Below are 72,089 nucleotides of genomic sequence, written 5' to 3' on the forward strand. Positions count from 1 at the left end.
TCACAGCCCTGTGTATGATTATGTACCTCAGATTAGCTTGACTGATTGAATACATTCATAAATAAAACAAATAATGGGCCAGCACACTCCAGTCAGAACCATGTATTGAACCCCCCCCCCCAACTTTCTAGCACAAGAATTGCTTATGTACATAAAAAGTTGCTAGAATAAAACATTTTGCAGGAAGCCCTATTGACCAGCAGCTAGCATTACTAAATGAAGCAAAATACTGGAAACACAGACAGACTGACATATCCTCCAATATCCTCACTTGCTAAATCCGGGCATTAGAGTAAACATATCTTGTATCTTGTAACATTCTTGTAATATTCTTCCCTAGTAACTTTCATATGGCAGCAACAATGTGTATCTTTTAAATCTTCCCTTGTCTCTTGTAACATACTTTCATCATATATAGCTGCAACAGGGCAGCAATAGAAATATTCTTCCCATATGTATGACAGCAACAGGACAGCAACAATGTTCTTCCTGCATACATGGCAGCAAAATGAATATCTGTCAACATTCTTTCATTCCACAAATCCTTGATATGACAGCAGAAATGTATATGGCAACAACATTGCATACCTGGTAAAAGACCATCCCAGGGATTCAAGAAGCTTGGTGCAAGGACGGTTTTAGCCTTGCAATGAGCGTCCTCACTACAGATGGTGCAGCAGCACCATATGAATATGTATGAGGGCACGCCACTGCACCCTCGACGTGCATAAGAAAAGTGTGCGAGTGCAGGGGGCATGTACAAGTGCTCTACGGAGGCATAAACATGCCCCGACACTTGCAAAACCTACTATGCCTACTAGTAGAGCCCGCCCCTAATAGTAATTCAGTGTCCGTGGATACCGAAATGTATGCTAACCATACAAGAGTGTCCAAGAACGGTGAAGTAAAATCGAAGTAGTAAACACACAAGCACGTAGTGGAATATTGAGCCCTGTCCCTAGAACTTTCACAATTAGATTCTCTGTGTCCCTGTTATACATTGAATTACTGCAATATTAAAGGTGTAAGCAAAGCGCAGCATATTTGCACATTACTGCCCTCCGCCGAACGTAGCTTACACATCACATTCATTCAAATAGAGAAAAACATACAGAAACAATGTAAATGTCAATAGTGTAGCATTTAGAGCATCCGCCTAACAAACAAGCATTCACGGTTCGAGCCCAACAATAGCACATATAATTTTCCATGTGGAATGAATGTCGTTTTGCCATAAAACTGACATAAGAATATTGCATGAGATATTTAACTTAAATATCATTCAAGCAAAGTGGTACTGTCATAATGAATAAGGTACTAGTAAGCAGGTGTAAGCACAAATAAGCAGCAGTAAACACATAAGTACCAGTAAGTAAGTCTGAGTGCACTTGTGCGGGTCTAAGCAGTGCCCAGCATAGGAAATGTATATAAGTATATACAGATATATAATATACACAGATATATATATATATATATATATATATATATATATATATATATGAAGAAAGAACGACATAACAATAAAGCATACAAAAAGAATGAGAAGGGAATCAACAGCAACCCCAGTATTATATAGCACTGTCAGTGCATGTCATATCATGCTGGGCAGGAGTGAGCAAAGCACTGCTAATCACACCACAAGTAGGATATTACCAGTGGGAGTACCATTGCTGATCTGCTAAATCTACTTTACAAACAGAGGGTAGTCCCTGGTGGGACAACACAAAAATTGATAGATCATTTGGCCGTCCGACCATTACATAAGCAAGGGCAGGTATGTTCAAGGACTAAATGGTGGGAAAGCCTGAGAATACATGGGTTGGGACAACATACATGTAGGGCCCCAAAGACTCGGGAGAGGGCAATGTGTGGAGGTGTGTCATGGCTGCGATAACAAGTGGGCAATGGATGGTATGCATGAATGTTGAACACGGGTGGGGTGGAGGAACTATGGGTATAAAATTATGGAGCCAGGCATGCCAGAGTTGGATGGGCTGGTTCTAATTGGACTACCCCATGGAGGTCAATGAGTTTGTTATAAGTATATATGCATACACACATGCAGACATCAATATGTAGAAGTACATTCTCTGTAACACGTTCATTCCATTTGCAGACATAAATAACATGAATGTGCCCTTACAAACCTCAACAGTAGATAGAATAATAGGTTGTGCAGAAGAGGGATGGGATGAAACTGCTAAAACGCAGAAGTGTGTACAATGTCCAAAGACAGTGCTGTGCTGAAAAAAATCAAATGTGAGGACTTTCCCACACATGGAATCATTCCTGTGATCTGCCTGCTATGGCAATGCCAATTACAAAACCAGTCTGTGTGTAAAAGAAATAAGCTGAACACATACATAATTAGGCTCTCATCTGTAATGTGTGTGTTACCACATAGTCATAGTTATTAATTTATTGTAGAGTCATGTTAACGGGAGTAAGGATGTAATGAAGTATAGAGTCTAATCTTGACAAAAACACATGCGTGTCCCAAAAATTGTGAATAGTATTCTTTTGGTCGCTCATGTCACCAATGGTTGTGGACTAAACGTTTGGGAGTTCTGAGGATACGTGGAGTGAATCAACCAATGGGATGGGTCTATAGGAGTAGGGAGTGGCCAATGTGTAGTGGTGTAGATACACCGCAAAGCCAACTGGAGAATGGATGACTGCAGTGTTAGGGAGGCATTGGGGTGTGTGTTTGGGGAACCAGGAGCCATGGGTATATGGCCTATATGCAAATGAAGCAGCACAGCAATAGTGTATTGGTTAGAGCAACCGCCTAACGAACAGACATTCCTGGACCGAATCCCACTGCATCACATACCATTTACCACTGGTAATCTGTACATGAACATATTGCAACATCTGTCCTCTGTATAACCTGCAAAATATCAATTAAAAGTTAACTGGATAGAAGTGTCAGTGTCATAATGAATAAGGCACTAGTAAGCAGGTTCAAGCATATAAATGCCAGTAAGAATGTGTAAGTGCATTTGCGCGGGGTATGCATTGCTTTACAGACACACGCACACACACACATATATATATATATATATATATATATATATATATATATATATATATATATATGCAGACATATATATATGTATATATATATATATATATATATAGATATATATATATATATATATATATATATATATATATATATATATATATATATATATACATATATGTATGTATATATATATATATGTATGTATATATATATATATATGTATGTATATATATATATATATATATATATATATATATATATATATAGTTGCAGACATATGCATATATACATATATGTGTGTGTGTGTGTGTGTGTGTGTGTGTGTGTGTGTGTGTGTGTGTGTGTGTGTGTGTGTGTGTGTGTGTGTGTGTGTCTGTATGTGCGTAGATATACACAGATGTACATCTATGATAGGAAACAGCACACAAGAATGACATATGTTCACAGGCTATGCCAATGGAAGTGAGGAGCCCAAGCAAGAAACATGAAACACGTAGCATGACCTTCCACCCCCCCCCCCCAGCCAGACATGGGAAACATACAAACAGTGTAAAGAGTCCACTGCTCCCCAGACCACAGGCAAGATACAACCGGGGGGGCTACACAGTGCACCCATAAATTCTAATCTTGGAGCACAGAAAAGAGCATCCCTTGCAGGTCACCCCAAAAATTGGCAAGACCAAAAGAAGGTGACAGACTGAACATTCTGGCTGGGGTATATACATACTCAGAATACAAGGGTGGGAAAGCCTGATGACCCATGGGTCGAGAGAATTGCATGAAATGGGTCCTGTGAAGTGGAGAGTGGGCAGCATGTAGTGGTGTGTCCAGAACAGACCAGGACCCAGAGTAAGGATAGGTGCTGTTGAGAAAGTGCAGGTGGGGGAACTATGGGTAGCTACTTATGGGTCTAGGTGTGCAGGTGTTGGCTGATGTGGGCTTATATGGACAGCCCTAGGGATGTAAGCGAATGTGTTCATTGGGCAGAGGCATCACCCAATGAGCAGCCACACCCACTACGAGTACCACTGCAGCAAAGTGTAATCTATATGGCAAGGAATGGAATAACCAGATGTAGATGTATATACGTAGAGGTATGTGTGTGTATATCTACCCATAGCGACATAGAGATAAGCCTTTCCCTCTCCGTAGTACAAATGTATACATACAGAGACAGAATACAAATACATACCCACATATAAATATATACAAATGCAGACACCCATAGACCCATATGTTGTTAGATAAAGATATATATATATATATATATATATATATATATATATATATATATATATATATATATTTATAGAGAGAGAGACAGCAAAATATAAATATACATGTATGCTTACATATACAGATATATCTGTATATAGTATTGTGTGTGTATATATATATATATATATATATATATATATATATATATATATATATATATATATATATATATATATATATATATATATATATATATATATATATATATATATATATATATATATATATATATATATATATATATATATATATATATATATATATATATATATATATATATATATATATATATATATATATATGTGACTGTCAATATACACATGTATATAGCTAGGATATGATACAGCAATTACGAGTTACATATATTCACAGGCCTTGCATATGGGAGTGAGGGGTAAAATAAACAAACGTGTAACATATAGCATCAATCCCCCCACCCCCCAGCTAGGTCGGTGAGACATATAGAAGCACAATAAAAGTAAACACACCACTACTCCCAGACCACCGGCATGATACTACCAGTGGGAAAGACCTGCCAGGTCTAATCTTGAAACATAGACATCGATGTCCCTTGTGGGACACCAAAAATTAATGATCATCGGAGGCAGTCCCGGTAATGACTCATCAAACCAGGCTGTAGATGTACATGGACCAGTAGGTTATGCAAGCCTGATAACCCATGGAAGCAAGCGGGTGTAAGCCTTTTTGGCCACCAGTATGCAAGTATTACACAGGTAAAGCAATGTAGAGGGTAACTGAGTGCAAGAAACTGTAACTGGAGATTATCATTGCTTAGCTCTGTGCAAACCCATGCACACCCACTCACAAGTACTTTAATGTGCCTTAATCAGTCCATATCCAATGGCCTTGTTCTGCTCAGTAACAAAATAAATGGCCTCTGCAAGGCTCAAAACCAGGACCCTGCACACACAGCTATTGTGATTTGCCACTCAGCCATGGCAGATATACAGACATCGGACCTTATCACAAACATATCATCCAGCGCAGTCATTCAACAGTATAGGAAATGTATTCCATCATGTAGATGTATGTGTGAGTGTTTATGTCCAGATATATACAGATATAGCAGGAACATCCCATGTGACAACAAAGCATTACAAAGGAATGAAAAGGGAAACACCAGCAATGACTTTATTATGTAGTGGTGTTGTCCTGTGTAATACCAAGACACCCTCAGACAGACATGTGTCATTCATACACGCAAACATTTGTACATTGGCCACATACATCACTCTGTGAATGTTATTTACATTATCACAACAGTTCCTGTCCAATCATTATGTGAGAACAGTACCCTTGCAAGGTGCTGTGTGCAACATCATCATCATGATAAAAGTAAATGGGGTAACCATAGAGGCACCGGTAGTGTTGTGTGTACAATGGGGTTGTCCGCATCACATGTACCTGGAACATTTAGGAGTCATGTGCATAGTAGGATTGTGTGCCTGAGATACAGGGGTGAGGACAACTGGAGTATGTTGTGATGCATATTAAAAGGGTTACATGTGTCCAGTGGACACGTGTGAAATGGACAGCTATGTATGGGGCAAATGTTGTTCTAGGAACCGATTGGCCTTTTGTTTCCGTAGGGTGAGAGTGGGATGTGGGGGAAGGAGAATAGGTATGCTTGTGGAGGATAGGTAGGGTAGGATGACAGACAAGACAGCATACGGGGTCAGTATATGACACATGTGGGGGGATACACCTCGGACAGGGAGGGGTGTTCGGCAGTAACAAGCCCATGAGCCCCCAGATGGAAGCAGCCACCACTGCACCAAAACAGCTGCAAAGGTGGCAGTGCTGGAGGCTGTCTAAGAGGGGCAGCCTCGCCCTGTAAATGTGACACTCTGCCCTTGAGCTGGCATATCTGGCCTCAAAACCCCTTATTGAGCCTCCTACGCACCATGTCCAGGACTGCATGACAGTGGACATGTTCCTGTCTGGATCTGCTCCCAGGGGGGACAAGCCCCATCCTCAGTGGTGGTACCACCAGAAGGTGGTGCAGAGCCAACAGAGGTTAAGGTCCAAGGCTGGGCCCTAGATGTGCTGGTGCCCGGTGCCATGGCCAGCTGAAGTGGGACAGGAGATTCTGCCGGGACCTCCAAACCCATACAGCCTATGATGTTGCAGTTTAAACACAGATATGGCTTAGTAATAGTCAACAGCATTCAGGATTTCTTATAACAGCATGCATAGATATGACCATCCACCCAACACAACAGATGGTATACAATTGCAGAGGGAGCACAAGGCATGCATATATGCTGCATCACATCTGTACAAAGGGTAAAAGACTTGTGTCTGCAGCTATGAGCAGTGGCCCGTTATTGGCATGTCACTGAGAACCCAAGACAGTGTCTGTCATACCACTCTTTCATGTGACATATGTCCAATCAGGAATGCGATGGCAATAACTCATAACTATCACCATGTACTGACTGCAATTCTCACACTATGCACCTGCAGTTCACAGATGTGTGTTCAGTGAGTAACACAGGAAACAAATGGTTCCACACACTTACCAGCCCACATATGGCCCTACAGATGGGGTCCCTCACAAACAGAGCACTGTCTTGTCAGTTGTAAAACATGCAGAATAGCCATCGCCACACACAACTTGCTAAACAGCAGTAGTCTCAATGAAGCATAGCTACACTTACATGCTGTAGTCATGTCTGGCACATCACCCTCCTGTCTTTAGGCTATTTTCCACTGTGTATGTTGTTTGAGGTGCATCCACATATCTGTGATGCTGTTTACCAAACACCAGATCCAGGTACCACTCACACACCAACATGATGTGCCTAGATATTGTACTGTTTTTTTCATGTGACTGGCTATGGGAACTTCATCAGAGCTGTTCCACATGCAATCATATAGAGGAGGACTGCAATAGGTGCAGAGGCCATCACCTGATCATGGCCATCACGTACAAAACACAAACTGCTGCTGAGCAGGTTTACACCTCCACATCCACCAGATAGTGTGTGGGAGGGACAGACAGAGGCAAAGTACATCAGAGAAGGGCTTGGAGACTAAAACCTAAGCATCGTCTGTCATACACCTACCAGTACAGGGGTTTAAACCCCTGACTGACTAGTCATTACTATTACAAGTGTATGCAGTTACTCCATGTGCCACAAAGCTGACATGTTGGTGTGCTGTAAGAACATATATGTGTGTTGTTGAGCGACATCTGCAACAGCGATATAGTAGACACACATTAAGTGTAGCACACATGGCTGTCCACATGAACGGATGTCATTGTCAACACAACTACACTCTCTAATGGAATCACATTGACACTCTTTGCCAGGCCCACAAGTACACTTCTAAACTACTTAGTTTGCCACACTGCAGTTATGCAGAGGTACTACATGCATCACAGAGGATATCCGGAGGTTCTATGGGCTAGGGCATGTGAACATGTTTGACATCTGTCGATATGCCAATGGGAGTTATACTGGGAGTGACTGTGGTTGGGAGCATCATACCCCACATGCAGACACAAGGTGCCAGTGCTGACATTCATGTGTGCATTGCTTCATGGGTGAATAATGGCTGGCTGTGCAAAATGGCTGTACAAGGCTGGGTAGGGGGTAATCCTTGGCATCATGCCACCGGGCAATGGTGTGCAGTGTGGCACAGGGGTGTAGTGTCTGCAATGCCCCACACAGATGGGTATTGTATAAACTGTCCTGACATCCTGGTTAACATTGTGTATGGCCATAGCTTTGCAATGCATGCCATGTCTGTGTTTGATAGTCCTTAACATGGACATTGCCTGGGATGTGCATATCCCACAATAATGTACAGTGACATGTACAGGTGTACCTGGTTTGGCTGGCACATGTTGTGTACACAGACTGTTATGCTCTGATATGCCAATACTGGCCTGGTGTGGCAGGAACTACTTATAGACAACAGGATGAACCTACACCTGCACTGATAGCATGATACAGGTATTCCCTGGTGTCAGTTGCATCGGTCCATACAGGGCACATGTGTAAGGCATTGTACGGCCTCTGTGGATCACATTTGATGGCACCACATATGTTGCAGGCATCCAATGGGGAAAATAGTGAACGCATATTGTCCGCAATTATGTCTCTATTGTACTGCTGTACAGGGCGCCATGCCCCCTGCAGCCCACTGCAATCACACCATGCCTACTATCTGTCATCAATGTGCAGGGTACTAGCAACATATCGAGATATTCTAGGCAAGTGTGTTTCTGTATGACACATGGGTTCAGGACATATTCTGGGTAATAGTATGGTTGCATACTTTGTTCACCAGGCCTTTTGCCAGATGTAGGGGTATGGCTTGCAAACACAGTCCCTTGGCTGACTGACATCTATACTCCTTTTCAGGTGGACATTGTGACATATAAGATGGACACCATATAGGAAAACTACAAAATCCACTCCCAAACATGTCCAGTGGTTAGACACTCACAGCCACCTCCACTCAGGCTCTGACAGTCAAACACACACACACACACACACACACACACACACACACACACACACACACACACACACACACACACCCACACACCCACACACACCCACACACACACACACACACCCACACACACACACACACACCTGCTATGTCTTGGAATAGACACTCGCAGCCACCTCCACACAGGCTCTGACAGTCAAACACACACACACACACACACACACACACACACACACACACACACACACACACACACACACACACCCACACACACCTGCTATGTCTTGGAATAGAACCCCTACCTAACTAGCATATCACACTACAGCAATACCCAGTTACAGCATGCGCTACGGAGAATACTGGGTTACAGCAGTCCTAGAGGTGTATTCCTAGGTGGGTGACAGCAGGATTTCCAAAGGTGGTCATGTGAATTGTAAAGAGTGTGCATACTCTAAAAAGCATTGTTCTTCTCTCAGGCAGACAGAGACACAAACACACACACACAATTTGGCCTCTCTTGGAATAGAACCCCTATCTAACTAGTTTATCACACAACAGTAATACACAGTTACAGCATGGTCTATGGAGAATACTGCATTACAGCAGTCCTAGAGGTGTATTTCTAGATGGGTGACATCAGCAGGATTGCCAAAGGTGGTCATGTGAATTGTAAAGAGTGTGCATACTCTAAAAACATAATTTCTTTCACAGGCAGGCAGCCACACACACACACACACACACACACACACACACACACACACACACACACACACACACACACACACACACACACACTGTCTGGGAATAGAACACCTACCAAACTAGTTTAACACACTACAGCATTACACAGTTATAGCACAAGCCATGGAGATTACTGGGTTACAGCAGTCCCAGAGGTGTATTCGTAGGTGGGTGACATCAGCAAGATTGCCAAAGAAGGGCATTCCAAGTGTACTGCGAGTTGTACATGTCTGTTACCTGCGTTTACCCGCTGCTTACTGTCACAAAAACACATTTACACCTGCTTACAACTGTCTTATGCAGTCCTAATTGACAGTATCAACAAGGCTTGCGGGTCTTGAACTCTGGACCATGTGCACTGAGGTCACTGGATGTCCCACTAAGCCATCTGGGTTGTATACAAGTTGCATTGAGTCTAAAATGCACATCCTACTACAGGTATTCTACAGTACTGAAAACAAATGGGACAGTCACTTTGTGTACATATGTACAGTACCCTTGAATGTACTGTACTCTGTAAAACACCAAAGACAATTCTACAGCTGTATAACTGTCATAACTATATATATATATATATATATATATATATACATGCACCTATGGGATGTGTACACACACACACACACACACACACACACACACACACACACACACACACATATATATATATATATATATATATATATATATATATATATATATATATATATATATATATATATATATAGAGACACAGCCATAGTTTTATACATATATGTATATATATATATATATATATATATATATATATATATATATATAGATACATGTCTGAACACCCTTTGTGACACAGAAGAGTTCCAAAGGAACTGACATGTACACAAAACAGAGGAATCTCTTGTGTTATAACATTTAAATCATAAGTAGTTCACCGGAGAATTGATGGTTGTTGTGTATGTGGAGTTTGGGGTAGGGAATGATGGCCAATGTAATCTACACCGGGGATTGTGGAGTTAGGGTGGGGGAATGATGGGTATGGACCTATACTCCAGTGACCACTTCCGTGTCACTGCTCGACAGTGGCACAGGAAAATAACATACCCAACTGTAGTCATGTTTGACTGTATATTCTTTACAATTCCTAACTATGTGATACTTTGTAGACACCAGTCACCACAGATGGCTGCCATGGTGTGCTAAAAGACATTACACATGTGTATGCCTGGCTACAGGGTAGTCTCACACACACAAACAAGCGCACACTTGCCAGTATTGTGCATACACATCTTGCCTATGTAAAGGTAACTAGTACAGTGGTATGCAGTTGGGGTATGTGCCACAGAACACATACAATTACACTTACTCTGATCCCACTTCTGAGCTGGGTAACATCACAGGATCGATTACTTGCAGTGGGGAAGGGGGGTAAGAGAGAGGTTTAGCAGTTGACAAGGATAAAGGCCAGTGCAAAAGGAGTTATCTATTTGGAATGCAGCAAAACCCGCTGTCATGACAGGATGCAGACACAAATACACACACACAACCACACTCAGCCATTTGCTGACACACACACTCAAGCATTTGCTATCACACACACAAACACACTCACACAGTTGCCAGTGGTGGGATTAGAACTCCTGCCTATCTACAGATTACTATTACAGTGCTACACAGTTATGATATGCGCCATAGAGATTACACATTACAAAGCAGTCAGACTGCCCTTCTACGATTGAGGACAACAACAGGGAGACTGACAGTTATGAATTACATAGCTGTAGACCTGTGGGTTTAAAGTAGGTGTCCATTATAACCTGTATGCACAAACAAGACACATCATCTGCAGGTAGGCCTGAGAGGTATAGTTGTAGCACAACAGGAACCTGAACTGGAGTATGGCCATCTGTGGAATGGACAACTACTATCACTATACAGGGTTACAGTGGACATGCTCATACACTTAGTAGCACAGGGCCATTTGGGATGCACTATGACTACAACTACACAAGGTTATACTGGGCATGCTCATACACTTATTAACAAAGGGCTTGTTGGATGCACTGACTCAAATTACACAAGGTGGCAGTGGTTATGCTCATACACTTAGTACCACAGGGCTGTTTGAGATGCAATCCGATTCTAACCACTGAAGGCCACGGTGTGCATACTCAAACACTTACATGTACAGAACACATTGTAATGGACTCCTATTGTAAACACACAGGTTTACAGCTAGGTACATCTTACCTGTCAGTATATATGTACACCACACTGGTTTACTACCTGATACCTGTATGTGGCCCGTAAATGATATATGTCTGTGCTGTGTAATACACATGCATACATGTACATGAAGTACTGACATATATATGTTACATATACACATTCATGCATGTGTGGACATGACAGACAATAGGTTACCTGGGTCGAAAAGGTGGATGCTACCTACAGCATGTGTCACACACCTTGCTGCCCTGAAAGGCATACATTGATAGCAGGTTGTGGACAGTGGAATTATACGTGGAACAGTGGCATGTGCAAGCATAATGTGTGAGCCACCTTGTGTAATGGTACTGAGGTGCAGGTGTCAAGATGACCTTTCCCGGCTGTGTTAGTAGTTGTCATTATTAGCAGGACTGCTACCCTAAGTATATCTCACATTGGTCATATACACAAGTTCTGCTGCTGTCCGTCACCTTACATGAGGCAGTTGCTACCAAGCACATTAATGCCACGTGCAGTGATGTCATGGTATAGGTGGAAACTGCTAGATTAAAACAATGAGCCAATGTCCTACTGTTATTATGAGGTTATCTAGTGTCTGTCATTCCAGGCTGTCATGACCGAACAACGAGCCTTCAACACAGAGCACATGCATCCATGTTACACGTGTGTGTGGATAATACCTAGGTCGCATTTACCCATATAGCCGCATTCCAGGGCAAATGTCCTACACACAGAAGTAACACCCTGACACCTACATGACAAATGCATTGGATGCTTATGCTAACCAGTGCTAGATGTGTGGCTTTAGTAATCCATTTGCTCAATGCAGAACCTACAATGGGGAATAGTGACATCTGTGCAGTGAGGAACACCTGGATGAAGGCTCTGTAGTGCACAATTGCACTACCACCATATAACTCAAATCCAGACATGTGGGCCATAACAATGGTATGGACCATTCCAGGTGGTGGTGTACACATATTCATAAAGGCTACTCACATGTAAAGACCACTACTCTGACATAACGCATCACAGATGAGTCAGGTACAGGTAACAGTGGCAAATGCTGCATTCTAGGTTGTATCCTCATATACATCCACCACTTTGTTCCCAGACTACCAACACACATCCATATGTGGTATGACATAGTAAGGTAGACCACCAGATAACCCTCGATTGGTGGATGGTACCTAGGCCTACATCAACTGTGCAAAGTACCCATGTACAGACACATCTGCATAATGTGTTATGCAATGCAATAATACCACTGTTTGTAAACAGCTCAATTGTACACATACTTGGATAACTCAGATGTTAGTATTAACATGGTCAGCTGTTGCTGTACACCAGTAAACATCACTGTCATGGTTGGAGATGACCTAACCGTACCTGCCCTAGATATGTACATCCCACACTCATACAACATAAATTACATTACCATAGCTTTTGTTTTCCTTTCTACATACAGGTGGCTACAGTCATTACACACATGCACATGGCAGATAGCATGTTAACAGTACATAAGGTTCAATATCTATGTTGACAGAGGTAATATCCCTTCTCTACTGGTCACCCATTACACCTATCATATCATACAACACCCCATGTGGCATGTATGTCTTTAGACATGTCCACCTAATGCAACACCTACAAACATACCCAAATAACAGGACCATAGGACCTACACAAGGCCTGTATTGACAGACTCAGGGAAATCCAGCTCTGCTCTGTATGTTCCTGAGTAGTCCCAGGTGATATGTTCATGACATGTACAGCCATGTGTGGCCACAGCTCCTACATATACCCCATGTCAACAACTGCAAGCCATGCATGCTGTGTGCTGTCTGGACATCAGCCTTAGTACCACAATAACCAGTACATAATAGGTTGACATGTTTACAAGCCACAGACCTCACACATGCTTGAATGAGTGTACTGCCTAGCTCTAACAGATCTCATTGCTGGCACTCTTCCAGTACACATGAGGTGTGTGTGGCAAATATGATGTGCTCACTGTTGGCCGTTACAGTGCCCTGGCTTCACCATGACACTGTCAAGTAACAGTCTGTAGGAGCATGACATGGAATAATGCTGTGTCTGGCTTGCTGATATGTGCTGTTGTAATATATGTACACTTGGCTACTCGGTGAAAGTGGTGGTGCCGTACCAGTACATGAATACAACATCCATTATGGTGTAATGCTCGGCTAAGTTTCACACATGGCATGGGCAAGGTGTGGAATGTATCCTCTTCACCTGCTAGTGCACGTACTGATGTAGACCACATATGTGTACTTGTATTGATGTTTGTGTAGATTCCATGTGTGTGCAGTGTCTGATGTCTGAAGGTGACTGTTGTCTTAGTACATCATGCTGTTGTAATACAGCCTCAACATTGCCAACTCTATATGGTGATATGCTCTAAGTACAGTAAGCCATACATAAGGTATGGACATATGTTTGGACATGACTACTAAGTGGTGGGGCTTCTTTGCAGATGAATGATTACTGAGGACAGCTCACTGGTGTGTTACAACCAGTCCTACAATAACCTGTGTACCTGCTAAGGTCAGGTTTTGTTAACTGAAGTGGAAGACAGACAATGTAGAATGCTGTAAGGGTGACATTGAAGGCAAACCTCATGACACCTGTAACAGTAATACCTCCCCTGTGCATATATTGTGCATATATCAGCACAGTTGTCAAAGGAAAGAGTCAGTAAGCATTGTACCAGATGCAATAGTGCTGTACGTCTATAATACCTATCATGAGATAGGCAGGTGTTTGATTCACAGTAATGGAACATGAAGGTGTGTGTGTCCATATATGTCTCCTATGGTTGGGAATACATCCCATATGTTATCACTCTCCTGAACACTGTTGTTGACACCAGTACAGAGTGAAGTGTAGAAAGAAAGGCATATGTAGGAGGTTAAACCTCAAACATGTAAAGTGTCTGTATGTGTGTGACCTAGGCGTATATCTTTGTGAATGCCAGTGTGTGTGTGTGTATGTGTGTGTGTGTGTGTGTGTGTGTGTGTGTGTGTGTGTGTGTGTGTGTGTGTGTGTGTGTGTGTGTGTGTGTGTGTGTGTGTGTGTGTGTGTGTGTATATGGCTGTCCATGTGTATGACTGTCCGGCTCCTGGAGTGAGACTGTATTTTACCATAGTGAAATGTTAATGTCCCCTCCCCCCATCCACTCAATGCAATCTAGCATCCCTGTTGATATCATCAATCATAGATGGGCATACTAACCGCCTGTTGACATGTACACTCTGGGGTGTGACATGTTGTTAAATATCCTACTGATGGACCCCCCTCCCCACATACACTCACTGCACTGTAGTATCCATGTCAATGTCCTCAATCTTAGGCCATTCCAACTACCTGTACATGTGTAATCTCTGTGGTGCGCATTGTAATTGCGTAGTACTATAAAGATGATATGCACATAGACAGGGGTTCCCATCCGGACACTGGCAACTGTGTGTGTGTGTGTGTCAGAGTATGTGTTACTGTGTCTGTAAATCCCTGAGTGTGTGGGTTAGTCTGTGTTTACATGCTGTCATGGCAGTGGGTATTACTGCTTCCCAATGAGAAGCCGCTATTTCCACTGGCCTTTACCCTTGTCATCCGGCATACCACTCTTTTACCCCCTCCGCGCTCCAGGTAACTATACCTGTGATGACACCCACTATTGATGTAATGGCTCTGAACACAGTAGCTTACTACACAGCTATCATGCTCTTGGATCATTAGAACAGTAAACATAATTGAAACATGGGAGACTATAACTGTGATGAGGAAGCTACAAAGTGCATGCAGGTATTGTCATACTGACCTGTGGGTAGTCAACATGTACATATGGGGCACCCACAAACACCGACATCCCCCGGCACATGCAACTACACCTGAAAGAGGAATGCAGAACGTCAAGATCAACATGCTGTTAGTGTTGTTACTCATGATACATACTGTCAAACGTACAAAATGCATTCTAAAACTGCAATACATAGTATGTCTGCTGTCTGTCAACACTACTCAACAATATTAATCTACAGTTGTCTACCTAGTATGTTCACCCTGTGCATCAGACCATATGAACATGTCCCTGCACCGATGGTGTGGATGACAGGGATGCGCCACAGGAATCATCATATGCGCAGGGTGATAATGTTTGCCAGAGGCCTAGGCTGTGCCATTGGATGACATCATGTGTGTGTGTTAGGGCCTGTGATATCATTGGGTGTTTGTGGATGTTATGCGTGTGTGTGTTGAGGTGCCCTACATTTGTTTCCAGTTTGAGTGTATGCATGCACACAGGTCTGGCATGTGGCTGGCCTACACAGGGGTATTATTGACAGACGTAGACTGTACAAGGCAGGTGTCACAGTTCACAGTGTCCGGCAATGGCCACGTGACCTGTGCCTGCCAGGGGTTGCATGGGCACTACCAGGCAGAGGTCCAGATTGGGTACAGTCTGATGACACATGTCCACTGGAATCGTGTCCCTGTTGGGACCGTCCAGGACCACATGCATGTAGACTGCTGTGTCCTGGTGTGGACTGCACTGCTGTTGCTACCACCACTATGGGACCAGGCATGTGCAGTAGCATGTTCACATAGACCTTCAACAGGTGATGTAGCTGACCTACATCTCCGTGCCCAATGCCTCACTCCCACCAGATGTTTCAGCACAGACATTCCACGCTGGAGGATTGACATGCCACGGTCAAGGACTCCCACCATGTCACACAATCGTCTACCAAAACATCTGCAAGATGATGGTGAGCATTTGCAAGTGCATGGATATTGTCAGTTAATGAACAGACATCAGCCCTCTGAAGCCCCAGACCATATCTGTTGTGCCATTCTGCACGTGCCTGTGCCTTGATTACAGCCAAAACATGCGTCTGGTGACTCCAGCTGATGTGCTTTGTCTCACAGTGGCATGTTGGCCAGTGGTCCTCCTATGAGCAGCGCTGGGCACATGCCTGTGTGGGACATCACCAGTCTGTTGACTGGGATCATGGTGTTCAGGCACACCTTCCATAGTCACCACACTTCCCTGTTCCATGCTACCACCTGCCAACTGTCCTTACTCTATGGCCAATGGTGATGGGGTATGTGCAGGCAGGGGAACTGTGTGTGAGGGTGAGGGGGAGACAGGTGGAATGGCAAACAATGGTACAGATTCAGCCCCTGGCAACCCTGCCTGTGCCTCAATCATACTATCATCATTACTGCTAGAGTCTGTGGGGACACTAACACCAAGTGGACCGCTGGAGGGCAACGCACCTACAGCAACACCTGTGAGCGGAAGACAAGAACTGTACATTACAAGTTATACCAGGCACAAACAGACAGACAGGGACACACACAGACAGAGACACACACACAGACAGACAGAGACACACACACACACACACAGACAGAGGCACACACACACACACACACACACACACACACACACACACACACACACATACACACACACACACACACACACACACACACACACACAGACATACACACAGACACACACACACACACACACACTCAGACAGACACACAGACAGAGACACACACACACACAGACAGAAACACACACACACACAGACACACACACACACACGGAAACACACACACAGACACACACAGACACACATGCTACATTCAGGTGATATGGCAGATGGCATTCTGCTTAGACAATTATAGTTTCAGCTTAGACAATTATAGTGGTAGTTATACATCCCTGAGTTGCACACAACAGCATGCATGTGTTATAGCAGATGGCATGCACCTTACACAATTATAGTGGTGGTTAGCATAGATACCTGAATTGCACCATTTGTGTTAGTAGCCTATGCCCCATACCTGCAACACAATGCATGCATTTGCACCATTGCATAGCACTGCCATGGCATGTGCAACATACACCACATGTTAGCAGACTATTACTGACCTTTGTACATCTGCCACTGATGCTTTGTGTTGGCCACCACCCCTATGTGTGAGGACATGAGCAGTAGGGTATGTCGACTGCATACTATGTTTGCCTGTGCACCCTAGCTTGCATATCTCCCCCAAAGCAGTGCATGTCTGTTCACATTATTCTGCCTACCCTGAGCTGAATGTAGACATTGTGCATGTGGCTGTACACACATGTTTGACATGGCTGTCCCTACTTTGCAATGGTGCCACAGACCAGCACAGGTTTACAGTACTGCGGCCTGCAGTGTGGCGTATAACCTTGCCAATCACATGTAGTATGACATGTCTTCTGCTGACGTGTTGAATGACATGCATACATGTGTAACACAATGGTGTCCTTTCCAATCTACAGTATGGTAATGGTGTCCCAATGCAGGGACATGTTATGCTAACATGGGCCTTCAGCTGATGCAATGTTGTCTGTCCACCCTACAAATATGCAGGGACATACTGCACATTGAGCTGATGTGCAGAGCCATTGCTGGGCATCATATGGCTTCACAATTGCTATACAGTGTGAGCTACTGACAGTTCATAGCCATGACTATGTTCACATACAATACATATCTAATGTGGAATGTGACCCTCGTCAATGAGGTGTATACACAATAAACCCTAATGTGGAATGTGTGACACAGGTCACATAAGGGTATACAGATGACACCCCTGCACATCTGCCTGGCAACTATGCCCACGCATGGTTAACTTAGCAGTACTTTGTCCCACATGCCATCTCTGTACCTCACACACATGAGGAGCAGGCATGACAGTAATGTCTGACACCAGCAAGATGAATGTACTGTATCTGTGGCTTGATGTGGATGTATGTGTATGTTGTGCAACACATGTATGTATTTATAACAATAAAACAGCCAATACTAACCACCAGACAGATTAACTTCACTGCCACTCGAAATAAAAACGTAAAAGCAGAAATCCACATGCAAGTGAAGTGAATGGCTGAAAATACTTTCTGTCTTTAAAGTATAATTTCCTTATTCAAATCTACAATGAAAGCATCAACACAAACTGTATCAGTTTAAAAGATTTAATATAAGCTAGCACTGTCAGTAAGCGCTTTCACCTCAACGGCTTTATCAAACTACAAAGTGCATAGTCAGTAAAAACATTTAAATACTATAAAGTCAAACCCAATAGGTTCAAATTGAAACAAATAAAAGTGACATCATTAAAAGAGGGCATACCTTTCCTAAATTAACCCTTAATGGGAGACATATACTATGGTCTAAAAATCCTCTTTCTCTTAAGGGCAGGTTTCACTTGCACCTTATCATTAATGCCAGGGATTTTGTCTGCCCTTAGTCTGATAATCCATCTAAGTTCGCATTCTAAAAGACAAGTATCTACATCCCCTCCCCTAATATTTGTCTTTATTTGTTGCAATACACTAAACACAAACTCATGCTCAGCTCCCATTGACTTAATGTGTTTCGCTAATGCATTACTGTCAGATCCTATTCTGACTGCATATACATGCTCACGTATACGTTCCCTGAGTTGCCTACAGGTCTTCCCAACGTAGAACGCTGTACAGGAAACGCAACGGGCTAAATAAACTACATAAGTGCTAATACAACTTGTACCCGTAGTGAAAACATACTCTACTTTCGTTAGTGGATGTTGAAAGTCTTTCCTGACATCTATAAAACGACACTGATTACAATTATTACAAGGGACAGTGTTACATTGCTCACCCACCATCATATTCCTAATTAGAGGTCTATTACACAGCTTACTTCTCAAATTCTGTTTATTCTTATACGTAAACCGTGGACCTTCTCCTACCAACTTACTTAGATTTTCGTCTAAACCCAACACTTGCCAATGCTGTCTGATGATTTCTGTGACCTTACCTACGTCTCTAGTATAATATAATGGCAGCCTTAAGACGTCCTGTGCTAATGGATGGCTTAGACTAATATCCTCATTTCTTGCTGAAAAATATGGTTTCGCTAAACCTTCTCTTATAGCATCCACTTCCATCATATGCTTCATTATATCCTTAGGATCATACCCTCTCTCAATCAACCTATTCTTAAGGCTTCGTACTTCTAAATCATACCCTAAAGGGCTGGGGTTCAATCTAGAAGCCCTCATGGTCTGACCTCTCATAATGTTAACAAACACATAACGTGGGTGCATTGAGCTTCTATGTAAGAGGCTATTCCTAAAACAGGATTTCCTATATATAGATGTATTCAAAAGTCCACTTGATAGTCTAGTAATATTCACAGCTCAAAATCGGAGCTCATTCCTAGAATAATTCAAGGCGAACTTCAAATAGCCACTAACCTTATTAATCTTATCCACAAACATTATTAAAGATGCCTCGTCACCTTTCCAAATGAAGAAAAGATTAGTCACGAAGCGTCTGTAATACCCACTTTCTCCACAAACAGATCCAACTTGAACAACACTTCTTCTTCCCATTCTGCCATAACTAAGTTGGCGTAGCTATTGGCACATGCAGTGCCCATAGCTACGCCATCTTCTGAATACATCTCTTCACCAAAAGGAAAACATTATTCTCCAACACTATCTCCAAAATAGAGTCAGTATTTCTATAACCTCTTCATATTCACCATTCCTCCTCATATAATTCTGACATCTAATAATCCCTTGATTGTTAGGGATGACAGTGAAGGCTGACTACATCCAAAGTAACTAAGATATACTCCTCATAATCATGTAACTCTCTCGTGTATTCATACAGTTCTATCAAGAATTGCTTACTATCTTTCAGTATATACTTATTCTTCTCTACCAGAGGCCTCAGAAAATACTCCACTAGGATAAAGGTTCGTAAACCATCCTGACCTGCAACAATCGGACGCATGGGTGGATGTATAATTGACTTATGTACCTTAGGAGGCCTTTTATTTCTGGTATCTTGGGATTCCTAACCTTCAAATAGTTAAATAATGAATCAGGAATCATCTTATTCTGGTTTAAATCATCCAACACATCAAACACTTGGAATAACTTCCTACCTACCTCATTCAAACTTATCTTAGTATAGAAACCTTCATCTTCCAGTAAACTAGTCATAATATGTATATACTCCTCCTTGTCTAGGACCACTACTGGTCCTCCCTTATCTGAAGGTCTAATGACAATATTACTGTCTTCCATTAAACTATTCAAGGCCTTCCTTTGCAAGTAAGTAAGATTATGTTTAACATTTTTATTCATTCCCTTCTTCATACCATCATAATATACATGCAAATCATTCTCCACCAACTTATAAAAGTTTCTAACAGCGGATGCAAGGGGTATATACAAACTGTTGGAACGAAACCTATCTATCCTTCAATCTCTCAGTATTCCCTCCATAATCCATTCTTAACTGTACTTTCCTTAAAATAATTTGAGGTCTATTATTGAATCAGTTATGTCACTATCTCTGGTTGGTATAAAACTCAGGCCTCTATCTAATACCTCCTCTTCATACTTAGTGAGAACGCGCTTGGAGAGGTTATCTCTCCAAGCGCGTTCTCACTAAGTATGAAGAGGAGGTATTAGATAGAGGCCTGAGTTTTATACCAACCAGAGATAGTGACATAACTGATTCAATAATAGACCTCAAATTATTTTTAAGGAAAGTACAGTTAAGAATGGATTATGGAGGGAATACTGAGAGATTGGAAGGGATAGATAGGTTTCGTCCCAACAGTTTGTATATACCCCCCTTGCATCCGTTGCTAGAAACTTTTTATAAGTTGGTGGAGAATGATTTGCATGTATATTATGATGGTATGAAGAAGGGAATGAATAAAAATGTTAAACATAATCTTACTTACTTGCAAAGGAAGGCCTTGAATAGTTTAATGGAAGACAGTAATATTGTCATTAGACCTTCAGATAAGGGAGGACCAGTAGTGGTCCTAGACAAGGAGGAGTATATACGTATTATGACTAGTTTACTGGAAGATGAAGGTTTCTATACTAAGATAAGTTTGAATGAGGTAGGTAGGAAGTTATTCCAAGTGTTTGATGTGTTGGATGATTTAAACCAGAATAAGATGATTCCCCATTCATTATTTAACTATTTGAAGGTTAGGAATCCCAAGATACCAGAAATAAAAGGCCTCCCTAAGGTACATAAGTCAATTATACACCCACCCATCCGTCCGATTGTTGCAGGTCAGGGATGGTTTACGGAACCTTCTATCCTAGTGGAGTATTTTCTGAGGCCTCTGGTAGAGAAGAATAAGTATATACTGAAAGATAGTAAGCAATTCTTGATAGAACTGTATGAATACACGAGAGTTACATGATTATGAGGAGTATATATTAGTTACTTTGGATGTAGTCAGCCTCTTCACTGTCATCCCTAACAATCAAGGGATTATTAGATGTCAGAATTATATGAGGAGGAATGGTGAATATGAAGAGGCGTTTATAGAAATACTGACTCTATTTTGGAGATAGTGTTGGAGAATAATGTTTTCCTTTTGGTGAAGAGATGTATTCAGAAGATGGCGTAGCTATGGGCACTGCATGTGCCAATAGCTACGCCAACTTAGTTATGGCAGAATGGGAAGAAGAAGTGTTGTTCAAGTTGGATCTGTTTGTGGAGAAAGTGGGTATTACAGACGTTCGTGGACTACTTTACTTCATTTGGAAAGGTGACGAGGCATCTTTAATAATGTTTGTGGATAAGATTAATAAGGTTAGTGGCTATTTGAAGTTCGTCTTGAATTATTCTAGGAATGAGCTCCCATTTTTAGATGTGAATATTACTAGACTATCAAGTGGACTTTTGAATACATCTATATATAGGAAATCCTGTTTTAGGAATAGCCTCTTACATAGAAGCTCAATGCACCCACGTTATGTGTTTGTTAACATTATGAGAGGTCAGACCATGAGGGCTTCTAGATTGAACCCCAGCCCTTTAGGGTATGATTTAGAAGTACGAAGCCTTAAGAATAGGTTGATTGAGAGAGGGTATGATCCTAAGGATATAATGAAGCATATGATGGAAGTGGATGCTATAAGAGAAGGTTTAGCGAAACCATATTTTTCAGCAAGAAATGAGGATATTAGTCTAAGCCATCCATTAGCACAGGACGTCTTAAGGCTGCCATTATATTATACTAGGGACGTAGGTAAGGTCACAGAAATCATCAGACAGCATTGGCAAGTGTTGGGTTTAGACGAAAATCTAAGTAAGTTGGTAGGAGAAGGTCCACGGTTTACGTATAAGAATAAACAGAATTTGAGAAGTAAGCTGTGTAATAGACCTCTAATTAGGAATATGATGGTGGGTGAGCAATGTAACACTGTCCCTTGTAATAATTGTAATCAGTGTCGTTTTATAGATGTCAGGAAAGACTTTCAACATCCACTAACGAAAGTAGAGTATGTTTTCACCACGGTACAAGTTGTATTAGCACTTATGTAGTTTATTTAGCCCGCTATGCTTCCTGTACAGCGTTCTACGCTGGGAAGACCTGTAGGCAACTCAGGAACGATACGTGAGCATGTATATGCAGTCAGTATAGGATCTGACAGTAATGCATTAGCTAACACATTAAGTCAATGGGAGCTGAGCATGAGTTTGTGTTTAGTGTATTGCAACAAATAAAGACAAATATTAGGGAGGGATGTAGATACTTGTCTTTTAGAATGCAAACTTAGATGGATTATCAGACTAAGGGCAGACAAAATCCCTGGCATTAATGATAAGGTGCAAGTGAAACCTGCCCTTAAGAGAAAGAGGATTTTTAGACCATAGTATATGTCTCCCATTAAGGGTTAATTTAGGAAAGGTATGCCCTCTTTTAATGATGTCACTTTTATTTGTTTCAATTTGAACCTATTGGGTTTGACTTTATAGTATTTAAATGTTTTTACTGACTATGCACTTTGTAGTTTGATAAAGCCGTTGAGGTGAAAGCGCTTACTGACAGTGCTAGCTTATATTAAATCTTTTAAACTGATACCGTTTGTGTTGATGCTTTCGTTGTAGATTTGAATAAGGAAATTATACTTTAAAGACAGAAAGTATTTTCAGCCATTCACTTCACTTGCATGTGGATTTCTACATGTATGTATTTGGATACTGTATAGGTGAATGCTTCCATGTGACACATTCAAGATGTTCAAGACATGTTATGTGGTGGTTTCATGCTATGCCTACACAAGCTGTGCACAGGCCTGTATGATGTTTAGTGTTTCACATCTGCAATATCACCATTACACAAAGGCCATAGATGTATTGTGTCGAGCCAATGTACAGCAGGGTGTACACACATGTACATCACTTCTACTGTGTGTGTTGCTTCATGTCTCTGGCCATCCTCCATGGCCATGTGTACACATGTTCAGTCCAATGGTTGTGATGGCCATCTTATTTAACATGTCGGTGTTATCCCATATGATATACACCCATAGATGGCATATGCTCCACTGAGGACAGGGTTATGAAGACAAAGGGTGGTATATATGGAATGTGAGACATGTTTTGCAGGATTGTTGAGCAGTGTTGCAGTCAGTCCACTACATGTCATGGTCATGTCTGATAGCACATGACATTGTGTGACATTCATAGCAAGGGTATACTCCACAAGGGTGTATCCTGTAGGCCGGTCATACTCCAGCTCCAACACATTTAGAGTGTGTGCACACATATGCTCTCTGTACAGTACTGTGCATATTCCCAACATGTGTAATGCTGATATGTAGTACCTGTCCCTACAGTGGAACACACCTCCACCATTGTATTCACTGTTGTCCACACATCTGGCAATGACAGTTTGGAAGGTTTAGTGTAGGTGTTTCATATAGTCTTCAATTGTTTCACATAGGTAAACAGTGTGATGCATTGCAGGTCTGACAAGTGTCCATAAACAGGACCGCCATACATTATGTGTACGTGTGTTATGGCAGATAGCATGCAATTAATATGTTCCATGCATTATCAAGCCTAGTAAATAATAACAATCTCACCTGACACAGGCTGCTGTCACTGCAAAAAAATGCCAGAGGTACCTAAACAGGAGTGTCACAGCAGCAAGATCATTATCCACACCTGTGAGATAGCAACAGGGTGCAATGTCCATGTTAGCACATAAGCCAGTACAATACACTATACTATGGAGTATGCACATCTGTGCATACAAAGAGTAGCAGACTATAGTATGTGGCATGTGTGCATACAGGCCTTGCCTATGATGTTACATCACATATTGTACAGTAACACATGTAACTATGTGAAATATAGTTGTGTTTTATGTGCAGTTGTGACTTACCAGGCAACTCCAGGCTTGGTGGTTGAGACACCCACCTCCACAATACCAGCTAAAGCTTGTGGATGGAGATCTGTGGGTGTCCCCAGGTTAGCCAGTAGCTCCTAAGTACGCGTGAGTGGGGGCTGGGTGAGTAGCCCCCCACCTGTTGCACCTTGTTCCCTGGCAATTGCATTAGCATGCTGTTTTGCCCGTCTTATCAGGTCAGTGCAGTGTCAGTGCACCTGCTGATAGGTGCGATTGTGACCGCCAACATCATTTACCCTCCTGCAGAGTTCCTCCCACAGGGCATCTCAATGGTGTGCATCCTGTGGCACATGGCTGAAGAGCATTGTGTAGTTGTCGAGGAGGTATGGGATGAGGACCTCATCCTCCAAGTGGCTGTACACCGGCAGTCTGCTATATGGCATACCTGTAAGACATAAATATGGAGACAGGTCACAGTAACTCACAGAGAAGTACAGCCGTACAGCTGAACATACATGTGTATCACATTTATTAAGAATACAAATACATCTTTACAAATCTACATGACACTAACACCACTGACATGTATAAGTCACACACATCTGACACCTACTGGTGATGTGATGTTATCTCCATATTTGTGTGTGTCATGTGATGACATTGCTCATACACCATGTGGATGTTGTCTTGACGAGAGCATGTCTGTTTGCCTGTAGTTGTGTCTTTATCTATCAGTACATGCCTGGATGTGTTCACATTAATGCAATTGACCTTAATGCTGTGTATATGTCACATATATAGTCATACATAGCCATTAGGGACATGACCTGTGACCTTGCAGACTTGCAAGCATGTATGTGTTTTGCCATATACATCTACATAGCACTGTACAGCTGTGTAGCATCCAGCCATGTATTGCCTGTGTTGCACATGTGTAACACATGGGGCAATAGCTAGCCTGATGGTATTTGCAGGGTTGGATACAACTATAGCAGTTATGGTCATAGTGATCTAGTAGACTATATTCCCTGGGCCATTTATGAGCCTACGTAGACAGGTTACCTAGCTGTAGGCAACAGACAAGTAAGTTTCAGTGGCCAGTTCAAGCAGTGCCACAGATCTGATACACATGGTTACTGATATATTTGGCATGCAGTCAACACACCATGTCACAGAGAGGGGAGATGTGCAGCTTCACTGGACAGGGATGCATAGTATGGCAAGTGTATGTTAACTGTATGGGACAGAGATCTGTCAGGCATGGTGTGATCCTTGTACTAAAAAGGTGGATGTCCATGATGTATGTGTTTATTTGGGATCGGGATGTGTTAAGTGTAGCATGCCCGACACCTCTGGGTTGGACATGGCTTTATTCAGGGTAGGCTGTATGCTACATAGTGCAGCTAGGGATTGGGAAGGGCAGTGTAGGCCATCTACACATGGGCAATAACCCTTAAAGGAAATATGTGATCTATTATGGGTCACATGGGTGTTGAGTATGGCTGAGTAGTTATCTCTATATTCCTGGATGGCACCCTGTCATGATTAAGGGTGCCACATATGACTACCTGTCTTTTGTGGTGATGTAACTATCAAAGGAAAGTACTGTCCAGCTGCATCCCATACACACAGTTGCCATTATGTTGACCGCTGCCTAGGTAGTAGTTAATGGGTACAAGGTTGGTAACATAGGGGATGAAACTGCAATACGTAGCTGTCAGATTGTGGCCATACATCACACACCACACATCTGACACATTAAGGCCCTTCTGTATGCTGAATGCAGCACACATTGAGTCAACTATTGCTCCTAGTTCATAGTCATTTACATACATCAATAGGCTGATGCCTTCTGTGTTAGTCTGTGTGGTATAGATAAAGAGGGGGAGTACCAGGAATGACCTCTGTATTACTGTGGCTGGCACTGGTTTGATGTGCGTTTATTAGTTAGACACCTTCTGTAGTGTTGGTTCTGCCAGCAGTCCAGCTGCCAACCACTCCTGTGACATAGGAATATACACCTAGTTTACTGAGTGTAGCTGGAACACAGTATGATTGATGGTGTCCTACGACTTGGCAAGGTCATGATATGCAATGTGAATTAACCCTACTGTCATCTACATCTGTACCGAGTACATCAAATACGTTACCCGTGGTTCATGGCCGTACAGACCAGACTCAGTAGGGAAGTTGTGCACTATGTCCCATTATCAATGGTGTCTCCCCCTTTGTGGGGTGTGATAACTGTTGCTGTGCACCATTCAGTGTGTACACAGCCTGACATGGAGCTATGATTGAACATGATGTGTATGTGGATAGCTGAATGTTCTTACATTTGTGTAGGATACGCCCTGGGATGTTGACAGGTCCCATGAAAGCTGTATGTATGGCTTTAGAGAGTGCGGCTTGTACCTGCATAGTTGTTAGTACAGGGGCCTTGTAGTGCACATGGATATATTACTAAGTATACCTGTTGGGGAGGGAGGGGGTATTAGGTTCTCCGAGACCCTATCTGGATGAACGGGTGCTATTTCTGTAGGTGCAGTACTTCCCATGCCATAGTGCTGTGCAGAACGGCAGGTCTTGTCATTGCCATTACAATTAATGACACAGCTATAGAATGCTCTGTGCTTGGCCTCATAATATGTGGCTGAATAGTTTCACAGTAGCTTTGTGTGGATTTATATGGTGTATCTGCATCTTACTGAGGCTGACCAGGGATCACCTACACTCATGTGTGTTCACTCTTGCAACATTTACTACCTTCTGTGGTACAGTTTAAAGCATGGTACCACCAGTTTGCCTACTTGTTTGTGTTGGGTTGAATCCTGGTTCTGTTTCAATGGCGAAATCAGTCAGACCTCTGCACGTATGGCTACTGCACGGCTCAGGAACATCAGAGGAATACAAAAACATGGTAGAGCCAGCAAACAGTGGCAGAAATCCATTTATTGATGGAGGATGGAGAAAATAAACTGGTTTCGGCCGTTAGGCCTTCCTCAGTGTCTATATTTGTTACAGAATGCCACAATATAAATATATAGTGGTCTAGCACCACCTAAAGACCATAAACAAAATTACATCACATATATTCATTTAAACCAGGGGAAAAAAGTGCACCCAATTTTATAATCCATTTCTTTTCCATTTTATTTAATATTGCATGCCAACCTGATTTGTTGTATGTATTCCATTGTATGTTGTCAATCACAGTGAATCCGAATTTAGCCCGGGGATGTTTTATTGTGTGTTTATAAAATGCATTGGTTGGTTTACAGCCCTGGTGTCACTGAGATGTTCTGAAATCCTAATTTTTACACAGTGGGAAGTCTGTCCCACATAAAAGGCTGAACAGTTGCAGGACGCCAAATAGAGCACCCAATCTGATTGACAATTTGCAAAGAATTTGATCAAAAAAACTTCACCAGTGTTCCTGCTTGTGAATTCCTTGGTTTTACACATATTGTTGCAGTGTGTGCAATGACCACATGGGAAGCATCTCAGTAATGTGGCCCCTTCTAAAGTAATTTGTTTAGATAAATTCTCATTTCTGTTGATATGTTTGCAATGATTAAAAAAGGATCCCATGTTCCGAACCCGTCTGTAAGAAAAGTGACATTTGTCATCCAGTATGGCCCTAAGTTTATTATCTGCTAACAGTATGTTCCAATGCCTCTGCACACAGTTGATGAGAGTACCTGTATTTCTTCCATATGTGGTGACCAATCTAATTTGGGAATTAGACTTCTGTTTATTCTCCCTATATTGTAACAAGTTCTCCCTATTTGTGTTGATAGCAAATCGTCTACCCTGAGCAATGTCACCTTTTTGGTACCCACGGTTCTGAAACCTTATAGATAGGTCTGACTCATAGGTGGAAAATGTCTTTTCCTCTGAACAAATCCTCCTAAGGTGGAGAAATTGTGACTTTGGAATGTTTCTGCAAATATGGGGGGGGGGGTGAAAGCTGGAGGCATGGAGCAAGGAGTTGTATTGGGGGTATTTACGATAGATTTCTGTTGTTAGTGTATGATCTGCATTCCTTGTTACTAAGACATCCAAAAAGGTAATCTGATTAGTATCATAAGTTATCGTGAATTCAATACCCCATTTGTTTTCATTCAAATAAGTAACAAACTCCTTGAGATATACAATGTCAGATCTCCATACCATCCAGCAATCATCCAAGTACCTCCTCCATATATCCATCTCATCCATGTAGATTTTGTGTGCTCTATCATAGATTATTTGGTCTACAACATAGGCCATAAAAAGGTCTGCATATATAGGGGCAAATGAAGCCCCCATGGCAGTGCCTTTGTCTGTAGATAACACTCATTCCCATAAAATATCACATTCTTGGTTAGCACATGCTCCGCCAAGCAAAGTAACAGTGTATTAAAGCCTGGAGGATATAATTCTGACTTTGTCAACCAATATTCCAATGCATCTAGACCTGCCCAATGAGGGATGTTGGTATATAATGCAGAAAAATCCAAAGAACACAAATACCACCCTTCTTCAAGCTGCATAGTTTCATAGGTTCATAGGTTGATACTAGGTTATCTGCCCTAGGGCATTTACAAGCCTAGCCAGAGTGTGTTTGGCTTTCAGTTGGTTAGTTGTGCCTCTGTCTAGTAGTGACACAGAAGTGATCCCCGTGGTACACCTACGATCTCCCATCCACTCATCAAGATTCCTCTTGAAGAGAGTCAGTGAGGGGCTCTGCCTGACATGGACTGGGATTCTATTCCAGAGTGCTGGGAGCCTCTGGGTTATAAATCTGTCTCTCCAGCATGTCCTATTAATTTTTGTGTTGAGGTTCAAGTCCCTTGAGTGCGTAGCTGTAGTCGATTTGGATTTTTTGAGTTGGAGCATGTCCATTAATTCTGGGTTGGACATGGCTTTATACGTCAGGCAAAGATCGCCTCTAAGTAGGCGGTATGCAACTGAGTAGAGCTGGAGTTTCTTTAACTGAGCAGCATAGGTCATCTGTTTGAGTCCCTTGGATCCTCTTGGTGAGGTACTTTTGGGGTCTTTCCAGTTGCTGCAGGTGTCGGGTAAGGTACATCCCAAATTTGGCATTGTATTCAATTATGGGCCGGATGAGTGATGAGTAAAGGGGCACAATGACCTCCCTTGATCTAGATGTGAATCCTTTCTTGATAAGGTGGGCTATATAGAAGGTCTTTCTAACCACTTTGGCAACATGGTTGTCAAAGGAGAGATTACTATCAACTTGGGTCCCCAGGTCCCTAATTACTTCCTCCGTACTTAATGGATTATCGCCTATGTGATAATTTATGGACACTTTTCTTTTTCCCAAAGGGGATAACTATACACTTCTTGGCATTTAGCTTTAGGCCATGGCTTTGGCACCAGTTATTCATCTCTGTGAGACCCTTTTGGAAGATGCTTGTATCAGCTGGAGAGTCGATTATGGCACCCAGTTTGCAGTCATCTCCGAACTTGGTCAGCCATAGTCCTCCCTTGTTAGCCTCTACCTCAGAAAAATATATACCGAACAAGAGCGGTCCCAGGACTGAGCCCTGTGGGATGCACTTGTAACTGGTTTAGAGTCTGACATGGCTCCTGCAATTCTGACCATGTGGGTTCTATCCTTGAGCCAGTTTGTAACCCATCTTATGACATAGGGGTTGATATTTAAGCTGGAGAGCTTATTTATGATGCCCAAGTGGGATATTGTGTCGAAGGCTTTTGCGAGGTCCAGGTAGGCTCTGTGGACTACCTTCCCTTCATCTATGGCCTTGGTGACTGTTTCGAAGAAATTGACCAGGTTCAAGAGGCAGGATCTACCTTTAACAAAGCCGAATTGGGTAGGATCCAGCGTCTTCAGGTCCCCAATGTCTTTGTTTATGAGTTCCATGATGATCCGCTCCATAGCTTTGCAGACCAGGCTAGTCAGGCTTATGGGGCGATAGGTTCCAGGGTCCATTGAGGCACCACCTTTGTGGAGTGGGACCACTGTTGCTGTACACCATTCCTTGGGTACATATCCTGTAGTAAGGCTAAGATTGAATAGTAACTTTATATGAGGTTCTAGCTCTTCTTGGAGCTCGTGTAGGATGCAGCCTGGGACACCGTCCGGTCCCATTGATGCTGTGTTTTTTGCTTTGGAGAGGGCAGCTCTCACCTGAGCATCTGAGATGTCAGGGAGACAGCTCTCTGCTGGGATAGATATTTGCTCTTTTGGGGGGGGGGGGTTTGCACTTTACCTGTCTGTCAGGATGTTGGCAATGTCTGTGGGTTCAGTGTATTTTTTGTCATTTTGGACTAACTCCGAACATATCTGGGAGTTGCCACCCAGGTTCCTAACATAACTAAAGAAGGCCTTGTGATTATCTTTAGTGCAATTTTTCTCTCGAAGCTGGCCTTGGATGATTTTATGAGGGACCATAGTTTTTTGCTAGTACTGGTCAGAGATGCCTTCCTTTTTAGGGATTTTGCTCTATCCTGTAGTAGCTTCTTCCTTTTGTTGCATAGCTTATTTATGGCTGGGGTCCACCAGACAGGAACTCTGCCTTTGGAGGATTGGGTCTTGATTTTATTTGGGATTGCATGATTCATGCATTCCTGAAGGTGTCCATAAAATGCATTTATAAAGGACTCTGCAGTTGTGCTGAGATCACTCCCCATTCATAATCACTTATATTACGGTGAAATGTACCCATTTTCTTATCCTTTAGTGTCTGTTCAAGGCTGAGAAGGTCCTGTCCCAATTTCTGAAGGTTGTTAGTATAACCCTCCTGACCTTCAAATTTACTGATATCATTACACATATCAGTAATTTCCAATATGTGTTTGTCTATGGTCCTCTCATGATATGCAGCCAAAATGTTAACAAATTCCATTGACGATTTATGTCGAGCCTCGGCCCACTGTTACAATATAGGGAGAACAAGCAGAAGTCTAATTCCCAAATTAGATTGGTCACCACATATGGAAGAAATACAGGTACTCTCATCAACTGTGTGCAGAGGCATTGGAACATACTGTTAGCAGATAATAAACTTAGGGCCATACTGGATGACAAATGTCACTTTTCTTACAGACGGGGTCAGAACACGGGATCCTTTTTTAATCATTACAAACATATCAACAGAAATGAGTATTTATCTAAACAAATTACTTTAGAAGGGGGCCCATTATTGGGATGCTTCCCATGTGGTCATTGCAGACACTGCAACAATATGTGTAAAACCAAGGAATTCACAAGCAGGAACGCTGGTGAAGTTTTTTCAATCAAATTCTTTGCAAATTGTCAATCAGATTGGGTGATCTATTTGGCGTCCTGCAACTGTTCAGCCTTTTATGTGGGACAAACTTCCCACTGTGTAAAAATTAGGATTTCAGAACATCTCAGTGATATCAGGACTGGTAAACCAAACAATGCACTTTATAAACATACAATAAAACAACCCCGGGCTAAGTTCAGATTCACTGTGATTGACATCATATAACAGAATACACAAAACAAATCAGGTTGGCATGCAATATTAAATAAAATGGAAAAGAAATGGATTATAAAATTGGGTGCATTTTTTTCCCCCTGGTTTAAATGAATATATGTGATGTAATTTTGTTTATGGTCTTTAGGTGGGGCTAGACCAGTATATATTTATATTGTGGCATTCTGTAACAAATACAGACACTGAGGAAGGCCTAACGGCTGAAACCGGTTTGTTTTTCTCCATCCTCCATCAATAAATGGATTTCTGTCCACTGTTTGCTGGCTCAACCACATTTTTGTATTCTGTTTCAATGGCACAATCACTGCACATATATGACTGCGTAAGGTTCATTTGTGTATGATTTAGCATTTGGACATGCATTGTCCATCTGCATGGGCACCATGACACTCACCACTCTGCTCTTAGGAAACATAACATTGGCATTGGAGACTAACTATGTGTAGCATACTGTTAGCCCCGTTTGTGTGACTGCTGTGATTCAGGTCAGTGGGGTCGATGGAATCCAACATGCACTGAGTGCAGGTGTTGGTACATGAGGAGGCTTCCCAGTTCATAATGGTATAGTTGAGAGTAGCCATTATTATGGTTCTGTCTCAGACCTAATTTTCCCCATTACAGCACATTATGACAGTTGGGAAGTCCATGGCCTGGTTGGTGATCTGTCTCAAGGTGCATTTTGAATTCCACTTTGGCACAAAGGTAGTTGCTCAGCATAATGCATCTGAAGTTATGCAAGTGAAACTAGCGTGGGGGTGTAAATATCCTTCAGGAATATGGACACACCTGCGGCCCATGTGTTCCAATAAAGGATAATGGGCAAGAAGTAAGGTATGTGTTATAACATGGTCATGCAGGTGTGCTCTCCGAAGCACTGAAACATGTCTCAGCCACTGCACAGATATGTTCTCCATGTTAGGGATTGACATATGTGTGTCTATACAGTGTTTCTGACATGTGTATAGTGAGACCAGCAGTTTATTGCTTGTCTGTCCCTGTAACAGTAGTGGACCCTCACTTGAACCATGCATGATGAAGGCACTATAGGGGAAGCATGAGCCCTAGGCAGTATCCTGATTCCTTTCCCAGGAGTGACAAGTGCAGGCCCTGTCTGGCAAAGCATCATGGTCTGTCAGCTATGTTATCCCAGGACAACAGATACTGGATACCCTTTGACATGCACCACTACACTAGACAATTGTGGAATACAATCCTTTTGTCCCTGTACTGCAGTATCATTCTGGCCAATGGCAGAATGCTACCCAGGCCTTGGGACATACCTGCATGGGCTACAAGACCTGACAGTTCCTACATGTGTTTCCATGCAGTCCAGGCTACTGCATCACAGGTCCTGCACAACAACATGGACTATGCCAGAGCCATGTGTATAGTTCAAAAGGTGGTCTGAGTGTATGAGTATGTGGATAATCATGGCAGACAGGCAGCTGACAGTATGTATGTCATCGTATAGGTTTGTGTGTAACATAGTGCTAGAGTTTGCATTCACAAATGAGTACTGCTGGGCATGTTTCCCATCACGTGTTCAGAGGTGTGGCACAATTATGCAAACTATGTCATACAGTTTGTGTATTTCGGTGTCTGTCTCTTCCTGCTTGGGGGGACACTTGTTTGGTCAGATACTTAAATGCATCTGTGAATGTGTGTGATTTCCGGTAGTGTGTGTGTGTGGGTGTCCTTACTGTGTTCTGGTAAGGGTATGTGTTGGTTGTGTTGGTGAGCTGCATGTATTAATCTACACCTCATGACTGTCCAGTCCAACCATGGTTGTAGACTGGGCTGCCTTCCAGCTTACTCCTTGTAGCTGCATCCCAAACAATTTGTGGGGCGTGGTGTTAGGTGGGTCTGGCATTGTACATGGCATAAAGATTACATTCCCCCAGGATGGCCACATACACAAAGCTGACATTAGTAAACACCAGTAGCTGACTAGAGGACATGCCTGTATGAGCAGTCAGTACTACAAGTACCGAGTACTGTATTTAGTTTACATATTGCCTATGAAGATATTTTAGACAGTGATGCTCACATGCAAGTATTTGTGTTATGGACGTGACAACACTGGCTGTTACAGAAACATTGTAGCTACCTTTAGCAGCAATCCTCCTCTGAGGAGCACATCACATCCTGTTAGTTGATTACAGATGATGCAAGTTTCTACAGGTCTGTTTCCTTCTCTGGGTATATACTCACATATCCACCAGGACCATGAGCTCTGTTGGGCACAGACACCCACTCTCCAAACAGAGTCATGTATCAATAGACTCTGATGCCACTATCAACATAATCAGGATATAATCAGATAGTGTGAGCCATCACCTATGATGTGGCTATTACACATGGGCAGCTGTCTCCTACATCTTACACTCCTACTGCAGATGTTACACTGGAGCTAAAGATGATATGCAACATGTTTCATTACCAGTGCTGTGCACTACCTTACATACAGTATGTGCAGGTGGCTGTTAGGTTGGCAATGAGAGGTTGGGCTACACAAACCTGGTAGTTCAACAAGTGTGTCTGTACTTTCAATATCCACTCTATGTAGGTGTGCACATAGCCATTTGGCCCAGCCCTGTAACAAGGGTCACTACACATTTGCATAACATGTACATATGCACAGCTGTTATTACTTGCAAATGATAGTAAAGAGGTAGATATTACATGTGTTATGTGCATGGATAGTTACCTGGCTCTTCCAATTATCTGTGCTATCAATCTGCTAACCTGTCAGATAAATACTAATGCTATGTATCCTGTCATTGAGTATTGTAATTACCAATAGACATAACTACTGTTTGCATAACATAACAGAATTGCTATGTAGAATAGAATACAGATCTGCCTAGAATACTGTACATTACACAGTTATTGGGACAATATCCCGCAATGCACACCATATTTGCATGGTAAGCCCACCTTTAACATGTTCATCTTACTTATACACCCATACATATGTCGACTGTTACAATATATCGACTTATACTATCCTGTGTTATAGCACATACTTGTTGGACCAATTCTGACACTGACAGTGGCTGGAAGCAAATTGGTGGGTTCCAAGCCCATATCATTCCTTGTGGTGTATGTGGAGTGTGCCGTGTGACCTACAGCAGTACACACATAGAATACTACAAGCATTACTACTGCTCAACAATACATCACTACAAGATAGCTATTTCCACTATATGCATTGCTTACACTGTAATTCTTACAGTACAGGTACTACATATTAAGACATGCAATCATAAAACTAACCCACAAAAATTCTAGGCAGGTATAAATTCACTCTTAAAACCTGGCACTATAGAAAATCCAAACCCCAGCCCAGATTTACAAGACATAGATCTTGCTACCCAATTCAATTCTTTCTTCATAGACTCTATTTCCAAACGTACTTCTTTTACACATAACAATGCACCTCCTACCCCCTTTACTCACAACCAACCTCCCCCTCCAACTCCTTTCTCTCATTCACCCCCACCTCATAACCAACCTCCCCCTCCAACTCCTTTCTCGCATTTACCCCCACCTCAACTCCTCCCATTTTTGATTAAACCTACTCCAACTTCTACTATAAGAAAACTCCTACAGAAATTAAAACCATGCACCAATGCCCCTGACAACATCCCCTCATACTACCTCAGTATAGCTGCTGATGCCATTGCTCTCCCTATCAGTATCCTCATCAATCGCTCTATCCAAGAAGGTTTAGTCCCAAAAACTTGGAAAAAAGCTTACATCATCCCTCTACACAAAGGAGGAAATAATACTAACATCTCCAATTTCTGTCCCATAGCCATCCTCTCACCCATTTCTAAAGTCCTAGAGAAATGTATCCACCTTCAACTCCTTCCCCATCTCTTGGACAACAATCTACTAACCCCTACCCAACATGGATTCAGACCCCATCATAGTACTATGACAGCCCTCCTATCCTTCCTTGAAACTGTGAATAAAGTTAGAGATTCTGGAATCATTGTATCTACCATTCTTCTCGATCTTTCTAAGGCCTTTGATACTATCTCCCATAACCTACTTCTTACTAAACTATCTAGCCTAAACCTTTCTCTCTCTTCACTCAACTGGTTTAACAGCTATCTCTCCAATAGACAACAAGCAGTCAAGTGGAAAAAAGCTACCTCCTCCTTTCTAAATACCCCAACAAAAGTCCCACAAGGTTCCATTCTGGGCCCCCTTCTCTTTAATGTTTTCATTAATGACTTTTTCCACGCTATCCCTCAGGCTAATATTATTCAATATGCAGATGATTCCACAATCATCTGCGCTGCCTCATTCATCCCAACTCTTTTAAAGCTAACCCAGGATGCCTTCTCCATCTCTGAAAATTGGATGAAAGACAACCATCTAGCTCTTAATGCTGCTAAAACCAAACTCATGATATTTGCTCCTTCAAACACTACTAACATCGATCATAAATCATTCTCCATCTCCAGCCAAAATAACATCCCCCTTGAGCTTGTATCAGAAACCAAACTATTAGGAGTCCATATTGATGACAAGCTTAAATTCAATCCCCATATACTACAAAACATAAAACCCACCATAAACTTGGCATGCTCTACCGTCATAATCGATTCCTCAGCTCAGCTAAGATTACTCTCTCTACTACATTTCTCCTACCCTCCCTTCTCTATGGGGTACCTCTTCTTACTAACCTACAATCCTCCCTCAAAACCAAACTATCCTCTTGTTACAATAAAATTGCCAAATTCGCCACTTGTAACAAATCATCAACCCACCACTGTGAACCACTCCACAAACTGAACTGGCTAGAACTACCCAACTACCTCTCCTACACCCAACTCACATATGCTCACAAACTGATTTTCCAGCCATCCCTCTCTCCTATACTCTCGTCTACCTTTGAAATGCACCACACTCAATGACATCTAAGATCAAATAATCAAAACCTCATAGAAATTCACAGACCCCTCCACCCTCCTGGACAAAACCTCCTGTCCTTCTCACTAGCACACTTATGGAACTCCCTTCCTCCCTCCATTCGTACCATTACAAGCATCCCATCCTTTAAAAAATCACTCCACTCTCATCTAACCTCCACATGGGAGTGCTCCTGCTCTCACCCCTCATAACCTACTCTTTACTCTAGTACTTTTTCTCTTCTTTCACTCTAAACACCAGGTAGCATTACTCATGGGCTACCAGTATACTGCTCTCACCCCTCATAACCTACTTTTTACACTAGTACTTTTCTCTTCTGTCACTCAAAATCCCAGGTAGCATTACACATTGGCTACCAGCATACTAACTCTCCTCAAAAAAAAAAAAAATAATATATATATATATATATATATATATATATATATATATATATATATATATACATATATATATTGTTGCTCTTATAACCTGTGTTTTTAGCTCTCTCTACATGTTTAATTACATAAACTGTACAATGTTTAACCCCATGTAATGTATATGTATATCCTCATCTTTGTGTAATCTGTATGTGGAGCTTTTCTCCCCAGGACTCCATTGAAAATGGGTTCTTCGAGCCCAATGGACTATCCTGGTTAAACAAATGCAAATAAATAAAATAAATAAATAAATAAATACTACATGTTATACATACCATCATAGTAATCGGAGGTGTTATTAACTAGTGTAATACTCATTTTTGGTTCATCTTTCAGTGTTTTGTACTGTCCTACAGGTAGATACAGATGGTTTGAATGTGTGACAAGGCAATGTTTTATAGTTACAGATCAGTAACGTGCTATCCCGATGACCAATTGGTGTTCCTACGTAGCTAATTACATGCACATCAGCTGCGCTGCTATTGCCTTAGCCAATACCATGGCTACAGTGGAGTATAATTGAGTACTCCACTTGGGCGTTGTCCCTTTGCCTTACTTGTGAGGAAGACAGCGTAGAAGTTTTATTTGGAATCTATTGTAACAGCTGTATGGAGACGAACAGTAATATATCGTGTGTAATGCCTAGAGGATTTGGTCTAAATGTGAGTACTGCTGTTATATTTCTGAACATTGCTACTTGTGCAGGGTTTGTCTGTACCTAATACTTCTGCATATGTTTCTGTCTGGCCAGGTTGTTTGACCAGCTCAAGGCTCTATAGCTATGCATATAATGTTACAGGTTTACAGTGTGCTTACCAGACATATTTAGTGTGGTGTTACTTTGTATCATACTGTGCTAATAATCAGTACTTGGCAAAACGTCCCGGTGTACAAACCTTTCAACCCTCTGAAATGGGATTAGTTCATACAAACCCTATTACATCAGCAGCTGTTCAGTTGTATAACGGCAACTATTTCACATAGAGCCATGTTAGTTTGTCTGTGTCCAGGTATGTTAAGGTTTCAGCAGATGTTGTACAGTAGTTGCATAATTGGTTATGGTATGACAGTATGTATTGATGTAATTATTTCGATTGTTGGTAGATGTTGGTGGGTGTACATAGCACATGCAGGTGTGTAGGAACCCCTTTTATACAACATTATGGGTGTTCTTTCCCTATGTGAACACCTATCCCTTAGTGGACTAATACTATGGTAATTGCAGGCTGATTCATTAAGGCACTATTAAATGCTTCCTGTATATCATGCAGGTACTGTTAGACCTTGAATCCTTTTGGCAATGCATCGGAATGTAATAAAGTTTTGCAAAATGAAAGCTGTCTGTGTAATTCTGTCATGGATATTTGCAGTCATTGCAGTTGTTTTGGTGACTGTGTCTATAGAACATATTTGTAATAGTGTATTGGCATATACTCTTCATATGTTATGTTCATATTGTTTGGGGAGGGTGGAATGTGTGACTAGTATGGTCCATGTTATACTCAGATATGACCACTTCAGATGCTGTCTACAGGCATGTATGTATGTGTATATATACATATATATATATATATATATATATATATATATATATATATATATAGATATATATATATATATGTGTGTGTGTGTGTGTGTGTGTGTGTGTGTGTGTGTGTGTGTGTGTGTGTGTGTGTGTGTATATGTGTGTATGTATATATATATATATATATATATATATATATATATATATATATATATATATATATATATATATATATATATATATACATATGTGTGTGTGTGTGTGTGTGTATATGTATATAGATATATACATTATTGCATACATTTATCCGTACCTGCATAGATGTGTAGATGTTTTTAACCTATCTATATCTATATATATATATATATATATATATATATATATATATATATATATATATATATATATATAAATATATATATATATATATATATATATATATATATATCCATATATGAGCATACACGTTTAATTGGATACATGGTGGGTTGTCCTATTTCAACACATTCCTCCCTTTTGTGTTTTAACCTGTTTGCATACACAACTGTGATAGGTACATCCCAGGTAGCTTAGTGTTAGGTTACTCTGAAGATGGAGTACATGGTTGTGGGTTCTACTCCTTGAAGGTGTTATTGTTTTACCTCTCAGAGTAGGCACTGGTAGGGAAAGTGTGAAAAACGCACATTTAAGTGGTTGTGAGAAGGTTTGCCCGTGGTCTGCGTGACATTAAGCAAAGGTTAAATGTGTGAAGCACTTATCCATTTTCCATTACTGCTTACCATCGTGCAAACACGTGGAAACCTGCTAAAAACTGCTTAAGACTGCTTTAATCCACCTGCCTCCAAAAGCCCTTATTCTGGCCCTCAAAATAACCTAATAGCCCTTGAACCCTGGACCATGAATACCACAGTCACTGACTTTTCCACTAAGGCAACTGAGATATGTACAGATGTTATGGTGTTTAGAATATGCATTGTACTACAGACATTCCTCACTACTGAAAACAAATGTGACAGTCATTTGGTGTACATATGTCTGATACATGTTAATGTTCATATGTTTGTGAAATTAGGTGTTGCAATGTGATATGACAGGGTGTATTATGAATGAGAAAGGTTCTTGCTTTGTTTCCTTTTTATATTCCCCATACTCCATGTATGCCAATCTAGCTCACTTATTGGACATCCGACCCAGGCCCTCCTTGATGCATGATTGCATTACCCATCATTCCTCCCCCACCCCAGTCTTCACATACACAACAACCACCCCTTCTATGGTGAATTAGGTTAATATTAATTGTTATAATACCAGAGCTGCATGTGTTTTGTGTACACTCCAATTCCTCTGGAGTGCTTCTGTGCCACGAAAAGTGTGTTCATAGATGTTTATATATATGGCTATTGATGTAACTGTATAATATACATATATACATATATGTATATGTATATATATATATATATATATATATATATATATATATATATATATATATATATATCTATATATATCGATATTTATATATATATATATATAGAGAGATATATATATATATAGATATATATATAGATATATATTTCGTATTAGTTTGTAACAGTAATACATATGTAGACTGGAATGTGTTGGTTCATAAACTATAGTACATTACAATGTACTGTACACATGTACACAAAGTGACTGCCCCATTTGTGATCATTACCGTGAAATTCATATGGTATAAGGTGTAGTCTCAAGACCATGTAACATGTATACACCTCGTATGGCTTAGTGGTAAGTCCCATGATTATAGTGTGCATGGTCCAGGGTTCAACACCAGTGATGCTTTACGAATGTTTTTTACTACAGAATAAGGCTCATTTAAGAAGTTGTAAGCATGTTTAAAAGTGTTTGTATGACATGAGTTTATTGGCCTTTTTGGGCTAATTTTGATTGTATGTGCTCTATTTTATATATATATATATATATTATATATATATATATATATTATATTAGTAGTTTATTGGCCATTTTGGGCTAATTTCTATCTCTTTCACTTCCCTGCTAAAAAAAAAAAACTCATTTACACAGTTTTTACGCTTGTATTTCGCTCAGCAAGTGCAGAGTCTACAGCAGCAGAGAGACAAAAGAGTGAGTTTGGAGTGATTAAGTATCACTTTTCAGCTTTTCTTGCTGTCTTAACCTTTTTATATTGTCCCCATACTCCATGTATGCCCCTCTAGTTCACTTATTGGACATCCGACCCAGGCCCTCGTTGATGCATGATTCTATGAGTCTACATTAGCAGAGAGACAAAAGAGTGACTTTGGAGTGATTAAGTATCACTTTTCTGCTTTTCTTGCTGTCTTAACTAAGTCCACCTAAAACACCAGTTTTTTTAGTGAATCTGTGATTTAAAAAGTTTGGTATTGTATACAACTACGCACAGCTCTTCGTGGTGTCCTGCAGAGTGATACAGGCAACAGAGAGATCCAAGAGAGACTTTTCCAGATTTAAGTATTTTTTCTCTGTATTTTTGCTCCGACTGCCTTTTCCCGCCTAAAAAGCAGATTTCTAACTGATTTGTGCTTTAAAAAGTTTAAATTGTATTTGCCTTCTGCTTTTTACAGTTTTTGCACTTGTTTCTATATCACTTTAAGTCGTTTTTGTATTGTATAACTGTTGTAGGCTACACACTAAAGTGCGCTAGCCTGTTTATAGCATTTACAGTGTTTTCTGTGTGTTTTTCTGCTGTTTCCTGAAAAAAAACAAAACAAAAAAAAATTCTCTTTTCCCACCTTTGCTGAACTAGATTAGTCCAGATTTTAGGCTTTGCTGATTTCTGGACTTTGGTATAGTTTCCTGTGTTGCCCATATCCTTACTTGGATAGGAGGAAGCTTCTCTATTCATCAGTGAGAGTGGGGAGCTTTGAGCAGCTTATCTGTCCCTGGAGGAGTGGTCTCAGCCCTGAAACTAGTAGCTTATTGGCCGTTTTGGGTCAATTCCTATCTCTTTCAGTTTCCCTGCTTTAAAACCTGCATTTGTTCAGTTTTGCGCCAGTATACAACTCCGTACAGCTCCTCGTGGTGTCCTGCAGAGTGATACAGGCAACAGAGAGACCCAAGAGAGACTTTTCCAGATTTAAGTATTTTTTCTCTGTTTTTTTGCTCCAACTGCCTTTTCCCACCTAAAAAGTGAATTTCTAACTGATCTGTGCTTTAAAAAGTTTAAATTGCATTTGCCTTCTGCTTTTTACAGTTTTTGCACTTGTTTTATATCAATTTAAGTTGTTTTTGCATTGTATAACTCTTGTAGGCTACACATTAAAGTGCTCTAGCCTGTTTATAGCATTTATAGTGTTTTCTGTGTGTTTTTCTGCTGTTTCCTGAAAAAAACAAAAAAGATTCTCTTTTCCCAGCTTTGCTGAAATAGATTACTCCATATTTCAGGTTTTGCTAAATTTCGGACTGTGGTATAGTTTCCTGTGTTGCCCATATTCTTACTTGGATAGGAGGAAGCTTCTCTGTTCACCAGTGAGAGTGGGGAGCTTTGAGCAGCCTATCTGTCCCTGGAGGAGTGATCTCAGCCCTGAAACTAGTAGCTTATTGGCCGTTTTGGGTCAATACCTATCTCTTTCAGTTTCCCTGCTTTAAAACCCGCATTTGCGCGGTTTTGCATGATTTTGCGCATACAGCATCGGGCAGCACCGCTTAAACAGTTTAAACTAACTATTCCCGGCTCCACAAAGTCTGCTCTTCACTTTTTCCCTTAGAACTGTTCTAAATCTCAAAGTAAGCACTCTATTTTCATTCTAAAGCCCTGCAGTTGCTCGTATAAGTAATCTTATAAGTAAGCACTAATAAACTAAAGCACTACACTCTCTTATACTCCCTTTAAGTACTTGGCTCCCTATTGGTCCTTTTTGATCAGTCAAAAAGTGGTTCCTTATACTATTCTGGCATGTCCAAGAGTCAGTTTCGGGTTTATTCTCTAGTCCAGCTGGTGAATCTGGGAATCTTGAGGCAATGTTACAACTGCTTTATGTACACAGACCACCCTTTCCTCCTCCCAACAAGCTTAAATATATGTGAGAGATGCAACTATATAGCCAAACTGGAGGCTGAGCTCTCTCAACCCAGTACTGGCGCAGTCAGTCAGGAGGAGAAGGTAACCACACACACCACAAATCCAGTCTCACATAGACCTATCGCAACAGCAAACCAAACACATAAACACTCAAAAACATACTCAGAGGCTCTAAATAAAAATCTGCCCAAGCAGTAGAGACCTCCAAAGCAGACATCCGAGCAACCGCTACCCCATAACAATACCCACATATCACATAGTTCACAAAGTCAGTATGCCATACAGTCACAGCCCTTAAGGCTAAACAACACACCTAATACACTTGAAATAGGTGACTCTATTGTCAGACACACTGACATCCCACTCACCAGGCTGAACAAAGAGAAGGTCACTGTAAGCTGCCTATCGGGTGCCAGGATCCGCCACATAACACAAGCACTCAGGTCACTCCAAAGCAAGTACAAATATGACTCCGTCATTGTCCATGCTGGTGTGAATGACCTGAGATGTACCTCCCTGGACTACATGAAAAGAGACATAGAGGAGCTCTCTGATCATGTAGCCCAGGCTGGTATGACTCTGACCTTGAGCAGCATCTTACCCTCACCAAGAATGTTGCCACAGTATAAAGACAAAATTATCAATTTTAACAATTGGCTAAAGTATTGGTGTCATTCAAAGGGAATCCAGTGTCTGTCAGCCTGGGATGACATGCTCGACAAGCCATGTTGCTTCGCTAGGGACGCCTTGCACCTGTCACCCCTGAGCTTTCAAATACTGGCTAAGGCTCTTGCCACCCCCATAGTGCCTTTTTTAGGCAAGGCTCAAAAGACAAACCCACCTCCATAGACAACACAAGGAAAAAGAAACTAAGGGTAATGCTGCTCAACGCTAGAAGTCTAAACCTCAAGATGCACGCACTCGAGGCTCTCCTCAGTATGGAGAATATTGATATCTGGTCAGTAACAGAAACCTGGGTCAAGGTTCCTGAGAGCACCCCAGCACTACCAGGTTATACCTCATACCATGTTTTTCGGCCCCAAAACTCAGACCAAACCACAAAAGGAGGGGGAGTATCTATATTCATCAAAGATACCCACACCTCCAGGTTAGTGGCACTGCATGAAGCATCGGAGACCATCCATGTGCAACTAACAGTGGGCAAAACTGTCTTTCAGTTTGTAGCCTGCTACAGACCACCCTCCCAAACTCAGGAACCCCACTCAGCTTTCCTGAGAACACTGGAGAATATGAAGGTCTCAACAAACACCATCATATTGGGTGACTTCAACTACCCAAACATAGACTGGGAGCACTACTCAAGCCTAAACATCCTCGCCCAATGGTTCCTAGACTTTATAAACTCAAATGCTATGGAACAACTGGTCACCACTCCCACAAGAGGGGAAAACATATTGGACCTGATCATCATCAACATGGGGAATCTATGTTTCATACCAGAGGTATACCCCTCATTGCTAAGATCTGACCATAAATTAATCTCACTGGACATCCATATCCCATCCCCACCCCCAGCCAAGGAAACCATGGTGAAGAACTTCTCAAAAGCAAACTTCACACTTCTCAAAACCAAGGTGGAATCCTTCAAATCCCCCGGTCCTGTGGAAAATACGGCCCAAACCGCAGAATCATTTACAAACGCATTCTATGGACACCTACAGGAATGCATGGATCATGCTATCCCAAATAAAACCAAGACTCACTCCTCCAAAGGCAGGAGACCTGTCTGGTGGACCCCAGCCATAAATAAGCTATACAACAGAAGGAGGAAGCTGCTACATGATAGAGCAAAATCCCAAAAAGGGAAAGCATCTCTGATCAGTACTAGCAAGAATCTACGATCCCTCATAAAATTATCTAAGTCCAGCTTCGAAAGAAAAATTGCACAAGATGCTAAAGATAATCACAAGGCCTTCTTTAGTTATGTCAGGAACCTGGGTGGCAACTCCCAGATATGCTCTGAGTTAGTACAAAATGACAAAAAATACACTGAACCCACAGACATTGCCAACATCCGGGCAGGCAAGTTCAGTGCAAACTTCTCCCCTCCTTCCCCCAAAAGAGCAAATGTCTATCCCTACAGAGTGTAGCCTCCCTGACATCACAGATGCACAGGTGAGAGCTGCCCTCTCCAAAGCAAAAAACACAGCATCAATGGGAATGGATGGTGTCCCGGGCTGCATCTTACATGAGCTCCAAGAAGAACTGAACCCTCACATAAAGTCACTGTTCAATCTCAGCCTTACTACAAGATATGTACCCAAGGAATGGCGTACACCAACAGTGGTCCCACTCCACAAAGGTGGTGCCACAAAGGACCCCAGAAACTATCGCCCTATAAGCCTGACTAGCCTGGTCTGCAAAGCTATGGAGCGTATCATCATGGAACTCGTAAACAAAGACATTGGACACCTCCAAACACTGGATCCTACCCAATTCGGCTTTGTTAAGTGCAGATCTTGCCTCTTGAATCTGGTCGACTTCTTTGAAACAGTCACGAAGGCCATAGATGAAGGGAAGGTAGTCCACACAGCCTAACTGGACCTCACAAAAGCCTTCGACACAATACCCCACTTGGGCATCATAAATAAGCTCACCAGCTTAAATATCAACCCCTATGTCACAAGATGGGTTGCAAACTGGCTCAGGGATAGAACCCACATGGTCAGAATTGCAGGTGTTATGTCAGACTCTAAACCAGTTACAAGTGGCGTCTCACAAGGCTCAGTCCTGGGACATCTCTTGTTCGGTATATATTTCTCTGAGGTACAGGCTAACACGGAAGGACTATGGCTGACCAAGTTCGCAGATGACTGCAAACCGGGTGCCATAATCAACTCGCCAACTGACACAAGCATCCTCCAAAAGGGTCTCACAGAGATGGATAACTGGTGCCAGAGCCATGGCCTAAAGCTAAATGCCAAAAAGTGCATAATCATCCCCTTTGGGAAAAACAAGTGCCCACAAATTACCACATAGGTGGTAATCCATTAAGTATGGAAGAAGTAATTAGGGATTTGGAGACCCAAGTAGATAGCAATCTCTCCTTTGACAATCACTTTGCCAAAGTGGTTAGAAAGACCTTCTATATAGCCCACCTTATCAGGAAGGGGTTCACATCTAGATCAAGAGAGGTCATTGTGCCCCTCTACTCATCACTCATCAGGCCCATAATTGAATACAATGCCCCATTTGGGATGTACCATACCTGACACCTGCAGCAACTGGAAAGACCCCAAAAGTACCTCACCAAGATGATCAAGGGACTCAAACAGATGCTCTACGCAGTTAGGCTAAAGAAACTCCAGCTCTACTCAGTTGCTTACCGTCTACTCAGAGGCAATCTGTGCCTGATGTATAAAGCCATGTCCAAACCAGAATTAATGGACATGCTCCACCTCAGGAAATCCAAATCCCTTAGAGCTACACACTCCAGGGATTTAAACCTCAGCACAGAAATAAATAGGACATGCTGGAGGGACAGATTCATAACCCAGAGGCTCCCCTCACTCTGGAACAAAATCCCAATCCATGTTAGGCAGAGCCCCTCAATGACCCTCTTCAAGAGAAATCTTAATGAGTGGATGGAAGATCGTAGGTTTATTCCTAGGATCTTTTCTGTGCCCCTACTAGACAGAGGCACAGTAAACTAACCTTAAAAGGGCTATCTTCTGTGGCCTACTATACAGAGGCACAGTCAACTAATCTAAAAGGGTGGTGAAAGCCAAACACACTCTGGCTAGACTTATAAATGCCCTAGGGCAGATAGCCTAGTATCAACCTATGAATCTATGAACCTATTATAGTAGCAGTTAAACACAGTAAAAAAAACTTTGTAACGTATAACCTGTGCGAGAAAACATGGCCACATCCGCTAACTACTCTGGATATATGCATGTCAGTGGCGTAACATCTCACTATGTGCTGACATAACATTACATTCTCTCTTGACTGTACACTCCAGCACACATAGGATCATATGGATGTTTCGAATGTTTATTATACAGATGATTACTACCTATATATGTAAGCTGTGGTTAAGCTATACTTTTGCACATGATAAACATCCCTGCCTATATTGGGATTGTAACCTCAAATGCACAGATATTATGTGTATGCTATAACCATTACACTGTGGACATTAATGTTGCTTCCGCCTATTTCCTATTTAGATGATTTGTATGTGTAAGCTAGGCTAAGCAAATGTATGTATGATGTATAAAGCCATGTCCAAACCAGAATTAATGGACATGCTCCACCTCAGGAAATCCATATCCCTTAGAGCTACACACTCCAGGGATTTAAACCTCAGCACAGAAATAAATAGGACATGCTGGAGGGACAGATTCATAACCCAGAGGCTCCCCTCACTCTGGAACTAAATCCCAATCCATGTTAGGCAGAGCCCCTCAATGACCCTCTTCAAGAGAAATCTTAACGAGTGGATGGAAGATCGTAGGTTTATCCCTAGGATCTTTTCTGTGTCCCTACTAGACAGAGGCACAGTAAACTAACCTTAAAAGGGCTATCTTCTGTGGCCTACTATACAGAGGCACAGTCAACTAATCTAAAAGGGTGGCGAAAGCCAAACACACTCTGGCTAGACTTATAAATGCCCTAGGGCAGATAGCCTAGTATCAACCTATGAACCTATGAACCTATTATAGCAGCAGTTAAACACAGTAAAAAAACTTTGTAACGTATAACCTGTGTGAGCAAATATGGCCACATCCGCTAACTACTCTGGATATATGCATGTCAGTGGTGTAACATCTCACTATGTGCTGACATAACATTACATTCTCTCTTGACTGTACACTCCAGCACACATAGGATCATATGGATGTTTCGAATGTTTATTATACAGATGATTACTACCTATATATGTAAACTGTGGTTAAGCTATACTTTTGCACATGATAAACATCCCTGCCTATATTGGGATTGTAACCTCAAATGCACAGATATTATGTGTATGCTATAACCATTACACTGTGGACATTAATGTTGCTTCCGCCTATTTCCTATTTAGATGATTTGTATGTGTAAGCTAGGCTAAGCAAAGGGCGGAGGTCCCAAAACTCACTGAGGTTCATGTACTCTTGAAATAACAACATATAGCAAATGTACTGTGAGACAATACATTACATTCCTAACTACATTAGGCATAGCCCCTCACTGACACACTTCAAGGGAAAACTTGTTGTGTGAATGGGTAACAGCCTATACACCCCTGGGATCATGTGTCCCAGAACCATACAGCCATGGGGTGGGGGAGCCTGTCCAGTTTGTTAGCTGCAAGACCTGTTGGGGGAATCGAATGGTGTTGAATTGTCACATTAACATGCCCTCTTTAGATCACTAAGTGCCCCTATCACCCTACACAACCCCAGTCTTCAACAGCTTCCAGCAACTCTGCCTGGAATTGCTTTATTGGCTATGCTTGACAGAGGCTCAGTTACTTCATCAATGGTGTGAGGAAAGCTAACACACTGTAGCTATGCTTCTAATTGTCCTTTGTCAGATAGGTGGTAGTCTATCTGTGAACTTCTAATGTGCAGGCCATCACAGCCATAATATATGAATAAATAGACCTTCAGATCACAATGTACAGTGAGAAATCACCATGTAGTCAGGAAACAGTTGAGTACAGCAAGAACATACAGAACACTGATACTTAGTCACTCCAAAAGCCTATCTTGGAAGCTAGAAGACTTGTATAAGTTTAAGGCTTTCTATTGCTTACAAGTAGGTTACCTACAGGGAAGATAAAAAACAAGCATAGATGGGAAACATGCATGAAATGATACCATACCAGCCTATATGTCAGCTTTAGGCTTTGGAATAATGGCAAAGGTTATTGGCGCCCCCATGGTGTCTTATTTAGGAGTGTCTCGAAGGTGAATATCAGCTCTGTAAACAGCACAATAGTAGATTCAATAAGGATTATGCTGCTCAACACCAGGGGTTGATGCACTCACAGCACACCTCAGAAGGGACAACATCAACATCTGTGCATTAACTGAAATCTGTCTTAAGGCTCCAGAGAGCACACCAGCACTACCAGACTACAACCCATGCCACACATTTCAGCCACAGAACATGGAATGATGGACATGGAGGGGCTGTATCCATATTCATCAGGGATACCTACACCTCCAGGTTAGTGGGGCAGCATGATACCTCTGTGATCATCCATGTGCAGCTAACATCAGCCACAACTGCAATGTGAAATGTGGCCTGCTACAAATCACCCTCCATGACCCAGGACCTCCACTCCACCTACCTGGAGACAGTGGAGAACATGACAGTCCTAACGCACACCCTGGCATTGGTCGATGTCAACTACCATACCATTAACTGGGAAACGTACTCCGGTACTCACTTCCAGGCCCAGCGCTTCCTGGAATGTATCACCTCATATGCCCTGTATCAGGTGGTAACCTCCCTAAAGTGGGGTGGAAACTACTAGATGTGGTCATCTCCAACATGGGCAACAGGTGCACCACAGCAGAGGTTAACCGGTCACTGGTTAGGTCTGACCATGAACTATTCACTGTTTCCACACCTTAGCATCTCCCCCACCCACAGATACCAGTGTATACCTTTACTACAGCTAAATTTACACTACTAGTGACAGGGGTGGGGGGTTTCACAGCCCCCATGGTAAGGGGAAACACTGCTCAAGATAGAGACAGATTTACTAATGCAGTCTATAAGCACCTACACGGATGTATGGATCATGCCATCACTGGTAAATCCAGACTCACCCCTCCTAGACAAGGTGGACCTCTGCAATAAACAGGCTTTACTACAAAAGTAGGACAGTCTTCCAGACACAAAGCAAATCCCACGAAGGGCAGACATCCATGAACACTATTAGTATGATACATAGGTCCCTCATGACATCATCCAAGGCTAACATCAGCAGGAGAATACGCAAGGATTCGAAAGATAACCACAAAGCCTTCTTTGGCTATGTTAAGGATCTACGTGATGACACACAAATTTGCACTATGCCAGTGAAATATAGCACAAAATATATTGACTCTACTGATATCGTCAACATCCTTGCAGATACATTCGGTGCATACTTCACCCCCTAAAGAGCCCACAACACTACTCGAAAGGTACAGTATCCCAACCATCAGAGACACACAGGTGGAAATGGCCCTCTCTAACAGCAGAACACAGCATCAATGGAGACAGAGTTTGACCCAGACTGCATCTTGCAAACTGTACAAGACAACCTGCCCTCCACCTAATTAAGCATTCCTATGTCAGCCACTCCACAGGCTATATGCCCATACAATGGCGGGTGGCAATGGTTATTCCACTCCATCAAGGTGGAATCACAACTGACCATGGTAACTACCACCCCATAAGCCTGACTAGCCTGGTCTGCAATGGTATGGCTCGCATCCTCATGGCACTCATTAACAATGACATTGGTAACCTCCGAACATGTGACCCAACCCAGGTCAGCTTGGTTGAGTGCAGTTCATGCCTACTGAACCTGTTTGATGTCTTACATACAGTCACCAACATGTTACATGACGGGGGAGGTGGTTCACACATACTACCTGGACCTCACCAAGGCTTTTGACACCATGCCCCACTCAGGTATTATTGATAAACACACCAGCCTGTACATTCACCCATACATCACAGGTTGGGTTGCCAATGGGCTGTCACACAGAACCTACATGGTATGACTAGCGGTCTCCAGGTCCAACTCTTGAACAGTCACGACTGGTGCCCCACAGGACTCAGTCCTGGGAGTCCTACTGTTTGGCATATACATCTCAGAGGTACAGGCAAACACAGGTGGACTACGGCAGACCATGTTTGGCAATGACTGCGAACTGGGAGCTATGATTGATAGTCCAGCTGACACGGACATCCCTCAAGGGGCCTCACAGAGAACATCACAGGGTGCCAATGATACAGCCTCCAGCCAAGTGCCGTTAACTGCCTGGTCATTCCATTGTGGAATTGGCAGCCACATATTAACACAAGTGGCAGCCACTTTAACACACATGAGGTAATGGGGTATCTGAGGACTAAGGTAGATAGTGATCTCCGCTTTGACAATCATATCTCCACAGTAGTTAGGACAACCTTCTATGTAGGCATTCTGATTACTAAAGGATTCCCATCTAGACATACTGGGGTTATAGTGCCCCTTTACTCATCACTCATCAGTCTCATCATAGGGTATAATAACCCATGTGAGATGTACCTCAGAAGACACGTCCAACAGCTGGGGGGGGGTCCACAAATGTAGCTCACCAAGAGGAATACTGGCCTCCAACATATGGCCTAGGCCGCCAGACTGAATAAACTCCTGCTTTACTCAGTGGCATCACGTCTACCCAGAGATGATCTTTGCTGGTCAACACAGCCATGTCGAACTCAGGCTTGATGGATATGCTCCACCTATGGGAATCCATGTCACAGTGAGCCACAAACTGTAGTGAGCTGAACCTTGCCACAACAATAACTGGAAGATGCTGGAGGGACAGCTTCCTGTCACAGACACTCCCCATACTTTGGAACAGCATCCCTAACCACATTATACAGAGCCCCTCACTAACACTCTGCAAGAGAAACCTTGAAGGGTGGATGGGGAAAAGTAGATGCACCCCAGGGATACCGCCATTGGCTCTGCTCCACAGAGGGACAGTTAATGAATCAATGGGGTGGCAAAAGCTGACACATTTTGGCTGGCCTTATGAATGGCCTCTGGCAGTTAGCCAAGTACCTACCTATGAATCTATACATACAGTATCTGCATGTGCTGATAGCTTAAATTACTGTTCAGGTGTTGACTTAGCTTGCGCCAATGGCTATTGTGGGTGCAATAGTTGAGGGCTGCCTATGTTGGATGCACACAGTAGACTGCCTATACATGACAATTTACAGGTAGTCTTGTTTGTTTGCCATCTATTTTTACTGTGTGTGCAGGTGGAGAAAGGTGTCAGTCCCTAGGTGCCTACACTGTCAGAGTGTGTGCTATACGTTCTCTCTTTACCAAGGCATGGGCATACTGGGCATGCCTCCGTCTGCCTACTGGGGCTGGCTCAGGGTGTTCATGGTCTGAGTACCTCTGTGCCTGCGGGGCCCTTGGCAATGGTGATGGGCTGTGACGGCCTTCAACATTCTGTCCCTGCTGCAGCTGTTTCCACATGACCATATTGTGTAGCATGGCACACACTATGAAGATGTGAGCACATGTGCCTGGAGAGTACTGCAAGGCTCCATCAGATATGTCCAAGCAATGAAACCGTGATTTCAGCATCCCAAACACACGCTCTATGATGATTCTGGTTTGTGCGTGTGCCTCATTATGGTGTTCCTGCATGGGTGTGTGTGCATTTCTGATGGGAGTCATCATCCACAGTTCCAGTAGATAGCCGGCATCCCCCACCAGGTGGCCATTTGGTATGTCCCCCCTGGCAAATAACCGATACAACTGTGAGGCATGCCAGATATGGGAGTCATGATAGCTTCAAGGGCTGCCAGCACACACATCCATGATAATGCCCTGGGCATTGCACACAACCTGGCAGTTGATGGAGGGGTATCCCTTGTGATTTACCTAGTGCCTACCCTGCTCACCGGGTGGTGACTTGATGTGTATGTGCGTGCAGTCTATTGCACCGAGTACCTCCAGGTATTCTGCCACATGATGGAAGGGATGCATATCGCTGGCCAACTCCTCCTGTGTTCAGGGGAAGTATATGTGCTCATTGGCATGTGGTAACATGACATCCAAGAACTGGTATAGTACCCTGGATGCTGATGCCTGTGAGATCCCCATGATATCCCCAGTTGGTCTTTGAAAGGTACCTGTAGCTAGTATTCTCAGGCTTACACATACCTTCATATCCAGTGGGATGGGTTCCCCGATGTTTGTTCTGGCTCTGAGGCGTGGCTGGCACAGCTCCAGAAGTTACTGTAGGGTGTCCCTGTCCACCCTGTAATGCTCTACTATCTCCAGATCATGTAGCCCCTGGTAGGTTACCCTGGGTCTGAACACTCTCCTCCTCCTCTGGTGCCTGAGGTGGTCATGTGCATCATCCTCCACACCACCTTCAGTCTCTTACACATGCTGGTGGATCAAAGCTATGGCAGCCCCTAACATGTACATAATCAAAGTTCCCTGTCTGTATACACCACTGGTACAGAGTGTATGGGATTACACAAATGTGTGTGAGGTGCTTTCACACTTTATAGTATTGTGCTATGGATGCTGCTGATGTAAGTTGGTGTGTATGAGCTATTCCAACTGCTGCGTGTCTTAATTGTGGGTTTTGCAATGAGTACTGCAAGTGTGGGGCCTTTACTGTGGAGATATACTTGCCTGCCTTGATTAATCTGTTGCCCTTTAATTCACTTTTAGACCTGGATCCCCTCCCATTATTAGGCATGCATCCACCTGCCATCTTTCTTGTTTTGTATGTTCCCTACCCAGTCATGGCAAAATGTGCCTTGTAGTTGATATACTGCATATTGGCTTTGTTCTGCGTTGACACTTTGCTGTTTTCTTTGCAGTACAGCCCCTCCCCTTCCCTGTTCTGCAGGTAGCTGCTTGCAGCTTTGTTCGCTGTTGTCAGTGGCCCACTGTAGGCTCCTAGGTGTTAATTAGTCATTTGTACTCCAATTTCACTGCTGCAGCATTTCCTTATTTCTTTCCTATATCCTTTCTGTTTCAGTTGCAGTGCATGTCGCTCATACCTGTTTAGTGGGTTTACGCACATGTTCATCTCCATTTACATACATACTCAGTCACCTTGTGTACTCTCAGCTAAGCATAGCTATGGGCAATTCGACACACTCCTATCCTGCAGCTTTGCCTAGCTAGGGGCAGACCAGTTTAGCAATGCTCCAATGTGCTTACAGCAATGGTGACACACCCCTCTCTTGATGTCATCTTTATCTCAAGGGCACACCTCGGTGTTAAAACACTACGCTGTGAGGTGCATCCTTACATCAGCGGGGAATCTGCAATTCGCTATTACTCCATTCATTTGCATGGCATTGCCTACTAATTCCTAGCTACCGTGCATAACACTGTCACTGCCCCTTAGCAATCCTTGCACCGTGAGAAGGTATAGCATGCCTACCTTTGACTATTATGGGGAAATCATGATATGTGTTTCATTGTGGTTTTATTCTATATTTTTATATATTCCTTCCGATCCCCTTTGCGCACCACTGCCCTACACTTCAACGTCATGACTATATATATATTAAATGTTAATTTTATATTTTGTACATTTTTTTATGCCAATGGCTATATATTTAGCCATTGGCATATATTAACAATATAATGCATGTCAGGAAAAAGAAAACCACACCACTCTCCGGTGTTGGTTTTTTCTACGTAGCCTACCAGTGTTGGTGTTTTCTACATTTTGGTGTTTTCTCTGGAGGCTTCTGCTGTGGTGAGCCTACCAGTGTTGGTTTTTTCTAATATAATGCATGTGTTTGGTTGCTGTCATGCCTCCGATTTCATGTTTGCAAAAATGTAAACCGTTTTCTACGGTTTACATTTCTGCATGTTTACACTATGCCTGCACCACTTCCTGAATCGCTACATACCTTCATTTGCATGCTACACTACTGCACATGGGGTAATTAGCATACAAGGCTCTGGAGTTGTGCGGGCGTAGCGTACGCATGTAGTGCACATGGAAACAGCTCGTACCTGAAACGCTTGGCAGCCATCTTTGGTGTTAGAACACTGATGCTACACCTGCACCTGGCGCAAGCTTCATGAATCCCGGGGCATGTTTCTCTGATTTGAGCTGCTCCACAAAGTCTGTCTCATTGGATAATATCTGAGTTAGAGAGAGAGAGAGACAATTTTCTGGAGAAAGAGAGGTGACTTCCTATGTCTTTTGCTATTTACCAATGCTGAAAAAAAGAGAGACTTAAGCAGCAGCAAAACATAGTGGGTTTCTGGCTTTTATTTATTTATTTAATTGTTTAACAACAAAGCTCCTCCCCCCAGCTAGGACCAGGTCATGGGCAGCTGCCTAGGCAGCATGTGCTGTATCTGGCACTTGCTTGGGTCATCAATGATGCAAAACTTTTTCTGATGCAAAATGTGCATGCTGCATGTGTCTAAGCCACCATACCTAATAAGTATGCTCTCAACCATTTTGAACCCCCACTAAGGCCAACCTAGCAACATTACTTTAACCACAGCACTCCAAGTTGCTGAAACATGCAGCAACATAAAAGTGACATTTTGATTTTTATTAGTAAATTAACCATTATCCAATATTTTATTAATCGGAGTTATGCTATCTGTTTTTTAATTAACTGAAAAGTTGAGAACTTAATGGAGAATTGACTTCGGCTTACATCTGTGATACAAATGCATACATGTACATCTCTCTCTCTCTCTCTCTGTATATATATATATATATATATATATATATATATATATATATATATATATATATATATATATCTATATATACATACATATATAGGTTACATATTACATTATCGAAGTTTCAGTACTTTGAATACCATATGGTCGACACCATATGATCGAAGTACTAAAACTTCGAAAATGTAATTAAAAAAAAAAAGAAACAAAAGTAACTGCTGCCCCCTTGCACCATCCACACTCCCCTACTTAAATCTACCAACTCTGAGATCGCACTTTAACAGAGTTAAGCACAGGAAAGGGTAGGTTTCCATTTCGTATGCTGTAGTACGATCTCAGAGTTGGTATATGTAACTAGCGGGGGGTGTGGGGGGTGCAGGGGGGGCTTGCCCACCTGCCTACACCCTTTACTTTACCTTTTTTTTTTTTTTTAATACATTTTTTGGAGCATTCGAAAATGTAATTGTTCGATCATTAAAGGTCGACCTTATCGATGTTTCAATAGGAACCCCATATATATATATATATATATATATATATATATATATATATATATATATAAATATATATATATATATATATATATATATATATATATATATATATATATATATATATATATATATATATATATATATATAGATAGATATAGATATACGGTTCACACTGAAAACCTTGAAACTGTATCACATCGGTTGACTGGCATGTGGTTAACTTGCAGAATTCAAGTCGGCAGAATGTTGAACCAAAATGTATCAACTACACTACAGTGAATGAGTATTGTAATTCAAGCATTTGGGAGTGACATTGTGCAGAGAGATTGCACTAGTGAGGAACAGGGAATTAGGCCATTTCCTGACTGTAGTGGATCTCGGATGTGCAGGGGGTGTGGGGAGTGCAAGGGGCATAGCTACAAGGAAAAATAGAATTAATGTACCATTGACTGTAGAGTTTAATGGTACGTTAATGTGCATAGCAGCAGTTGAGTGATATCACCTCCTGCTATGTTGAATACATTGAACCAAGGTTGTCAGTGTATTCATTTTTGCTTTGGTTTGATTTTCGGCATTCTGGATTCAGCATTTTGGTTCGAGATTCTAAATGGTTGACTGAAGCGGATTTGAAATGCCAGTAGTAAATATATATATATATATATATATATATATATATATATATATATATATATATATATATCAAACAAGTGTTTCACTGGATGCTTTCTGAAAAAAAAGTAAGTGGGATGCATACTAGCTGTGTGTGTGGGTTCTCTATTGAAATGTTTAAACTTGAAATGTCAAGAGCTGACATGCCAACAAAGCAGAATGAAAACAAAGGAGAAGAGTAAATCTCGAAGATCACTCATATCTTTAAAACTTTTTTTGCTAGGGGCCCCCTTCCACCCCCACATCCCCAAACTTATATATACCAACTCCAAGAGTGCCATACCTCAGAGAAAAGGGTATATTTCAAGAAATAGCTTTGCAGACTTGGTATATACTGTGATGTTTTGAGGTATTTCCAGCTGCACCAGGAGAAGTAAAACAGTGCATGTGTAGCATTTGGCAGCATGGCTGGCTGAAGTTTTGTAAGTAGTCATGGGTTATTTGATTTTCACATTGATCTGTACAGATGCTTGTATTAAAATGTATTTGTAGAAGATGCGTATGTTAAAAATGCTGAAACAAAATATTAACAGAGTTCTGAATGTACATTGGGTCAGAGTCAGGTGACTAGATGTGATGTCATTCTATAACCATCTGAAGGACGGAAATCTGGAAGCATTCATTTGTTGTCTGTTTTGTTTTTTTCTTTGGAACCTGATATAAAAGATTTATGTCAGTTATCACAGATCAGTTGCTAGTTTTTCAGTTGTTGAGTCAGTTCAGTTAGTCTGTAGTATCTCATCTTGCCTTGTGGAAGTGAGCATTTTAGCAGTACATCTTGTCTTGCAATGCTAAGTGAGTTAACTAGGGACAGTTTCTCTTTAGTTCAGTTAAGAATAATACAGTGAGATTAGTTAGTATTAATTTTTTTTCTGCATCTGTGAGATTCTATCCAACTGTGTTATTTTTTTATATTTCCTGTGACTGAAAACTTTTTATTGTAACTAAATATTAAGTACTCTCCTGTTTTCTATTTATTATCCATTATTGAATATTGTTATACCTTTTCATTGTCATACCTGGTATTTTAGTAAATACTTTTAACATCTTGAGAGTACTTGTGCTTATTTAGTGACATTGTAGCCACTCCAATAAGCCCTACTGCTTCAGCCACTTATATCAGTATTGATTTGACACAGTATAATTGGTTACCCTTTTTAAGAGCCTTAGAATATCTGGTTGGCTTTCCCAGGTGTGTGTGTGTGTGTGTGTGTGTGTGTGTGTGTGTGTGTGTGTGTGTGTGTGTGTGTGTGTGTGTGTGAAAAATCAGATATTCAAGTGCGTGTGTGTTAGATACTCAAAAGTGGGACACAGTGCTCAAAAATTAGTCTTGTTTGGGATCTGGAGAGACCGAGTCCAGTCCCAGTGGACCATGTTCCCTGTGTGCTCCTGGGAGAAACTGTGTTTGATAAAGAGAGCTGCATTTCAAATACTGTATTAATCCATTCCATTCTTAGTGATGGTCTCTCACCAGAGTCAGTGGTGAAAACTGAGGCTCATTGATTAGTGCTTCAGGGTAAAGAGGGATCATAACATATACAAGTCCGATCTTTCAGCCATTCGGTCTCTATATTTTGGAAGTCACTCTAGCGGGTCCCGACATTTCAAACAGAATACCTTCTATCAACCTAGTTGCCATATTGATTTTTGTGAATCATATGGATTGTGTTTTATATTACCAAATATTATAAAAGGTTATATTCTGCAATGATAGGCTGCTCATTTTGTTTTAATTTCACTATTAGTACCTATAGTAGATTTAATTTCTACTTTGCTTAATTTTACAAATCTTAGTAAGGAAATCATCTCTGAAATAGTTAAAATTGCATGCATATTGTCTCAGCTTTTTATGTATAAAGTAATTTTATATATTTATATTAGTAAATATCTGGTCTTTACAATAAGAGAGAATTACAGAAATCAATATCATAAGCAAGTTCTGATGACTGATGTTCATTGTTATACATTATGATTTATTGCTATACATCAACAATGAAGAATGTTGCATGCATTGTCAAATATATGGATCAGGAGAAACAGTTTTCTTGCTTTTAAAATTCTTGCACCTAGCAGTTCTAACATGTATCACAGCAATATGCATTCCCAAAATCAATAATATTTTTTATTTAAAATAAATTCTCCTTCCAGTTGTTGCAGTTAATATGTTCTTTCAATTTAAAAACAATATCACTAGTAATCTAAAACACAACTTCTATTTCTGTAATTTAACATTTCTATTTCCTGTTGATAAAAATATTTTCTGTATTTTAAATAACTTGCTCTTACTTTTGGTACAGTAACTTGATCAGATTCCATAAGCATTGCTGAATCTGATGCACTTTGTCAATACCTGCATAAAAGTTATGGATAACCATGTACTATGCAAATATGCTCAGTAAACTTTGAATATGTAGGCACAAATAAGAAGTGAACAGCAGCATCGGCGCACTGTCTAGCAATCACAGCCACACCGTAATTCATAAAAAGTTGTCTTATAAGCCATGATTTGCATTAACAAAACTACAGAAATTCTATAAGCCAGTTCAAGCTGCATGACATTTAAAATCATTGCATATTTACAGCAATACCTCCAATAGGGCCACAAGCAACTACAAATATCTCTGAAAGTTGTATACTTATAAAATACATTAACCTGAAAATACGAATTCTGATGGAATGTGTTAAATTTCTGATAAAAAAGTAAATTAACAGTAGCTATCAATGTGTATGGGATATGTGTGTGGAACACACGTAACACACACCCAAGGAAATGGGAAAGCAGGGTATGGTTGAAAAAGAGGGACATACAAAAGGTATGTTATTATAGTAAAATATGAGGGACAGGAACAGGGGCATGATCACGTTTTTTTTTTTGGTTGGAATAGCCCCCCCCCCCCCCCAATTTTTTGGAGAATAGAAGGTAAGGAAAAGACATGGAAAGAGTAGGAGAAGTGGAACCAGAAGATATACACATAAAGTTTCACGAGATATGAAAAACAAAGGTGGGAAATAAATAGTAAGGAAACGTAAGGTACACAGACAGCACACACTACAACATAGCCAATGGAAAGTTGACAAATAGGGTGGAGATGCATACCAACCATTCTGAAATGCAGAAATACAAATGTACATATGCACTATTACTTTATGCCATGCTGCAAACTGCTTAACACAGCCATACCAGGAGGTGTATGACTGGTGGCAGTTGTGTGTTGTATGGTAATAAAAGGGGATCATTGTACACATTGGATAAATAATCCAATAACCAAGGAGTCTCACAGCAGTGCAAGTATAAACTAAGCAACAGCATGGATGACCAAATGCAGCCCATGAAATGCCGGAGAATACCAGAACAGGGCAGAATGGAACCTCTGACCAAGCATGTAAAAGGCAAACAAGCAAGCACAGTGCCAAACAGCAATACCCTAGCAAAGCAACAAACAGTCTTCTTCTTACACAGGTAGGTATACACAACCCAAACAGATGTGTAATGGAATGCATATGTCACAGACATATCAGCAGCAATACACAGGTGTAGATGTATGTGTATGACCTTTATTGGCCTAACAGGAAACTATCACACAGCAATGTCAACACACATGCATATATCAATGATGTGGAATAATATGGATTATGAAATCTAAGATTAATGCTGTATAACTACTATCAGGTTGTACACACGAAGTATGACAAATTACTCTGGGTAATACATAACATACAAGGATAACAGGAACAAGGATGTAATGTACACAATAGCCAGCAACTTTTGTGTGTATGTCCACCATGTGTATGACTATAGGGTTGGCATAAGTTGACCTTCCAGCAGTACATCTATATGATGAATGATAATTCAAAGGAAGTTGAACATATACCATGCATATGTGCAAGATATATGTTATACCTATAAAGGGAGAAGGAACGTGGATAACACAGGCCCATATTAAGGATGACATGCCCCAAAGCTAACTAGGGAAGTGATAAAGCAGGACAATATTATGTAAGGGGACACATTGCAAATGCATATCAACCCAAGCTACGTTGAAATGAATGGATAAAGTATGTCATATGGGCAGACTGCATTGCTGACAGCAATTAACATGGCCATGTAGAAATCACATGCACAGTAGTGTGCAATCATCTAACAGCAAGAGGCAAATATAAACAAGTTAAGAATCAGTATCACATGCACATACTGTCATGTCAATGAACAACATGTGTAATAAATACTTGTGGTACATATGTGTATGTATATATATATATATATATATATATATATATATATATATATATATATATATTATATATATATATCACTGACTGTGGGTATGACGGTGGCACATTAACATGAAGTTGGTGACTGCTCACAGTGCCAAGGTACAATGGGGTTCTCTATTGATCAGAATATGTGCAAAGAGATGTACATAAATCAGTGCATTTGTACACCAGTTGGCAAAATATGGGCATGTACGTGAATAAGCAACAAATGTGGAAATGTATCATAGGCCAAAAAAGGTGTACTTTAATGTTGCTATATAAATCAACAGTCCTATGGTGTATACATGAATGGTACAGTGGCAGTCTGGGCATTATGTAAGTAGGAATACCCATATATAGCAGATGCAGATGATACAACATAGCACTATCATTGACAGTCCATGTCATGCACAAAACCAGTATGCCAGTGTGACAGCAGGCTAAGTGTCATACTGAGCACAGGTGCAAGGACATTGTCCTGTTGTTGAACAGACATAACACAGCAACCCACAAATAATACCCATCTCACTGTTTTATTTGTGAAGTATGGGCAAAATGTTGTTTGTAAGTTGCTATTAATCCCACACATGTATACAGTTGAACTTTTGTATCAGCAGCAACATGTTAACTGCAAAATAAATAACCGTGATATACAGGACCATAGTATATTGACCATAACAAAAATATGCTACACTGAATGAACAGGAGTACACATACACACACACACACACACACACACACACACACACACACATATAGACACATACACATGTAATGAGTATCACACCTGCCCAAATGGAGCAATATATCCATCGAGTGCCGAAACCCATGGACATTACCATGATGACTGCATGTCTAATGTGATAAGGTATGTCATGCACCCGGTGCAACATAATGCAAATTATAACATGACATCTGCAGTGTACAGTTGGTTGTGTATCACATAAGCAGGGTAGCAATATGCATGCACAAACTTGAACTAATATGTGTTCAACATGATCTCTGCATATGAGAAGAACGGTATAACACCACACAGTACACACAGTACAAGTGTCATTAAAACCACTTTCTCAAATGATATGGCCAAAAAGGATTATGTAGACGGTGTATAACAAAAACAGGTGCGGCTAATAGGTGGGCATTCATGCACACAGCACATTCCCTATGTCCTGTTATCTATAGTTATGGATGCTTTCAATGGAGGTCCATGTCAGGACCATTGTATTAATCTCAGAATGTCAGCAGGTTACTCCAGGCCATGACATTGCATGCATAACACATCTTATCTGTGGAAATCCTTCCATTACCTGAACAAATGTTTACTAATTATTATTATGCATAACAAACATATTCAAATCTAGCACACACCGGTATAACGACATACAAAGGCAAGCAAGTCATGACACTGGTGCATACAACACTAGCACGCGTCAACATCGCAAAACAAGTGCTACACTGCTAAACCATTGTAAAACTGAAAACATAACACAACTATTATGATCTACGCTGAGTAATACTTAAAATATGCCTCAAAATGTTGGCAAGCAAACTGTCTAAGAGAATATTTATCAGTGTGTGAATATGTGAATCATTCATAATAGTAACCCAGATATCTGCGCAAGTAATGAGTCGTGTGAATAGTCACCAATTAACATATTTGTATAATGAAGATACAGTGAGAAACCAATTCAGTGGGAAATATAAAAGCTATAGTAAAATGATATGCACAATGCAACATGGTCACTATATGCAAACGAGATGAGCAATACAACATGGTCATTGGCTGACAGAATGACATCAAATCTTTGGAATGCAGCACAACACCCGATAAATGGTGGACAATCATAAACACAGTGACATATAAAATGATAAGCTATGTCAAAACAGTAGTCACACCAAAAAAACACACACACAACTGCAACATTTCAAGACTCAGACTGAGAAACAGTTTCATAGAACACGTGGCTACTCTTAACAATTATACTAGACTTCCTGTTCATCACATGCATCAAAATGTAATTTAAGTAGGTAGGTAGGAAATATCTACATAGATTTTATTGTTACATTTTTATTTATTTTTTATTTTATTTAATATTTGTTGACTGAGAAAGTCCGACTAGGTTCCACAGAGCCTGTTTTCAGCTGAGGCCCGGGGAGAAATGCTCCAGAAGAAATTATACATCACAAATGTCCCTGATTTGGAGTCACACTGTATATCTGCCTGTCTCACTCCCTCCAAATAACAGTAGGAGAAGGGAGGTAAATTGCACTTAATAAATAATGGCAGAGATATATAGTACATTCACGCTGCCAGTGTTATATTCCACATTACTGTATACTGTTACTGTCATTGTCACACAGTAATAGTAGCAACACAGAAAATGTGTTCCTGATCGTCACTGATTACATCTGAATCATTCCCTGATTATGTTGAGTTATATCCCTGACATCTTGAAGTGTGTGTTCCAAATGTACATAAGTATGCCACTATGGCTAAAGCGTCACACCTAGAACTGTAGTAAAATAGCTGCTTCTGGCAGAAAAATTATGGATAATGGATATATTTGTAGAATTCTGACAATAAATAATACAGGCATAAGCATGTACTATATATCTGTAAATATCAACAAGCAGGCATCTATACAAGCATTTTCAAAATGTTTACACAGAGTCACAGATCAAAATTTAATGAAAGTTATCTGCTAGTTAGGAGGGTGGCCTAATGGTTAAGGTGCTCGCCTTACAAGCACAAGGTGCAGAATTTGAGTCTCACAAGGGATAATTGCCTATGCTTGCAAGGGCAGTTAGCCTAGTACTAACCTATGAACCTATGCAGATTTGTAGCCATGATATATGTATGTTGGTCTCTTGCTTAACAGGTTGAGCTCGTACATAGCATAATGCCTACCTTTTTAACAAACTACTGTTGCATGTGTGTATCCATATTCCTGCAGACAACAGAGGAATACACAGCCATCCATCCAACACCTAAGCACTATAGGCCTTCATGCCCCACGCACACTCTCTAGATATGTAACTGCCAGACATCAAGTTTTACAATGTACAACATTTGTTAGACATTCTGACCTATAGTGGTTTTACATTAATGTTTTCAACACACAGGTTAATTTTCTAAAACAGAGTTAACTAAGGGATGTCTGTATGACTCAGTATTCACACATACAAAAGTATACTGTGCAATAATCTTGGAGTATTATGGATAACAAAGAAATGTATAGTCATCAGCTGCTTAAATGCTATATGCGTAAGTGAAACACATGCATACTGGATATGTATAATGATGTACTGTATAATCTGGAAAACAAACAAGTCTAATGTTCAATAGTATGTGCATGATAAACAATATTACAGAAATAACCACCATGGGAAGTGAAGCCATAATTAGAGGACAAACAGGCACCAAGCCTTCTTAATTATCCAGATGAACTATTTTTTAGAATAGCTAAATAATGGGATTAAAAGGAATATGTCTGACATATGGATCACAGCTATATCTCTGATTTACATACTAATGTACAGGTACACTTAGGGTTATGACACTTACTGTAGGTATCCACTGGCTGTCTCTATATCTCAACAACCATCTGATGAAGATCCAAAGAGTGCCTCCAATACAGGTCATCATAATGGTGGAGAACATGCACTTCAGTTTGGTAGATTCCAGTGAGACTTTGGTACTACATCGGAATCTTGTTCCAGATATCGATCGTTGTGAATTTCCAAGGTCTGGTTCTCATATGATGCTCCACTCCAGCATAGATGGTCAGCATCTGGGTGGTCTTTTCCATGGTCCAATTTGATGTCCAGACATGTTGAAACCTCCTCTCAGCAGCCATGTGGATGATAATATGAAGATAACAAACTTCCAAAAATTGCTCACTGAGGTCCCGCTCAGTTCACAGGTAGCAGTGGTCTGATCTGTAAATGTATTAAAAATCACAATTTAAAAGTGGCATTAATAGCATGGTATCAGATCATTGGAGGATACATATGGTCCAGTTTAACGGTACTTACTGGGTACTTGCACAGAGCACCTTCCCATTACGGAGAACAATTGTTTAATGCACCGAAATTCGAGAACTTACACAGACATGCACAAATGGGATTTCAAAACATTGAATGTGAATGAATCTAATTAATTATATATGTCAAAAAACTAGACTTAAAACCTGTGTGCACATAGCTGGTCTTACCTTCAGGTATACCTCACTCACTGGTAGCTGCAAAGGTAGTGCTGCACCTGTTAGCATTGCTATTGTGGGATATGTTTCACTCTTTATAGACCCATGGTATTATTACTCCTTAGAAATGTATGTGTGCATGCTTATATTGATGCTTTTAGGGAAAATTGTCTGCATTACAAAATGTATGTGACTTACTGGAAGGGTGCAGGATTGACCCAAGTGTGCATCTGTATCACTAGCAAGCAGTGATGCCACATATGCACTGGTACAAGTAAATGTAAAGAGCACCAGTGAACAGTACATAAGGGAACATAAACAAAACATTCATGTATATTGTTGGTGACTCTTCATATTTTGTGGTATACTTATGGAAACCAATGTATTTTGACAGTATCCATACATTGCTCTGTTGTAGTTATATTATGGATATTTATTCATTCATGATTAGTAAAACATGTACTCTAAATGCTGTCACAATAAAACTAAATACACGTTTATGTCTGGCAACCTTGTACTGTCTGTGCTATGTTTACAGATAATGAGGCCTTCTGACGATTTCTGTAAGGAGTAATATAGTAGTAGATATCACTGTATGTCATCTTATATAGACAAAAGCATTGCCTGCAATGTATTGATTGTGTTGATATAGCTATTAGAGGACAAACAGGCAAAAGGGTTTAACCTTTGTGCCAAACAAATGCATGGACATTCCAAGTGTATTGATAGATGTTAAGCTATTGCTTAGGAAGTTAAATCTTAAGTTGTTATGCTCTAATGATCAGTATGAACTTAACGTGCTTCATATTCCCAGTGTTTTTAACATCTCACTCCACCCCATATTGCAGCTGTTTGAGAGAGTTTTTGAGATGGATATTAGGAGTAAGTATAATTATTGTTCATTTAGTAGGCAAACAGATATGAACAGTTTTTGAGATGGATATTAGGAGTAAGTATAATTATTGTTCATTTAGTAGGCAAACAGATATGAACATCGCTAGAGATGAACTTGCCCTCTTAGAATTTTTAAAACAACAAAGGATTAGAATCATGAAACCAGACGGGGGGGGGGGGGTTGTGGTTATGGACACTTGGGATTACAATAACTGTATGCTGTGGATTTTGTCCCCTGAAGCATATGCAGAAACATCTTTAGGTGAATTAAATGTAGCTAAGAGAAAGATATATGGAATACTGAATGACCTTTTGATTGAGGGCAATATTTAAGTTGAAGTCTTTAATTATCTCAATATGTTATCCCCAAAGGTCTGAACTATGCTTGGCATCCCAAAACTGCACAAAAGCATTATTAACCCTCCCATGCATCCAATTGTACATGGAAGGAATTCTGTAACTGCATGGTGTGCTAAGTTTTTGGACCTACAATTAAAGAAATATTTAGAGGGTGAAGTACAAATATGTAGGGGCTCATGGTTTTTTTTATATATTATCAATTAACTTGATTTTCATATGGATGATTTCATGATAGCAAGTGATGTCAAAGACTTATATGCTGTAATCCCATATAATTTAGGGCTATAGTGGATAATTGAATTTTTACACAGTAAAGGAATAACACAGGACAAGCTTTATTTGTATGATACTTTGTTTGAATTAGTTCTTGCTAACAATTTTATTTACTTTGAGGGTAAATATTTTTTTTACAAAAAACAGGAGTAGCAATGGGATCACCATGTGGAGCAATTTTTGCAAACATTGTGATGGCCCATTGGGAACACACATTTGTATTAAACACTGAGCATTCTAACAACTTGCGTTTATACACTAGATATTTGGATGATATTTGTATTATTAGGAAGGGCACAGAACATGATTTCCAACAGTATATATCATATATTAACACCACAACAGAGTTTTTGAAATTTAGTTCTACATCCAGTAAAGATAATTTGGCTTACTGGATGTTTGTTTAAAGAAGGATATGACTGAAAAAATGTCATGTTTCAACCATATATCATAAACCAACTTATTCAAACTCCTTTCTCCACTTTTCCAGCACTCACCCTCCCCACTAAAAAAGATCAGTAGTTAAGAAGCAACTTGTTAGAGCAGCTAGAATGGTGTCAAGAGATGAAGAATTCATACAAGAATGCAGTTTGTTGTGCTCTATGATTGCAAGGAGAGGATATCCAACACACATTACAGGAACTTATATCAGAAGTTAGTTATAAGAGAGAGCTAGGTTTTGTACCTCCTATATTAAGTAATAAGATACCATTGGCTGTTGGTGAGGAGCAGGACACTCGAACAGTAAGTTCAAATACGAATTTGATTATAGATAATTATATGACTGCTTTTATCATTACTTTTAGCAGGGATTATAAATTTATTAGATGGGTGTTTAACAAGAATTGGGACATTTTACTAAATGGCAAGCTCATTCAGAGTAAGGTTGGGATCACCCCTAAAATTGTAGTCCGCAAGGGTGAACATTTTAAGAATATTTTGGAACAAATTAATTTGAGTAGGAGTTCTAATGGAACAAAAGCAATATCAACATGTGGTCGTTGCCCACATTGTTTTAAAAAAAGAGTCGGTGCGAGTTTTACAGTTAGTGGCACAGAAAATTGTTTAAGTGGTAAATTTAATTGTGAATCTAAAAATGTAGTGTATATAGCAATCTGTCAGGAATGCTCTGCCTTTTACATGGGAAAGACTGAATGCAGACTCTGGGACAGAGTATATGAACACGAGTATGCTATCAGAAAAAAATAGCAAAAACAATGCATTGGCAAAACATATAAATGAAAACCTAGAACACTCTTTTGTATATATGGCTATTGATGAAATAAAAACTAATCTGAGAGGGGGCCTACAGGGTCTGTATTTAGAGAAGAAAGAGTTGTTATAGCAATTGAAGTTAAATGCATGTACATGGCCAGGTTTGAATGAAGTTCGCTCCATCTAATGTTTGTTAAAACTGAAATCACTTAAGAGGTAATATTAAGGAGATGGGATATGGCACACATACCTTTAGTATATTTATTAAAGAAAGTATTGTATTTTTTAATGTTTACAGTATGGTTTACATTATTATTAATATTTTAAATAAGCACAGAATGATTTAAGAAATAATTTTGAATGGTCTGGGACAGCTCAAAGTATTTTATGCTTTATCTGTACTTAACATTATTTAATATTATTCAGTATTATGGTAATTTTAGGTTTATGTATTTATTGGACTGTTTTATTATTATTGAAAATGTATCTTTAAGTTACTTAATTGTTTAGAAGTAAATTTAAGGATTGGGTGTGGATTATTAATTAGCTGAATTAATTGATGATTGGTGCGGGTACTTAAGTAAGTTAGTTTTAATAATTCTTTATATGATGAAGTCCAGATGATTGTTTATGGTGGACGAAAGCGCTAATCAATGAACGGTTGTGTGGGTCCTGTTGGCATCCTTTGGCTTTGTGTTGCAACAGTTTGTCTCTTTCTACTGTTTTTGGTTACAAAACTACATGGGGCAGGGACTAGTCCATACCTCTCAACTGTACAGATTTTCACAGAATGTCTAGATTTTTGCCTCATATTTTTGTGCATTTTTCATAAATTGTGGTTTTCTGGCAAATTAGTGGCAAATCATTAAATATTGACTTTAGAAAATAATGATAGACATTTGAGCTTCAGAGTTCATGTCAGTAAGAAAATTCATGATAATACAAAGCCTGTTATTCTATCAACTTTCTAAGTTTATAAGAGTAATATTTAAAAATTGTTCCTATTTTTGGGACTTTGTCCTACTTTTATTTGTGGCTTTGTCCAGATTTCTTGCTCTGAGAGGTATGACTAGTTCATATAATTTTTCATTGCACTGGAATACAGAGAGGGTAAATTGACATAAGATGTCAATATAATCATGTCCATATGTGGGTCCCCACATCAATATAACCACATGCATATAGCTGTCTTCTAGATGGCAAAGAGACTTAGGGGTGAACATTTTTCACCACAGAAAAATGAGATTATTATAGATACTGTAAGCCAGCATGTTCAGAGAGTTTGTGGATTGACTGACCTTACATAGGGTCATAGATTAGTACTAGGCTAAGTGCCTTTGTGGGCCATTTTAATCCTAGCCAATTGCCCCATTTGAGAATCAAACCCTGCACCTTGTGTCTGTAAGGTAAACACCTTAACCATTATGCCAACCTCCCACCCCATCATGATTAATACTGTGGGAGGTTACAGTAGATTCCAGGAGGACTGTCACTAACAGTGCTGTAACATGGTCCTTCATGCAGCCAACAGAGTATGCAGCTACGAGAATTTGAGGAATGTCACCAGTTTTGGCCCACTATTGGCTCCCCCAGATAAGCTCACACAGTTATTTACATCCCTGTATAAAGCAAGAGAGGAGCAACACATACCATGGGGGAGGATAGAAGCAGGTGAACCAGGCCACAAATGTATGTGGTACTTTGCATAACTTTGTTGCATATGGACTACCTCAGTACAGATTGTTGTTGCAAGTACATTCAGGTATTGTTATGTTCATGTTACAGCAGCAGAACTGCATCTTGCACATGGAGGCACAAATGCTGATGATGACCAAAAGCATAATGTCACATTATCGTATAATGTCAGTATATATATATATATATATATATATATATATATATATATATATATATATATATATATATATACACACATATACAAATATATGTAAAACACTACAAGCAATGTGAGTAATGTCTGAATTCATTTGCACAGGTCCATTCACTATATAGGTAAGTTTCTCCATATACTGTTACTGTGACCACTGCCTGTTGTTGCCTCTGTCACCTGTCATGCCAGTGCTGTTTATTGTCATATTGATATTTCCCTAACATTTTAACCTGCAGGTACATCTTCTGGAGACATGGGCATTCAGGTGCACCTAAGAACAGACCAGGTATGGTTTCCCACCATGTTCATAGGTTGCAGCACTGTACACCACAACCGGTTTGTATGAAATTAATGTCACTGCATTTCATTCACAGGGACTACTGGCCAACAGGTGCCTTGTACACCATGCCAGTATCACCTTTCCCTTTTTGTGGTGTTGTATAAGTCATCATGTGCCTATGCCTGAATTTATTACCTTTACTTTGTCTGTATTTTCCCACTGAAGGGTCCACATTATGACAGACAATTTCACTTCTTAGGGAGGGTGCAACTAGTGTTCTAATTCCTTTGTTTCCTACATGTCATTGCTGTTAACCCTATTGTTGACCCCCTTAATAGTGTGTCTTTCTACCCCTGCATAGGACAGCCACCATTATTAATTATTAACAATGTACAATGATTTTTAAAAAAACTATTTAATCAATCAACCAATGATAGGCGTTGTGTAATCAAGGACATATGTATTTAACTGTTGTTGCTTAGAAATCTTGTCAGTACTCTGAAGATGCCCGTATGTTTTCCAGGGTGAAAGTGCTTAGTACTTTTATTTCAATTTTATGTATGTTTACAATGTTATTGTCTTTTTTTCGGTGCATTGTGAGTAATAAAATTATTTCAAGTGACCAACTGAGGAGCCTTCGCTATGTTTTACTAGTTTATGCAGTTCGTGGTTCATACTAGAAGAGGTTCGAAGTCCCTATGGCGGTTCACTTGATAGATTTTTTTATTCACACGTTCACCTTTTGGATTACTGAGGATTTATCAGGCTCCGTGTATACACATTCTGATTGTTACGTTGTACATGGAGCTATTATTGAAGCAACATTTGGAATCTACACAATGCCTGATTGCATTAATACAGGAACATGGTAACAAATCACAACAGGGACCTAATGTTACCATTACAGAGACACAGGAACAGTTATTCATGTTGCACTCTACTCCGGGTGATAGTCCTAATCGTCCATCGGCTAGCAATGGTTCAGCAGCTTTCACAGGAGGAGGAAATATGAGTAACACAGGAAGTTTAAGACCTGGTATTCCGCCTTCGAATTCTGCGTTGAACGCTGGAGATGGCAACAAAGGTTTCCTATACACGAACAAGTTTTCAAATATTAAGGACATATTACAGGCACCAAGTTTTTTAAATATATTAAAAGCAAACATCAAGGACATGGGGACTTTGAACCAACAGATTTCTGAATTCGAAAAGACCCTAAAACATTTTAAAATGCTACAGATGGACAGTGCATTTTTAGAGAGGTCTTTGGAGTTGGAACAGATACCAAAAGAGTTAAGTATCTTTAAATTACCCTTTGGGTTTTATAGTGATACTGAACTGTTTGATGAACTTATTAATTTATATGATAGAAGTGGTTTGGACCTCATGCGTCTTGTTATTAGAAATAACAACAACAAATTGAGTAAACTAAATGTGGTATTAACAGAATTAGATAAAAGTATACGTAATGATTTGTTATTTGAGGTTAACAAACATCGATTAGACTACATTTTAAAAGATCTTGATAATTTTGTTATGAAGGGGTTGGAGTACACAAATAAAAAGCTTCACAGGGACAGCAATGACTACACCAACAAGAGGGCTTATAATCATTTTAGAGAATTTAAAAATTCTAATCAGAAACAGGATGGTGAAAGGGCGGCTATAGTATACTCAGAAGGGGAAGGCCATTCTGATAGATATGACAGGCCCAACCGTA

Source organism: Protopterus annectens, chromosome 1.part1 (genome assembly GCF_019279795.1).
Source record: "Protopterus annectens isolate FY-2018-M chromosome 1.part1, PAN1.0, whole genome shotgun sequence".
Classification (NCBI taxonomy): Eukaryota; Metazoa; Chordata; order Ceratodontiformes; family Protopteridae; genus Protopterus; species Protopterus annectens.